The 72,089-nt window shown below is 29.1% G+C and overlaps 7 protein-coding genes and 1 pseudogene across 10 annotated transcripts in view; 4 read left to right on the forward strand and 4 right to left on the reverse strand.

Annotated features, from left to right (window-relative positions):
- The window catches only part of FMO1 (flavin-dependent monooxygenase 1), a 5,407-nt gene extending 2,667 nt beyond the window's left edge, over positions 1 to 2,740 (forward strand). The window contains exons 3-5 of the mRNA XM_047301862.2: positions 957 to 1,135; positions 1,246 to 1,595; positions 1,756 to 2,740. Of these exons, the coding sequence (XP_047157818.2) occupies positions 957 to 1,135; positions 1,246 to 1,595; positions 1,756 to 2,098 (872 nt within the window). The 3' untranslated portion in view covers positions 2,099 to 2,740. The remainder of the gene's footprint in view (positions 1 to 956; positions 1,136 to 1,245; positions 1,596 to 1,755) is intronic.
- On the reverse strand, positions 2,389 to 4,296 carry PRXQ (Thioredoxin superfamily protein). Its single transcript, XM_047301861.2, has 4 exons — positions 4,025 to 4,296; positions 3,773 to 3,910; positions 2,952 to 3,041; positions 2,389 to 2,869 (listed from the first exon to the last, which is right to left on the reverse strand). Exons 1-4 carry the CDS (start codon positions 4,217 to 4,219, stop codon positions 2,651 to 2,653), a joined length of 642 nt encoding a protein of 213 aa, XP_047157817.1. The 5' UTR covers positions 4,220 to 4,296; the 3' UTR covers positions 2,389 to 2,650.
- Positions 4,297 to 8,028: 3,732 nt separating this feature from the next.
- Positions 8,029 to 8,703, forward strand: LOC124828560 (uncharacterized). Its single transcript, XM_047301891.2, has 2 exons — positions 8,029 to 8,229; positions 8,358 to 8,703. The coding sequence occupies exons 1-2, from the start codon at positions 8,111 to 8,113 to the stop codon at positions 8,485 to 8,487; spliced, it is 249 nt and encodes an 82-aa protein (XP_047157847.1). The 5' UTR covers positions 8,029 to 8,110; the 3' UTR covers positions 8,488 to 8,703.
- Positions 8,704 to 9,571: 868 nt separating this feature from the next.
- Positions 9,572 to 13,196, reverse strand: LOC124828542 (uncharacterized). Its single transcript, XM_047301863.2, has 7 exons — positions 13,002 to 13,196; positions 12,822 to 12,889; positions 11,621 to 11,736; positions 10,496 to 10,602; positions 10,264 to 10,313; positions 10,069 to 10,151; positions 9,572 to 9,972 (listed from the first exon to the last, which is right to left on the reverse strand). The coding sequence occupies exons 1-7, from the start codon at positions 13,057 to 13,059 to the stop codon at positions 9,858 to 9,860; spliced, it is 597 nt and encodes a 198-aa protein (XP_047157819.1). The 5' UTR covers positions 13,060 to 13,196; the 3' UTR covers positions 9,572 to 9,857.
- A 3,600-nt stretch (positions 13,197 to 16,796) lies between these two features.
- On the forward strand, positions 16,797 to 18,561 carry LOC124828561 (SAUR-like auxin-responsive protein family). Of its 2 annotated transcripts, none has more exons than XM_047301894.2 (3): positions 16,797 to 17,082; positions 17,277 to 17,766; positions 18,091 to 18,245. In XM_047301894.2, the coding sequence occupies exons 2-3, from the start codon at positions 17,322 to 17,324 to the stop codon at positions 18,117 to 18,119; spliced, it is 474 nt and encodes a 157-aa protein (XP_047157850.1). In that variant the 5' UTR covers positions 16,797 to 17,082; positions 17,277 to 17,321; the 3' UTR covers positions 18,120 to 18,245. The 2 variants fall into 2 exon arrangements, with proteins under 2 accessions (XP_047157850.1, XP_047157849.1); XM_047301893.2 differs by having other exon boundaries at positions 16,803 to 17,082; positions 18,072 to 18,561.
- Positions 18,562 to 22,014: 3,453 nt separating this feature from the next.
- LOC124828562 (putative pectinesterase 63) lies at positions 22,015 to 24,526 on the reverse strand. 2 transcript variants are annotated; one of them, XR_015786778.1, is made up of 5 exons: positions 24,082 to 24,526; positions 23,762 to 23,968; positions 23,427 to 23,674; positions 22,734 to 23,346; positions 22,015 to 22,460 (listed from the first exon to the last, which is right to left on the reverse strand). XR_015786778.1 is itself a non-coding variant. In XM_047301895.2 (4 exons), the coding sequence occupies exons 1-4, from the start codon at positions 24,496 to 24,498 to the stop codon at positions 23,187 to 23,189; spliced, it is 1,032 nt and encodes a 343-aa protein (XP_047157851.1). In that variant the 5' UTR covers positions 24,499 to 24,526; the 3' UTR covers positions 22,015 to 23,186. The 2 variants fall into 2 exon arrangements, 1 of the variants encoding a protein (XP_047157851.1); XM_047301895.2 differs by having other exon boundaries at positions 22,015 to 23,346.
- Positions 24,527 to 43,517: 18,991 nt separating this feature from the next.
- Positions 43,518 to 44,333, reverse strand: LOC124828563 (auxin-responsive protein SAUR78 pseudogene; annotated as a pseudogene).
- A 25,204-nt stretch (positions 44,334 to 69,537) lies between these two features.
- The window catches only part of LOC124828544 (alpha/beta-Hydrolases superfamily protein), an 11,660-nt gene continuing 9,108 nt past the window's right edge, over positions 69,538 to 72,089 (forward strand). The window contains exons 1-3 of one of the 2 annotated variants that reach the window (XM_047301865.2): positions 69,538 to 70,642; positions 71,436 to 71,712; positions 71,884 to 72,069. In XM_047301865.2, the coding sequence (XP_047157821.1) occupies positions 69,951 to 70,642; positions 71,436 to 71,712; positions 71,884 to 72,069 (1,155 nt within the window). In that variant the 5' untranslated portion in view covers positions 69,538 to 69,950. The remainder of the gene's footprint in view (positions 70,643 to 71,435; positions 71,713 to 71,883; positions 72,070 to 72,089) is intronic. The other variant, XM_088105359.1, reaches the window with a different exon arrangement.

The raw sequence follows: 72,089 nt of genomic DNA on the forward strand, positions 1-72,089 counted from the left end.
TTTTCAGTTCTTGTGCTTATAAAGCACCAAAGACGACAACATTGATTTTCCAAATGATTTTCTGGTTGTATATAATTTATTGGTTTTTTTAATGTTAAAAGCAAGTAAGGGCTTTATTTTCCTAGTTGATATTTATTTGCATGCTTTTGGTTGCACACTACTGTTCCTTTTATTTTATGAATGAAAGATGTGTTGACTTGCATACTGTTCTTTTCATTTTATTAGTATAATATCTTATGTGAAGCTTTATATGAAACGAATTCATAGGCCATAAGTCATATAAAATAGAATTCCACAAATCAGTTTTGACTTTCACAATATGTTTGGAAATGGCTTTAAACGACGGGGTCCAACCTTCATCTTCACCCATAGACATCGATACCACGTGCGACAGTCTTGTATCATCATCGTATGAAAAGTCCACTAAAATTTCAACACCTCATGCCATCCACCAACTTCAATAAATAATGAAAATTCTTTTGACATCAAGATGTTACCAAGCAAAACGGAAATTACTTTTTGAGAAATTTTTTAATAAAATTTAAGTTGTCAAACTTTAAAAATAAATAAATATAATATTTTTAACTTAATGATATTAATTTTATTAAAGGATATTTTAGATTCATATTTATTATTTTATAAACAACTTAAAAATAAGTTTGATATGTCAAAAAATTAAATACAATTAAATTTAAAAAACATTTATTTATTTTTAAAGTTTGAAAATCAAAATATAAAACAAATGGATTTTGAAATTTAAGACAAACGAATTTCAATCTTTGAGACATAAACAAATTTCAAAATTTAATACTTTAAATATATTTAACCTTTTTTTTTTACTTACATTAAATGTTTATATTCTGTTTGCTTATAATAATTAATTAAGATAATCTCTATTTTTTTTTTTTGTTAAATTTCAAAATGCATAACAAAGTTGTTGGTGTATTGCTGTGAAGGAGCTGAAGGAGAAGCCTGCACCATGGTTGTAAGGACTTTGCATTGGACAGTTCCCCATTACTGGATTTGGGGATTGCCTTTTTTCATGTTCTTCTCAACAAGATCTTCTCAGTTCATTCACGAGAGACCAGAACAAGGCTTACTCAGGACTCTTCTCTGCCTCATGTTATCTCCGCTGGTAAATTACCATTTTCCAGAATCACATAGCTACATAGCTAGTGTTATGGTTTCTACAGGCATAGCTAATGTTTTTTATTTTTGGTTATGTTATTCAATGAGCAATAATAGAGGCGTGGAATTTCAAAGTTTATTGAGTCGTACCTTCTGTGGAAACTTCCATTGGAGAAGTATGGATTAAAACCAGAACACCCCTTTGTGGAGGATTATGCATCTTGTCAAATGGCCATCATGCCAGAAAATTTCTTCTCCGAGGCTGAAAAGGGCAAAATTGTCTTTAAGAAGGCATCAAAGTGGTGGTTCTGGAATGGAGGGATTGAATTTGAAGACAACACTAAGCTGAACGCTGATGTAGTGATTCTTGCAACTGGTTTTGATGGAAAGAAAAAACTCAAAACTATTTTACCAGAGCCTTTTAGTAGCTTGTTGGAGTACTCTTCTGGTATTATGCCTTTATATAGGTAAGAAGAACTCTTCAATATTCATGGTGCTTTCTTTCATGCAAAATATACATCAGGAGAATGTATTCAACTCTTTTAGACATACCCTTTATTTAAACTGAAATTTTTTTAAAATTAAAAAAATTTGTAAGTAACAGCTGATTCATGCTCATGATGATAGGGGAACTATTCATCCGTTGATTCCAAACATGGCCTTTGTGGGTTTCGTTGAGAGTGTTTCAAATCTTCACTCATCAGAGCTACGTTCCATGTGGCTTTCTGGGCTGGTAGATGACAAATTCAAGCTCCCAAGTGTGGAGAGCATGCTTTCACAAACAGAAAAGGAGATAGAAGTGATGAAAAGGTCAACTCGGTTCTATAAGAGGCACTGCATTTCAACTTATAGCATCAACCACAGTGATGAAATTTGTAAAGATTTAGGGTGGAGTTCCTGGAGGAAGAAGAATTGGTTATCCGAAGTATTTGGCCCCTACAGCATTCCAGACTATGCCAAGGAAGATTGAATATACAAGCTTACAACCACTCCCTCAGTGACTGATAAAAATACTGGTAGAATAATAGTAATAATGATGATGATAAAAATAACTACATGTTCTCTAAGAAAGAAAAATTTAAGGCTAAGTCGAGAGCCAAATGTCGTTTAGATACTTAAGAGTCATGTTCCATGAATGCAGTCAAAACTCCTTCAAGGTTACACAAGCAACTTTGTTCACATAAAACATATGTATTGCTGAACGGAAACTTGTTTGAAATAACAAATTCAAATTATATAGAACTTGTAGTGGATGGTCACTTTGTCAATTGAAAGTAAACATACCATGTGGAAAAGATACATATATAATCTCACTGTATTTTTGGCAAATGAAGGCATTATTTCCACCGGAGAGGTTATAATCTTTTTCTCTCTACATGTCATCACCTCCAAGAAATGTGATCAAAGGCTCCAAAATCAGCTACATAATTACAGAGCTTACAAACTTAAAATTCACAGTTAAATATTTGCCAGACTCTGAATCAGGCCCGCGGGGATAGAAAACAAAAGAATAAAAAAAGCCTCAAAGGCTCTGAAGTATTTTCAGGGTCTCATCAATATGCTTTTCTGGTTGGAATTGATTGTTGTAGACAAGCTGAACCACCCCATTTTTGTCAATCACATAAGTCTCTCTTCCAGGCAATGATCCAAAGAAATCACCTGGCACTCCCCATTCCTTTCTCACCTTGTTGCCCTCATCACTCAACAATGTAAATGGAAGTTTGTATTTGCTGGCAAATGCCTACATTACGTGAAACGCAAATCAGAAAAAATATTAATATGGTTGATTATAAAAATGAAACAGTGGAACCTTTGATCTTTACCTTGTGCGAGGAAGCATCATCGCCACTTATCCCAACAACCACTGCTCCTGCTTTCTTGAACTTCTCATACGAATCCCTGAAAGCACAAGCCTGCAATAAAGAATAAATCACTCCCTCCAATCCGTATTATAAGACATTTGACAAAACAAGTTCATGGTCATTTTTATGAGACCTTTTAGAATTGGTATGCAACTTTAAATTTTATTTCTTTGTTTGTTACTTCTAGTATTACAAGTATTTACGTTTTGTATTAATATGTTGTGACTAAAACCCAATAACTAAGCGTCAGAAAGCATACATCAAGAACCTTATAGCAGTAGATTTTGAACCTCAATGAATAGGGATACAAAGTACTCAATCATCAGAAATCCGTTAGAGGCAGCGAATCTGGTTGATTTGCCCAAAGGAGTTATTTTCTACGCTATCTTACATGCGAAAACTAAGATAACCAAATCAAGAATAGTATGGATAAACCTAACAGGGGTTGAAGTGCTCTCTATTTTTCATTACCCTCCATTTGTAGCATGCATATACAATACCGGAGTTCAACTCATGAGAACAACCAGAATCCTTCTCTGTCCTTCCTTTTCAAAAGAACAAAAAGACCTTCCTATATATCAAAATCTCAGCAAATGAAGTCTGAAAGATGTTGAACAGTTTATTCCCTTTTGTTCATTCAAATGCTCCATATATAGTGCACCATACATTCACTATTCACTGTTGAAATATGTGAACTTGGAAAACGTTTAAGAAGCACACAACTTTAAAAACTTGGCATCTCCATTTTGAACTATTCCTACATGGACATTGTGTGAATTTACCTGTTTGGTACAGCCAGGGGTCTCATCAGCAGGGTAGAAATATACAACTACTGGCTTTCCCTTGAAGCTGGAGAGGCTCACATTCTTTCCATTCTGATCTTTCAGTGTGAAATTCGGTGGCTTAGAACCTTTACTCACCTATAAAGGAATATACAACACAAAAAAAGAGAAGAGACGCTGGTGGGTCTAAGTAAGAACTAAAAGGCTAAGTTATTAGGAACATGCAAAAAGGTGATGATGAGTGAAATGTACCTTGGCGAAAATGGAGGTTCTGAGGGAAGAAGAAGAGGGGATTGAGGAAGAAGGAGAATGAGAGAACTTGAGACCGAAAAATTGAGAATTTGAAGGCGTGGAAGAGAGTGGGAGGTTTTGGGAAGATGGGTAGTTGGAAGAATGAGAGCGAAGCAAGGTGGGAAGATAGTGATTAGGGAGAGAGAGGGAAGCCATTGGTGAGGAACAGTGCGAAGAAGGAAATGGCAAGTGAAAGATTGGTTTTGGTGTGAGGATAGAGAGAGACGAGAAAGATAAGGAAAAGCGTTAATGGCTGGTGGATGGTTATTGGTGATGATAGAAGATTAGCTTTGTGGCGTGGACGAATTCTGACCCCAACACCGCTGTACTTTTTAGTTTTAACCTTAACCGTCGCAGGATCTTCAAATTTTAGATAAATTAAGCATTTATATTTAAGTATATTATAGTTTACATTTAAATTACTTTATCATGAATATTTTACTAAATAAATATGTTTGACAAAATTAAAATAACTTTTGTGTGGTTAATATATTTTAGTTACTTATAAAATTATTTAAATTAATTTAATTTTTTAAATTGTCTAAAATAATTTTAGACAACTAATTTACTTTTTTATTGTTTAATACGAATTATTCAATATTTTATTTCTAAAAAAATTAAACAACATCATATTCAATATATAATGTATATAATGTAAATTATATAATAACTATAACACATTTTTTATATAAATATTAGAAAAATTAATTAAATATAGAAAAGTATTGAAACACCAATACTAAATGCCGTCTATCATAATTAAATATTATTAAAGTATTATATCAAGTCAACTTTGACCTTTATATACAGATATTAACTTTCAAAATAGATATGTTTACTAAATAAGTATGGTAGTCAATTAAAATGATAAAAAAAACTTTTATATACATATTTTTTATTTTGATAATAAATTACGTTAATTTAAAATTATATTCTATATTATAAATATTTGGTCCTTTATAAAATTATTATATAATTTTGGTCGTCTATATCTATAAATAATAAAATTGAAGTAACATAAATTTTTCTGTAAATAATATAATTTGAAAGAGTATAACTGAGAACTTTTGTCACATATTATAACCAGGAAAAATGAACAAAAATATAAAATCAAAAACAAAATCCAAACTTTGTAAAATAAAAGATATATGTAATTTAATATATATATATATATATATATATATATATATATATATATATAAACTTATTATATTATCCTTTATTTAATTTATAAATCATTGATTAATTTATATTGAGAAGGTTTTGTTTTGACATCATCATATATGATTTGTTGTTTATATATTAACGGTTAATCTTTCATGTCAATTTTTTTAACCATGATTATCAAATCGATGTCATATTTAACCATCAGAACATATGAACATGATGCTCTTAGCTTTGTCGAAGGTAATAAAACATATGATGAGAGAAATAACTTGATTTGTGACACCCGGGCAATGATGAAGGCGGGAGTGACGCTGGTGCAAGAGGCATGAAGTGCAAGGGGTACAGACAAGGAGCGGCTCCTGGCAGTCCTCGAGTGGAAGGGACACATGGATGAATCGAACATACACCGCCGGAATGAGAGGGATCTAGAGACTGTGTAGGTATGAGACTATACAGTTGAAGGATAGCTTAAAGGGATTGATTTGACTACTCATATCACCAAATGCATTTGTTTTTTGGTAGCCTAACTCATAAGAACTCCATGGTTAAGCGTGCTTAGCCTGGAGTAATACTCTCTGTAAGTTGCCGGGACGTTACAAAATGGTATCAGAGCCTAGCCTCTCCTAGTACGGTGTGGTTCGAGGACGAACCAGACGGAAGCTGGTGGGCATGTGATACTCGGGCACTGATGAAGGCGAGGAGTGACGTCGGTGCGAGAGGCATGAAGTGCAAGGGGCACAGACAAGGAGCGGCTCCTGGCAGGCCTCGAGTGGAAGGGACACATGGATGAATCGAATATACACCGGAATGAGAGGGATCTAGAGACTGTGTAGGTATGAGACTATACAGTTGAAGGATAGCTTAAAGGGATTGATTTGACTACTCATATCACCAAATGCATTTGTTTTTCTGTAGCCTAACTCATAAGAACTTCATGGTTAAGCGTGCTTAGCCTGGAGTAATTCAGGGATGAGTGTCTGTAAGTTGCCGAGACGTTTCGTGATGAATTTTCAAACAAGTTTGTTTTATATGTCAAGAGAAAACATGATTGCTCACATATCATGTCAACGAAGAAAAAAATTTATATCTAAAAATGAATAGAAGATTATTTGCTATATTATTAGTCTTACCACATTGTCCAAGTCAAATATGATTGAAATTCTACAAGTAAATTGATGGGAAATTTCAGACTTTTCTTAAGTTATACTTTATCTTCATGTCCAATACACACAAATAATCAATTATATGTGATTGCTTCTATATTAAAAATAAAAGAGACATATCTTTTTGTTACATATATAGTTTTTATTTGACTATCAATCTATATTATTTTATTGTTCTTTCAAAATTTTAGATCAAGATATCTATTTTAGAGTGGCGACAATCGTTTTCATATTTATTAGACAAAAAAAATTATTTGTTAATTATGTGAGATTTTCGTATTAATAATCTATTATTTTTATTATGGGAATATTTTTTTACTTTTTAAAATATTCAAAATGTCAGGAAGTTGTTATTATATTATTTTAGTAAAGTTTGTAATATTTTATTTTACTAATATAAAACTATTAAAATAAGTATTATAAATATTAGAAATTTGAAAATTTTAAAGTTAAAAATTTATATTTAGATAACTAAAATTTAACTATGTTAGTGCAGCTAAATTAATTGGAAAAGCATTCTCTAAACTTACAATATTTAAAATAATCATCCCAAAAGAGAAAGAAAAGGATAATATTCTTCTCCATATATTTGGTTTTGTTGATACACAACTTTTGTCAGCATAAGATAATGAGTCAAAGTGGTGCTTTAATTTTGGCTGCACTTATACTTGTGTATCTAATTTAGTTGATAATATAATTATATAAAGTTATGTACTTATTTATATAAATTCAAACATAAATAAAATATTACAATACTTTAAAACATGCATAGATATTATAACTCTAATTTTAAAAATATATTATCTAAAATATTTTTCACCTTATGTATTTTATAGAAACTTGTTATTATTAATAAAACAGACGTGTATTAAATATAATGTAGATATATTTTTTAAAAATTATAAATATTTATTACTCTTTTCTATAAAACTATAATATTGTATAATTTTAATTATACAAATAATTTTATTAATACTGATTCCACCCTAACTAAAATATTAAACATTGAATCACTAAATAGTTTGTTTGAATGACCAATTCAACCTTTAATATAATGATCTTTATTGGTTAACTGGTAAGAGGGAGTTAGAATCCATTTCACTGCTCCATTCCATTCATACATATGAGATTATATACAAAATACTATTAAACCTATTAAAGATATAAGTGTGCTATTATTATTATTATTATTATTATTATTATTATTATTATTATTATTATTATTATTATTATTATTATTATTATTATATCTGCTTTTTATTGTTTGCATGAATTATTAGTAGAAAATAAACATTTTATATTTTTATTTATTTTAAAAAATACTAATAATTATAATTATGTAAAAATATATGTGATTTGAAATGTAAGTATGGAATTATGGAAATATATTACGTAAAAAGAAAATATTAATAACTATTTTATCTGCAATAAAAATATGGGAAGTTCATTTTAGTATTTACATAATTTTTTATTTATTTGTTTTTTATGATTAATGTAATTAAAAATAGAACAGAGATATAACATAAACAAAATTCCTTTATAAATGATTACAGATTATTTATTAATTAATTAATATACAATAATACGTTATTGGTAAATAAAATAGCCGGATGGTTATTACGGCGTCGTTTAGATGAGTCGGAAGGGAATACTATACATGGATGAAAAAGGCGAATGTTAAAGCGGCATAGTTCAGCGCCTACTGCATTTTGGAGCGATGGCTGCTGCCGTCAGTAAGGTTTCCGGCGACATCATCTCGTCAAGCTTCGATCGTATCCGACCACCGTCTCCGCCGCCTCCTGATTCTTCCCTTCTCTTAGCTACCAGACCTTCAAGGCATTTCTCCCTGCGTCTTATCTTGAGCTTATTTCAGATTACTCTTTTTCATTGTTTAACACTGCTCTTACAGATTAGGGTTTGAAGTTTTAAATTGACACGATTATTATGTGTTTTGTTTGTTGCAGACACGCGGTATCGTATTGGACGTGTTCAAAGCTTTGTGCAATTTGCTTTGTTGCTGGAATGGTTTTCGGATACTCTCTCAGGGGACGAGTCAAGCGTTGGGCTTCTAACATCCTCAAGAAGCTCAACTGAAACATAATTGAATTGCAGGTAGTCGTTTAGTTCGATCACGGTTCACTTTCATAGATTTATGTGAAAGAATAGGTAATCGTTTAGTTTCAATTTTTCTTCGTTTTTAGATGTTCCGTGACGGTTTATGTTTTGTAAGGATTTTGGGATGAGTTTGAAAGTCACGGATTCAACTACAAACCTACACAAGGGCTTATTAATTTAGGTGATTTATTTCTAGCCATTTCGCGCACAATATCAACGCATGTTGTGCTTCTAATTTCAGTTTATGTGTGGCACAACTGCAGAATTTTCTATATTCTTCACCACATGGTTTTGTCCCAATGCTTAAAGTGTTTTTACTGTTAAGGTTTTCGGGGTGAAGCATGATGATTTTTACCCCTAAAAATGGACAGTGTTTAGAGGGTTTTATTGCCTTACTTTACTTTATAAAACTAGTTCATTATTGTTTCCCAAGTAAAAAATGTTAAAAATGCTTCCTCGCTTCAAAACCCCCTCTCTTTTCCTCTCTAAATAACCCAGCAAGTTGAGTTGAATTACTTTATTGGTAATTTATAGATGAGTATGGTCGCTAGTATTTTGATTCAATGATACGAAAATTATTTAGTTTTCAGTTTTTTTTTCTTTTTAAAAAAAGAATCGGAAGGCAAGTGGTGGAAACGGACATGCAAATTATACTATATTTTCTACTTTTGAGGTTCAATGTTCTGGAGATATTTCCTCTGTCCTACATCACTCCTTTTAGACATTTTTCTCCCAAGGATCTCAGAAAACTCTTGAAATAAGGAAACAGAAATGAAAGGGCACACAAGCCACCATTGTCCACTTTTCTAGAATTGCAAGCAAATAAACTATTATTAACTACAATTGAATGGCAATTCATTTTAATATCTTCCAGTCAATTTTACTCTAGTTTCATGTAGATAATAACTCGAAGTTAAAATCAGACTGTGATAGACAATGTCAAACCTGTGATAGACAAATATCGAACAACAAATTCAAAATGCAAACCAAGCTTTTGTTGTTTCAGGTTCCAACTTAACCAACACAAGAAATCTACAATCGAGTTGGTTTGAATCCACACTCATTCCAAGAAGCCTCCATATCTATTTATAAATGCAGATATTTTTGAAGTGCTCGTTCGCTCAGTCACTTGTTATTGATACAAAAAAGTACAAACAATTTATTGACATCCAAAGTGTAGCCCGTCGAAAATTACATCATGATCTCTCTGTCATTGATAAATTGACGTGCTCTGTGATCACGGAAAATACAAAAATAATGCCTGTGATCAATAAATGGTAATTTATCTAAATCAGTGAGGCTACAAAACTGAGAAAGCTACCCCCTTTGCATCGAACCCAAGTCATTTACTAATGTGGTTTCGGCACAAAACCATCAACAGCGAAGTTCCGAGTAGCAGCAGGAACGGCTAACCGAATTCCATCAAGTTCAGGTTTTGCAATAACTTGGCAACCCAGACGTGATCTGCATATTTTCCATAATTAGTCAAGGTCACATTTAAGGGTAGCAAAAACGGAAAATGAACATTTCCAATCCTGAGTTCATGAATGGTTAACCCACGTTTCAGTAAGCCCAAAAGCTAGATCTAACATGTCGTTTTCCTCATCGGTTGGATCTTCCAATTTATTGTAATGTTCTACGTCCTGCACAAAAATCAGTTATTTGTCCCTCTTGTAAATGGAACGCGGTAGTTCAAAAAACAAACTAATAATAACTTCAAGCAACATTTCACTACATAGATCACCCATGATGTACCATGACTATAACATGGCAAGTTGAACACGCAAGCGAGCCCTCACATGCTCCTGCAGTAACATTAAGTAAGACATCATCTCAACCAAAAGGAAAAGTAAGCTGAATCAATTACGAATACGCTTGGCCACTTCAGAAATGGCCCTACCTACTTGACAGTATGCAAATCGAAACGAATCGTTATGTCAGCAGAATTGAGAAGAAAATAATAAAATTCAAAACTTAAAGCTCTTGCCTTCTAGTTCAATGTCATTTTCATGAGCAGCTTCTAACATAGACATTCCAACAGGGACTTTGATATGGGTTTCCTCACCATCCTTATCAATAAACGTTACAGATATCCTGCACAATCTCAAAGATTAAGGTGAAAAAAGACACTTGTGGAAGACTTTTAATATACTCACGACGAACAATTGTCATCTAATATAATATATGGCAAGGTACGACAGTAATGATGTAATCTGTCCTAACGGGAGTTAACACTGACTGATCTCTAACGGTGTGGGAAAGCATTTGACACGTAGGAGGATTATTTCCATCGTACAGGGACCTGGAATTTTTCAGGGAATGCGACCAGCTGCGACAACTGAGGCTCAAAGATTTTGTTATTGTTGCCATTTTGGTTAAAGTATCAGAATCACACAGCAACCTCACTCCTGCTCAGATATCATACCATACCCCCAAGGCTAAACAATATGAAATCATGGTTGGTTGCACAAGAAACATGGAACGGTAGAGCAGAGTGCAAGCCAAATTTTTATTTGATATTAACATTCTCTGCGCTTTGAAGTTCTCACTCAGATGCCTTGAAAAGTTTAAACACTGGAAGAAAAATATATTAAACTTCCATCAAGCTCACTACACAATGTCAGTTCTTAAGCCTTTCATTATGGGCGTTTAAAATATTTCATATGCTGTATGATAAAGTAGATAGACATCCGCTGACCTTAGATTGTAACTCAATAACCACTTATCTAGCTAAAAATTAGACAATAAGAGAAACGGCAAATTTATAACACTTAGATTAGGAGGGTTCATGTTAAATGACTAAATCATGATTATTAGCTAGAAACAAAAAATTGGCAGTTAACAATTAGTCAGCATAATTTACCCATGTTGCGTGTCATAATATAACATCAACACTGAATAATAACCAATTTTGCCTGGGGTTCTTATACAATTCAAAGTTTTGCATTTTAAGTCCGTTAATCATAAAAGTAACAATTGAGTCAAAATTACAATTATAACACAAACACGATAAATAGTAAGTTTTTGCATGCTATATTGACATGATATTTACACATTCACAAAAGGATCACATACTCCCACAAATCAGTCATCTCAAATAGAAAGAACGTACGTTTCTTTTTCTTCACTCCCTTCCTCAGTAGTGTTGTTAGTAGTCGTTGTTGAAAGGAAATTATGTCTTTCCATCATGGCTCCCTTGTGTAACTTAGTAAATGAATGCTGTTGAAACTAGTTAAAAAGAACACAAAATAATCACTCATAAAAACAGATAAGCATAAACCAATGCCATAAGAAAGTAAAAATTTAATAAACCAATTTCTCCAGTAATCTGGATGCAAATGTACACAATTTCTATAAAAATTTGATCGCACAAACAGTTGACAATTAGACAAAGGAATGTGATATTTTGACATCTACTAAGAAAAAACAATTACTTGACAGCTCAACATATCAATGTTCTAATCACATTTCTTTTATTTTTTAACTTAAAGTACTACTACATATTTATTATATTATTAAAATGAGTTGTCAAAGGAGTGTTTTTTGTTTTGGAGGGTGTCGAAGTATATTTTTGTTTGACAACGGGAATATTTAAAATGTCAAGCATTATAAACCCTCATTAACATAATCAGTCCTCTCTCCAATCCAAGTAATTAAATTGATAGAAGACTTTCAGATTTCTGGGTTACTACGTATACAAAATGCTAATTGTTCCAAGAATTCAAAGACAACCAAATTCCTTCTAGTATTAAAACAAATTAAATAAATAAACTAATACAAAAAACAGAGAGTACAAGGTTAAATTATCTTCATCTTCGTAATGGCCATTATCAGAAATAGAGCAAAACATTGTCAAAATAGGGTCCAATTTCTCCCATCCTCTGCTAACCACAAACTTGTTGGCCCCTTCCTTTAGCTAAAAGATGGAGAGACCATTTGCAATAATGGAAAAGATTAAGGTCATTATCATACTCCCATAACTCATTCAATATCACCAATCTTTATAATTGACAAAAGATGTCCAGACTAGTTTAACAGTTATTTTGTCATATTACAGATGGCCTCACATTTCAAAACACGAACACCCACTTATCATAAGACAATAAACTAGTTCATATCCAGTTTTTCTTTAAAACAAATCTAAAAACCAGGCTGGTATCTCCCATGGTAAGCTCAAGCACGCTTATTTTTGCTATCTATTGAGATCCTAAAACCAGCACCAGATTGCCAAACTTAATAGAAATTGAAAGCTGAAATTACAATAGGAGGAATAACAAAAGGAAAATACAAATTCAGGGTATTGAATTACTAACCGGAGATTGCAGGTAACGATATCTTCCTGTTCGAACATATCCTACTCCACACAAGGATGTACAATTCCCTGGAAAATTAAAAAAACAGACAAATAATTAGTTGAATAGGTTCAATATAATCAGATGTTCTCTACATGCTATGAACTATGTAGAGAAGATAAAAATAACAAGTAGAAGTACTTGTGCGGAGGTGTTTAGCGACCGAAGCTCCGACTCTAGCTAGTTTGGAATTTAGCATAGTGGTTTTAGGGGTTTAAGAAACCCTAGAAATTGTAGAGGAAAAAAATTGATGTAAAAAACTGTTACAAAAAATAAATGAAACAAGTTGAGAGGCCGAGAGAGGAACAGCTATTATGCGCCGAAGAATGAGAAAAACCGCAATCAGGGGGAACAAGTCGGAGAACAGAGAGATCTTACATTCTAAAAGCCCAACAACAAGGCCCGAAAAGCCCAACCATGAATTTATGCACAACTTAATATTTTTTAATGTCCTAACTTTTGGTATTTTCTAGTTCAATATTATAAACTAATTCTTGAAATTTATGGGTCCCTTTTTAGAATATTTTTTAATTGTAAGTATTGTATTTTTAAAATTTTACAATCATTTAATTTTTTTTATAAGTAGCCTTTTCTTTAGTTTTCATTTTGAATAAAAAAGATTCATATTAAAATAAATTTAAATGTGTATATTTGTATAATGGTAGAAATACTACAATTATGGATGACAACGGGTCGGGTAGGATAAAGATAGTGCCTGCTCGCAACTCCCTACCAGATAAAACTGTAACGTTACTCGCGTTGGTACCCGTTTAAAAAATACCAGCGAGTATTTTAAAATCCGCGGTACCCACAAAAAAAATTTTATATACATTTTTAAAATAAAATTTAAATAAAATTACAAAATATATATAAATATATATAATACAAATTAAATTAAATATAAATTAAAATTTAATTTTAATTAAATTTAACCTAATAAAATATAATTTTATTTTATTTTTAATTAAATTTAATTATAAATATATAAACTACTTATTATTATTTTTTTTTACCGATAATGAATATCCGCGGATCGGGTAATATACTACCTGTATTCGACCCGTAGGTATTAAGATTCCCACTATCAATTACACACTGATAATAAATATGCACATATAATAATTATAGGTCGCAAATTTTATCCACAGTGTTGGATTTTTCTTTTTTTCATATCTAGCTACAACATAGTTAACAATGTTATTAATAATTGTAGCTTTTTTTTATGACAATTATGCTAGTTTTGCAAACAAGACAATGCCATCATCATAACAGTAATAAAGGAATAAAAATGATTATAATAAAAGTATTGCAACTTTCATGATATTTCTTAATTTTGTAATAATATTGATAATTTATGCGTTATGTAAAAATTATATACTGTTTTAAACTGATTTCACAGTTAATTTTAGTTAGACAATTTTTTCTTTTGTCAAATTAAAACAATTTCATTAACTGATGGAATAATTAATCATATAATATCTAAGTAATCCATAACCCTCAACTTAGAAGTCATGGTATAAGTCCCTACTTGAAAGTAACTTCAAATATTTAAGGTTATATTTATTTTTTGTTCATATTGTATTTTTTTTCATTTTTTTCACATAATCGTTTTGAAATCATTTTAAAAAAATTATCTATTTCTTATACATTTTTTGGAATTGCAATGTTTTGATATAATAAAAATGCAAACATATAAGCATAGGAACACATATATGTTTTCACTACTAAAGTGGTAAAAAATCAATAATAAAAAAATAACACTAATAATTATAAAAGAATATGATAAGATGGAAGCGATAAGGATAATATAATGATATTATAATAAAAAGACCATTACAAATATAATATTACGAAAGTAAATTATCTTTGTTTAAAAACTGATTATAAACATATTTTAAAATAAGTTAAAAATATTATAAACATATTTTAAAACACGTTTTAAATAGTTTCATCTCTATATTGTGTTGATTGTGTTTTATTTTTAAAAAAATACTTCTGTAAATTAAAAAGTAGTAACCATCCAAATGAGACTTTAAGAACTTGATTTTACTAAATAAATTTTTCATTAACTTTATTTTGCCGGAAAAAGGAAATTGACTTTCTTTAAGTTGAATTGTGAATAAAATAACACATCAGATTTTATATATTGATGGAGAGTTAGATAGTTTAAAGTATATTGAAGGGGTTTAATTTTGCAGTTGTGTATAGAGAGGGGAAAAAAACTAGGACCTGCTAGTTGAGACCCAAATTCAATTAATATGTAAGAATCTAATATTCTGAAAATTAGTTGACAAAAAATACATTCATTTTTATAACAAAATATACAAAAGAATTCAATATTCTGTTAAAATAAATAATAATTCAACGATATTATTTATATAATTAAATTTATAACTACATATATCACTGAATTAAAAAATTTTGGGACAAAGTTCACATAAAATACTGTAATCATGAAGATATTTTATTTACTTTGGTAATCCATCTCTTTCTATAAGGAAAAAATTAGTTTTCAGCTGTCACCAATAAAATAATTCATTACACTGAAAAAAATTAATGACATCATAGTTGCATCGAATATAAAGAACGGTCTTAAGATCAATGAGCATAAGTTAAATTGTGTTTTCATGTCTCCAACTTTGACACTTTCTTAATTATGAGGATTTTGCACTGATTTTTTAAATAGCTGAACTATTTTTTTTAATAATTAGTATTTTTATTCATATATTTGGAGTTTTTGTGATAATTGTGAGATATAAAACAGTTTTAAAATTTAGATGTAAGAAAGTCAGAAAAAATATAATTAAAATTTAGAGAAATTTAAGTTATAGTTAGAAAAAATTAAACAAAAATATAACAATCTATATAATTTACAACATTGTTTAATTTATTCACAAACATATTCGTTTATTAGAAAAAGGAGACAATCATAATTTAATTAAGCTGTTAGGATAAAATATGTATATTAAATAAGTTTTTAAATATATATTATATCGATAGTAACTAATTTAATATAAGTTGATGTAATATGTTGAAAATATATGTATATTAGATTGGACGTGAAATTCATCTAATATGTACTCATGCTATCGATTTTAGATTAATCGATCTAATATCTTTAATTAAAAAAAAATAAAATATCATTTTTAAAAGTGACCATGAAAAGGTGTAAAGGAAAGACGACGAATCATCAAAGATTATCGACGAACTATCATGAACCAAAACTAACGAACTATCGTGCATAACACATACTCCAACTACAAAACATCATGGACAATACAGTTAGCTGATTAGGAAAATTTGTGAAACACCATGGAGACTAGTGGTGCACATTTAATAAAGGAGTTGTGTCACAATTGATCAATTGTTTATTCAACCATATAAGGGATTGACACCAATATCTATCCAAAACCTTAGACAATGAGTTAATGAGTTTTTCATCTTTATATAATGCTCTACTTTTTCATTTCTGACATTCACTTGGTTCCCAACATAATATGCGTATATTAAATCAATTTAACCGATTTAATATATATATATTAAATGGGTTCTCTTATAACCAATTCAAAATACTTTTTAATTGTTACAAAATTATCACTATATTTTAAATTAAATCAATTTCAGATTAATTAACATTATATCACGTTCTAATATCACCATTTTTCAATAATATACAATTTTAATCATATATCATGCATCAATCAAAGTCATCCAAATGGAATCACCGACATATTAAAAAAATTAAATGAATAACACGGTTATACAATTATTTTAATTGCACTTCCATTTTCTAATATAAAAATACAAGCATATATTAATGACTTGAATTCCTTATCTTTTTTACAGAAATGAAAAAATTAAACTAAATGTTGACGAGTCTCAACAAAATTTCACTTGCGTTTGATGATCACACCAACATATTGTAATTAAGTTCAGTTAATGACACCGTGTTTCTTAATAATATAAATATGTATGTAACGGTTGGGTTTTACTTGAGTAAACTGAAAAACAGATAGATGGAGAGTAGCGTGTGAGGGAACAGAAGAGAGGAAAGAGAAATACAACCAACAAAGCCAACGCCAACTCAACTAAAGATTGAGTGTTTTCTAACCATAGATTAGACATAGTTTCTCTGCAAACTATCAGACACATTTTTCAAATTTGGTTCTGTAAAACTAAAATAACATTTCTAATATCCAGCAAATCACCTCTTCCGTAACAGGTATCAATCTCTCCTTTCACTTGTTTTTCTTCTTACATTCATTTATGTTTTAATCCAGTTTAATTATCTTCTCCCTCAATTATTACTGTTGTTGTTTTTGTTGTTGTATGATGAACGATGAAGAAAAACATGATGTCTTTGGAAGAACATAAACATAAGTTGATGTTTGACGTTGTATTTCTGTGCATTTTTAGTTGAAGAGAGTGCATAGTTAGGGGTTGGATCTGGTGAGTTGATCAATGGATGATGGTGGAGGTTCCAAACTGAGTGGGATTAGGCAGATTGTGAGATTGAAGGAAATGTTTCAGAAGTGGCAAACTGTGACTCTGGGCTCAAAAGATTCAAACCATGATTCTGATGTTGCTCGTCCTGGAGGCATTCCACCATTGATAAACAAAAGACTAACAAATCTTTTGTACTGTGACTCTGATGAGGATAGCTGCTACAGTCCTCAACCACCGCATGATGTTCCCAAAGGTTACTTAGCTGTCTATGTTGGGCCTGAGCTTCGGAGGTTTATCATCCCAACAAGCTACCTTAGCCACTCTTTGTTCAAGGTTTTGTTGGAAAAAGCTGCAGAGGAGTTTGGGTTTGATCAGAGTGGTGGACTCACCATTCCGTGTGAAATTGAAACCTTCAAATACCTCTTGAACTGCATGGAGAACCACGATGACAGCTCCGTCGGTCAGTTATAATTGCATTCTTTCATATATATATATATATTCTCTCTTTCAAATCAATTCCAATTAGCATACCCAGTGTTCCAGTGTCTCACCATCATCAATTAGTTTCATGACTGTGTTTTATGTTCATCGTGTAGCATCTTACTGGATCCAATTTATTCTTTTTTTGTTTTCACCTTTATCTCACACAGCAACAACAAAACAAGTAATTCAAAGGCATTCTGTCTATTTCACGTTTTGCTAAAAGAGTAAAAGATGGTGTGCAATGTGGTATCAGTAACCCTTTCCTTTTTAACTAACTTTCAGACTCTTGGTGGAATTGCAGCTGGAAACACAGCAACAGTGGAAGAATAAATACTTGCTCTCATCTACATAGAAGGAAAACCATGGTTCTGGTTTCTACACTTTCTTCCATTTTGGTTTTGATTTCTTGCATGAAGAATGACATAACTCCCCAACAAAAAAGATTTGTGATGGGTCATTTGTTTGTAGAACAGCTGTTAAAAATCTGTGTACTTTTCATCCAGTGTTCACCCAATACATGTACTTTCCCAACATATTAAAACAGAACATTTTTGACATTTAATGAAGAATATATCCATTCAGGGATGCGAAAATGTGTTTCTTTTGGGGATCAAAAGTACTTGATTATGAGTTGTGAGATTCTCACGCATCATAATTATATAATAGGAGATGCTTAAGACTTTTTCATACACGCATTTTCGTACTGCAGAAGCTGTTTTCTTGTTTAAAAAGAATGTGACGATGGAGCATGTGCTTCTTTAACATAATCTTGAACGAAATCCGGGATTTGAGCTGTTCCAGGTTCCACTGAGACCATATGCGTATTTATTATATAGTATGCCATAATTGAGGTGTTCTTGGTGTCCTGAAAATAAAACATGAGTTATTCTGTTTTTGTCGTAGCATATGCGCACATGATTGATGGGAGACAGCATGAGTGTGATTGCTAACGAGATCTGACATCTTTTGTGTTTAATATTCCTTATTTGCGTGTTCTATTCATTACGTTGAAGAACTGTCCTTGTTTTTCGGCCACCAATGACAAACGTACATTTGCCCTCTCTTTTTCTTAGTTTTAATGGGCTTGCAGTTCTCAATGCTAATGAAATTGAGCTGGGCCTATCCGGGACCGCTACTCATGGCCCAAAAGTAAAAGTAGATTTTAATAAAATTTTGGTACGTGTATAGAACAAGTAGGTATAACTATAATAAGATAAAAAAAATAAAATATTTAAGTATATCAAAATATTTAATTATGAACTTACCAACAATATTTTTTTTATTCTCAAATAACAGTTGCCTGGATAAATAATTACAAAAAAGAAGAAGAAGTAAACACCAGTTTAGAATACTATAGTGAAAGAGTTACTTTAAACAAATCCTTTGGCTCCATAGGGCTTGGAAATAAAGTGAATCTGACTTGTAAAATTTTGAGTGACAAGCAAGTTAGTCATTGGACTTAAATATATTTTATTTTTAAGCAAAGTAACGTAACTTTGTTCAATTTTTAATTAATTTTTTTATATTTATTTTTAAATAATTGATAATTCAATATATGAAAATTGAACAGAGTAATGAGCAAAGTTATTTGATTTTTCTTAAGAAAAAAAAAAGTCATCTACTTATTTTCCTGCTTGACTTGGAAATATTATTTATGTTGCTTTTTATTGTCAAACTAAATTTCAACTTCCATACTATAGTATATCACATATTTTAATTTTACCTTTGCTAAGAAAAACAATTGGAAAAATATAGATATTTTAATATCATTCAAATATAAATTCCGTTTCATATTTTGTGAATAAATAAATTAATAAAAAATGTGTTCCTATTGTCCACTTCTCCCATATAAAAGATTATTGAACCAAATCTCTGTCTTAATCAGCCAGCCAAATTTATCTGCACCGTACCAACTGAACCGAGCCATGCTAAATTAGAATATTAAATGAACATTTATATATATATATATATATATATATATATATATATATATATATATATATATATATATATATATATATATATATATATATATATATATATATATATATATATGGGGTTTGCTAACGCGCGTACGCCTGTTTTTCAGTTGGTACATTTTAGCAATGTGTACCGGGTTTTAGTAGACAAAAATACCCTTATATATTATGGATTCCAAGTTTTAAGGTTAAGGGTATTTTAATAATTTTCATTCTCAAAACTTAAAAAAAAAAAAAAGAAACCCCCCAAACCCTTACTCACCTCTCTCATTCCTCTCAATCATTTTTCTTTCATCTCTCTCACTCCAACCTTTTCTCTGTCATCCATACTGTAGCCCCAATTGAAAAAATCAGAAACACTTACCTTTAAAAAATTTGCCTTTGTAAAGAGTTGAGTCATTGACATATTCACCTTCAAGACAAAGGTTCATTCAAGATCTCTTCAATTTCACCATCTTCACTAACCTCTCTAATTTCATCATCTGTATTTGTTGAATCATCATCTCTAAAAAAACCCTCCAGGCCAATTACCAATTCTTTCGGATGTCATTATGCTTGTGAAAATTAGATAAAATTATATAAGACAAAAATTATAAAATAAAAACTCATTATAAAATCATTTTTTGTAAGAAATTGTTTAACAGTGAGTATTTCTGATTTTTTCCAGGTCAATTACCAATTCCTTTATTCTTGTGAAAAGTGGATAAAATTAGATAAAACAAAAATTATAAGATGAAAACTCATTATAAAATCATTTTTTTGTTTGTTTAATGACGAGTGTTTCTGATTTTTTTCAATTGGGGCTACAATAGGGGATGACAGAGAAAAGATTGTAGTGAGAAAGAGGAAAGAGAAAGGGTTGAGAGGAATGAGAGAGGTGAGTAAGGGTTTGGGGGGTTTCTTTTTTTTTTTTTTTAGTTTTGAGAATGAAAATTATTAAAATACCCTTAACCTTAAAACTTAGAATCCATGATATATAAGGATATTTTTGTCTACTAAAATCCGGTACACATTGCTAAAATGTACCAACTGAAAAACAAGCGTACGCGCGTTAGCAAACCCCTATATATATATATATATATATATATATATATATATATATATATATATATGCACATTTCTTTAATTATAACTAAGTTGGCATGTGATAAAACATACAAAAAATGACAAATAAAAGGGGAGGGGGATTTTCCTACTTTGAATTGTATTGTTGATTTCTTAGACACTAAGTTAAGGCTTTTTATAATCAAATTGAAACAAACAAATTTGTACTCAAGAATTTAATTTGAATGGAAAGGATCGTATTAAGTAAAAGATGATGGATAATATATAAGAAAAAAATATGTAGAAATTAATTCTCTTAATGTTTTAAATTAGAGACGATGTCTTGATCTTTTATATAAGTTTACTAATGACATCTTAATGATAAATTTGTGTGGTGTCTTCTCTTAAACAACCGAGTATATATGGTATCAAATTATAGGTGTTGACATAAATTTACACACGAAGGTTTGTAATTCTGTCTAAAAAAAATTACATAAGATTTGCAATCAAAGGATTTAGAAGAAAGAACATTCCTTTTAAAATGTGTTCAGCAAAGCAAGGGAAACTGATAACTATGTCATCAATTACAAACACAACCTTGCCAGGATCATAGAAAATACCCACCTATTAGACACACACGTCAAAAAAATAACTCCATTAATGAGACCATAGAAAAATATTACAGATACAATAATATGTTTCAATTAAAATGTAACCTATACACGTTTTATCCGAGAACATAGCAAATATTCACACTTTCTTTACTTGAAAACAATAATATGCATAGGTTACCCGAGACATATGTAATTAATATATATTTATTGAAAAAAAATACAATTAACTTTTCATTTATTTTCGTGTACTTTTTTCAATATAAATGGCATTATAGACAAAATTAATATTAAAAAACTTTAAAATGCTTTTAAAAAAAGAATAATTTATTTAAATAATAATAATAAAAAACATCATTTTGTCAATAGAGGTTGAATGTGGGTATCTTTTTCAATACTATGTAAAACCATAATTGTTTCTGTAACTCTTATCCATTATTTTACAGAAATATATGACGAACACAAAAATGTCCACATACATCTGAGAGGAAGGAAAAAAAAATATTTGTATAATAAAAGTTTATTAAAAATGACTTTGCAACTCAATTTTTAATGGAGAAGAAGATTGGCATGGGCTGGATATGGGGATAAATGATTTTGTACTTGTGTAATTTTATTCTCATTTTTTTTGCAACCTATTTTATTTACAATTAGGACTGAGCAACAGTCGGATTGAGTCAAATTTGAGCTCAATACGCCATAATACGAATTTAATACATGAAAAATCAAATTCGATCGATTAACAGTTTAGATTAGTTGGATTCGAATAATTTAAAATATGGTTAACAAATGGATGATACATTTAAATTATTGTTCAAGAAGGGAGCAGATCTGCGTCTTCACCACTACCACCGTTAACCACCACGTCCCAAAACAGCAGTGCGACCAACATAAATTTGCATCGGGAAGCCGCTGTTTCACAACCGCCACCACTTGAATTCACCGCGCCAGCAAGCCAGACTTCCACCATGACGACTCAGATCGAGCCTCCATCCACGCAAACTCGCATCGCGAAGCCGCACCACGCGAATGCAGATCTTATGATAGTGAACAAACATGAAAGACACAAGAGGAAGCTTGAAAAGTGAAAGGCGAATCGAAGAAAACATAGAAATGAACAGGGTAGACAAACGCGAATAAGTAGAACTGCAAGAAATTTCAGTGAAGAGGGGATGTGAAGAGAACGCGTCTTCATCCACCAAAATCAACAAACCATTATAAATCACAAATACCACTCGCCGCTGCAATTGGGGATTTGAATAGGAAAAGAATAAATTCATAATTTATTTTCCATAGCCAAACACCTCTACCTGCTTTAATCCACTTTATTTGCTTCATCTAACTTGTTTTCCAATCCAAATAGACCGCTGGCCGAATTTAGATTTCGGATGATGATGCGGGTTCGGTGGTTTCCACCCATATTTACGACCATGTATATCTCTAACTAGTAAATATGGCTAGTTGTCGATAACTACGATGTAGCACGAGAAGGGTAAGTTTTAGCCGTCTCTATATGTTCCTACCTTTTTCGTTTTTTGCATTAACTTTATGGCCATACTTTAACTTTCATCATATATATAAAAGGAAATTTGTACAGCATCTTATGAATCATTTCTTACAACAATCAAGTACACCCAACAAAGTTTTCAAAGTTTTACGTAACAGTTTGTTTGTTACACTAGTAGACAGGTATAGTAGCACAGCACAATGATGATACAAGCATGTATGAGTGGTTTCTCTCATAACAATTAATGCTCACATGGTCACAGCTTTGGAGGTGGGACAACCCACTTTCCTCCATGAATATAGGCCATGCTCATGAAGGGCTTTGCTTCTTCATACGACAGTATCTTCCGAAATTTTACACGCCCAGAGGAAAAAGCTCCTGCTCCCATGCACCTATATTCTCCATAGTAGATTGTCCTATAATAAAACATGAAAATTATATTAATTTATTAAACATGAAAATTTATAAGTATATTTTTGACATATGCAAAACGTACTGGTTGGACTTGCGTTGAGGAAGTTGATTGGTGAACCATCCCCGGGCACTGATGAGGGAGCCCATGTAAGTGTAAGCAAATACCACTCTGGGGCTCTTCTTCCAGGCACGTCCGAGGTAAGTGTTCCTGTTACCACTACCCGTAATGTTGCAGTGAAGGAAACTGAATCCAGTATCTTCTGCAGCGCTTTCCCTCCCTTGTGCTGTTATAACACTCAAACCCTTTGCAACCGATTCTATGGTACTTCTCTACAGGCATATCATCATACATGTGAACTACTCTTTCAACATAATAAATGGAATTAAAGGGGCTATTACATACATACAAATACGAACCAAGTAGATGGATTTTCCATTTCCAAAGATGAAATCGTAGGAGCCTTGGATGTAGCAGTCCTTGAAAAAATGTCTGCCTTTATCATCACATAAAGTGTCCTGAAAGCTCGTGAACTTGCAGTTGTAGAACGCAGCCTTGTCCCCTGATATCCTCATGGCTACTGCCTGTGCTCCAACACTCTTTTCATCTGGCCTTGGAGACGAGTTCTGCATGTATACGTACCTCACAACATTTAAACATGTGACAATTGTAAAATTATTTGTTTCCATTAATTTATTATGCGCACAGTAAAAGGAGAGAGAGAGAGAGAGAAACGCACCACAAAAGCGACATTGACAGCGACGAAGTAGTCGGAGTCGACAGCGACGGTGGCGCTGTCGACTGTCCCATACCTTAACGCGGTGGCGTGGTACGTTATGATGGGCATGGTGTGGGTGTCGCTGTCATTTCTCTCTCCATAAAACGTGACGAAAGGTTTGGACCTATCGACTGTTATCTTCTCGCGGTACTCGCCAATTCCGATCCACACCACCACTCGCCGCTTGTTCCCTGAAGGAATGCTGTTGACGGCCTCCGTCACCGTCCTGAAATCCCCCGTGCCGTCCCTACGAACCCTAACGATTCTAACAGCGCTGTTTAAAGAAGATGGGGGAAGGAAAAGGATGGTTGCTGTTACGAGGTGGAGTGCGAGTGTAACTGCAGCAAAAAATGAAGCACCACTTTCAACGTGACCCATCACCTTATGCTGCAATGCAACGTAGTGACTTGCGTAAGAAGAGAACTCTATATACAGAGAAAAATTAGAGTACGTGGAGGTTAATTGGGCTCAATGTTAAGGGCTGTCAACTTTGGAGGCCCATACTTCAATGATTTTGCTGTCACTTGTAAGTACAGAGCTTGATGGAGAAAAGTTGGAATCAATATTAGTATTTCACAAGTTAATAATTTTAAGGTTTAATTAAATTTGAAATTTTCATAAGAACTTTTTTTGTAAACGATACACAATTTATAATAGAAGAATATGGAAAACAAATGTTTTTGTACTAGTTTTTTTTTTTATTACGTTCAATTTTTCTTTAAGATTTTTTAAACAGGTTCACAATCACTGCTTAGACATATAATAAGTATTACTTATAACAAAGTCTGTTAAATTTTCTTAAAAGTAAGAATATGAAGTATATTTTTTACATTAATTCGTTTTCGGTTTTCATAAGTACTATTCAACTACCATTTATACAAACAAAATAAACTTGAATAAAAAAATAAAAGACTTCTTGCAAATAGAGTTTGCAGCAAAACTCCAACAGTTACATTTTCCTTCATATTTAAGGCTCTTACTACTTTCTAAGAATTGTGTGTTGTTGTAATAATATTTTTCGTCTTTTTATACACTTTAAGAATATTTTTATTGTAAGATATTTTATTATTTTAATGTTGAAGTAAATCTTTGATTGTCATAATGTTAGAACAAATTTTCTTATGATCTTCATAAATTTTGCAATATGTACTCCAAACAACTTTAGTTCTTTATTATGATTCTTTGTTTATATCTATTATTCACGAAAAAAAATAAAGAAAATACACAACACATTATATAAAGAATAAATACTATTTTTTATGTGTGATTTTACTATCACACTATTCAATTTAGATAAAATATCAAGTAAAAACACTTCTTAATAAAATCAGAAACTCTAGATCCTAAAGATATTAATCTCAATTTAAAACTTATCTTATATAAAATTATTTATTTTCCTAACACGGTGTTGTGCATTATATATGACTATTAATAAAAAGGGTTTATAGATTATGTGGACATTGAATAGCTTGTTGTTCTTTGTTTATAAAAGGTTATATTATATTAGGATATGTCAACGTTTTAATTAAACTAGAAAATGCTAAATTATATTTTATTACTAGAAGGTATAGAACATGATATTATATTATCATCAATAGGCGTACTGGAAAATTAGATGTTAAAGCTAAGTAAAAGTAAAATCTGAATAATATATATGAAATTGAAGCGCTCTTTATGATTTAGTGGAGGTTGAATGGCTATATAATGCTTTAGTAGTATAAATTAGAGATAAAATAAAATATTTTTAGGTGGCTTAAGATATAAATGATTCTATTATGTCTGAAAAATATTTTTTCTTAGATAAACCATAGTTAGATTTTTAAAATAGATGATATTTTATATTTTAAAGTAATATTGTGGTTTTTATTTTATTTTATTTTTTATCAATTATGAGTCACCTTACCTTCGCACTTCTCGGATTAGCCTATTTCTATTTTTATTATCCAGTTCACGTTGTCGCAATGGGCTTCAACTAATCAATAAACACCACAACTTTGAGTTTTGTAAACTACAAATCTAAATGTTGTTTCTGCTTCAGCATATTCGTTTTATCCTTTTTGTCAGGAACCCCAGTAGGATCAAAATCGAAATGATCAGTATTTCATGTTCTTACCTGTTATGGCATGATTCATAATTTTGCCTCTAATAATTTTCATTTGCTGTCCAATCAAGACTGCAGAACACTATAATTGGTTTGTTATGACCCACACCAAACTAAAATATAATAAAAAATAAAATATTGTATGCCCTAATTTTAAATTGTGCACGGTAATCTCAGATTTTTTCTGGTATGCCAAATTTTGAAGGTTTTTGAGTAACTTGATAAGATGCATTTATTTATCCGTTCTTATTTTTTTTAAGTATTATAATTGTAGTTTTTTCAGCTCACAATTGTAGTTATCACTTTGTAAAACATGATTATGATCCTTGGCTAATTCTAAATGAGATGTAACATTCATGTTACAATGAATTTTTATTATTCAATATGTCCCTTATAATTGTATAATGACATCATAATAGTCCATTATTAGTCTGAATTGCTTTCTAATAATAATATCTTTATGTTATACCACACAAGAAAATTAGGAAAGGTCTATGTGAGATTTGAAAGAAGATTTTTAGTGAAAGTGAAAAACAAGAGAAAATGACGCATTGATGAATGATGTGTCAAAGTGTTGGTATCTTCATAATACTCTTGTTTTCAAAGATCGGTGTCGAACGGGAATAATTAAGGTACGAGGTGAAAGATTTGAAGTGTCTAACAGGAGTAGCAATGATTCCATATAAAAGAAACAATAATAGAATAACTTGCATGGTAAAGGAATATGAAAGTCATTTGCGTATAGAAACTTGGCAAAGTGTGAAGTGACAAGTTTGAGTTGTGCAGTGTGAATTAAAGAATTGGCATGCAAACTGATGCAACATAACATATGATGTATGGCAGCAGTCTCTGATTTTTGGTAAGGATTGCTTTGAAAGTCACAATTTTTAAAAGAAAAAAATATTTTGACAATATTTTTTTTATTGTAACTTTCCAAAAGGTCACCCATCCCTAAATTACTCTAGGCTAAGCACGCTTAACCACAAAGTTCTTATGAGTTAGGCTATCGAAAAACAAATGCATCTTATGAGTTAGGCTATCGAAAAGCAAATGCATTTGGTGATATGAGTAGCCGAATCAATCCCTTTAAGTTATCCTTCGACTGTATAGTCTCATACCTACACAATCTCTAGATCCTCTCATTTCAGTGTATGTTCGATTCATCCATGTGTCCCTTCCACTAGAAGCCTGCCAAGAGTCACTCCTTGTCTGTGCTCCTTGTCTGTGTCCCTTGCACATCGTGTCTCTTGCACAGATGATCACTTTCCGCCCTCATCAGTGTCCGGGTGTCACATTTATAATATTTTATTACTTTATTATTTATTTATTATTATATTAACGTACTTTAAATCTAATAAAAAAAATGAAACTTGTAAAAAAAATCTATATTAACTTATCAATGTCCTTTTAATGAATGTTCTCTTTTTATAATATATATATATATATATATATATATATATATATATATATATATATATATATATATATATATATATATTATTGACTTTGCTTTTTGAAGACATGCATTCAGCAGAAAGAAAAATAAGAAAACGAAAACTACAGCTACATTTATTTTAGCCCAACGAAATGTTTCTCAATATTCTTTCAGAATTAAATTTTTATGAAATTATATATTTTGTTTCATATCACTTTTGAAGTTAACAATGATAATGAAAATACATATCTTGAGGGGAAGAGTTGATGAAAGACAAAAATAAAGAAAAAACAAAATAATTTTTTATGAGAAAATATTTTTATATATAATGGAGTTAGAAGGTAAATTTTTTTTATCGCATATTAATTATGAGAATAAGTTAAGTTTATAAATTGACATATTTTTTAATATGATATTAAAATCAATTATAATAATAGTTGATGGACTTTTTATGTTATCTGTCATTTTAGTCGTTATCAAGCGTTAAAAAACATTGGAGTTTTATAATTTATAATATATATGTGAAACCAATATTTATCTTACAAGTAAAAAAAAAGTATTATTGTAATGACAACTTAATATTAGAAAAACATTGAAACATTATTTAAAAAAAGTATTTTGACTAAGTGAATTAAAATAACTGCATTACATATTTGAGAATTAAAATAAGTGCATGACATATGAACTATCTAATAATTTTGTAAAACTAGTGAGATATAAAAGTTAAACAAAATACTTTGTTAACAAAAGCCCGGTATAGTAAGTAAATGAGAGCATGATTAATTACTTATTGATTTCATTACAGTAATAAATCTCGAGATTTGTAAGGTAAGTTTTTTATTATGTTAATTTTCTTTATTTATCACTTTATATATTCGTGTATTTCCTATATTTATATAGATTTATTTTTTTCTGACAAAAAGAAATGAAATCTACCGATTCACATAAATTTTCTTACTCAGACGCATGTGGATGTGATGGTACGTGCAATAAAATTTATAATAGAGAGGATAATATGGGAAGAGTGAAAAGAATAGGCAGTGATTTGCAATGAAATTAATAAATATATTATGAAAAGTGAAAGAGAGCAGTTATGAAAATGGAGTTAAAAATAAAAAAGGAGAAGAAAATGAGTTGTTGCTTTCGTCTAGGGACATTGCAGAGACCCCCCTGAAAGAAAAGAAAAATCTAACAGGATCTAATTTGAGAAGGTTGTAGGCACTAAATTCCAAAAGACGTTCAAAGCAGAAGACAGATGCATGTGCAGGGTGGGATTGAAGTACATTTTCACCATCCAAAAAGAAGATGTATTTTTTAATTATCTTGTGGGAGTTATGATATGTAGAATTGAAGTGGAAATATATGGCAAAATTAAAGGATAAAGATCACAAAAAGAAGAAGAAAACAGCCAAGAGAGCATGTGAAATTATGGGACGGGACCATACTCACGTCAATGTTTTGATCAGAATATTGCCGACATCCATGCAGACTCACAAAGATATATATATATATATATATATACACATATATATTTGAGCTGTAATATATTTCTTTACATTATGTTTTTATCAATATGTTAATAAAAATAAAAGTCATATAATTTTTTTTCTTATGATTTATAGTATATAAGTAATTTTTTAATTTAAAGTTGGTTTTAAACCAAAGAGCATATGAATGTATAATTTGAGTCAAGAGTATGTTAGAAGTGGATTTAAGCCTAACTCAACCTATAAAATTAGCTTATAAGGTGAGAGTTGCATTATTTTATCTTTAGTAGATGTGAGATTTTCAACATATTTCTTTCACACGTCAAAAATTCACACATTTTTTTTACTCAAAAGGTAAAAAAGAAGAAAAAAACTTTCGACAAAACATTAAAAAAAGATAAAAAATAGAAAAATTAGAAAATTATTCGATTATCAAAAAAAGTTAAATGAGACAATGTGAATATTCTAAAAAGATTAAATATAATTTAATAGATTCAAAATTATAAATAATAGCACAACATAATAATTTGTGTTAAACTCCATAATTTTTTTTTACTCTTGGATCCTACTTTTTCTTCAATATATATTTGTTTATCTTTTACTTTGAACTATTATATTTTGTTTCTTAATTTGGTAATTCAACACATAAATAAATATTGTCCTTCAAACACCAAAACTCATCCAAGATCAAGGTAAATATTTATTTGGGACTGCAATTAACACAAAAACACAAAACACACAAACATATAATTTTTACGAATCAAATGTAGAAATACACAAATTAAAATAACATAAAAATTGAAAAAATTACAAACTCAAAAAATTGGATAAAATATTATTATTTTTGTAATATGAGAGAAAAATAAGATAAATAATAATATTCAAATCAGAACATTGTTCTAAATACAAGATTATACGATCCTATCCAGTAAAGAGTACAATCTTTTCTAAATTTGAATATTAAAGAGGCAAAAAAAATGCAAAAATAAGACAGAGATGAGAATACCACAATCTAACAGATTTATTATAAGTCAAATAAAAATTCACCACAAAAATGTTGATCTTTGATAATAATTAGATTTCTAATATAAGAACCAAGAGAGTCCTCTCTAAAAAAATACAAATAAATATATTATGACTCAAAAATGTCTAAATTAGCTTTTGATATCTCTATATATAGACACATAAGTTTAGTAAAACCTAGAAAACCTAAAATAAAATCCAAAGTCCAAAACACATAAATTAATAGAAAATGAATATTAAAATTTAAACACATTATTTGGCTTTCATACGTGATTTTAATTATAATATATACATATATTATCTTATAAAATAAAGTAACCAATCACTGGATAATTTATGTAGAAATATTATTTGATATCGATGTCATAAATGTTGTAAGGGGATTTTATCAATAGCATTTGAAATTGTGTCATGCTTACTGTATGCTGACAAAGTTGAAGTAAAAAAAACTTATGCAAAAATTTGGACCCTGTTATTTGATTGAAAGGTACCTATCGAGAATGAAAGTGAAAATGTTAATTAATAACCTTTTCTAACTATATTATTTTTTTGGGTTAAATATGTTTTTAGTCTCTAAACTATTGGCCGTTTCTGGTTTTCGTCCCTATTTCAAAGTAAGGTACAATTCGGTCCTCATTCTTTTCGAAACGTTCGTTTTAGTCTTCGGAATTTTGGTTTTAGTCCTCATTTGTTGTTAAATGAGAACCAAATTTTTAAACAGTGTTTAGTTTTCGAGGACTAAAACGAACGTTTTCGAAAAAAATGAAGACCAAATTGTACCTTACTTTGAAACAGGGACGAAAACCAGAAACGACCAATAGTTTAGTAAAAGCATATCTAACCCTAATTTTTTAGTTGAAAATTATTAAAGCACATAAATGGTGCGAGTCTGACGTTCAATGAACCTTATCTATAATTTTATAATTTTCGATAAATTTTAGTTAATAACTGGTATTGGATTTTTATAATAAGGTAAAGATGCTATTATAATCTTTTTTATTGTAAAAATGAATTTCCTACATATTCACGTGAACGTTCAAGTCAAGTTTGAAAAGTTGAACAATGCTAGTGAGCAGTTTTTTCGTTTTGAAAAAAAAAAGCAAATTTATTAAACCAACAGCCACAACATAGTACTTGCAAGTCATGAATACATTCCATAAATGAGAGTTTGATTTTCCCCACACCAAACAAAAACACACCCCAAACATGAGTCTTAATTTGATCAAAGTTCAACACTTCAATTTCTGACACCCAACAATTTTTTTTTTCTTTTTTTTTTCCATTTCGGACATTGAATAAGGTTCCAACTTCAAAAAAGTCTCTTAAAATCCTCCTTAAAACTCACACCAATTCCATCTATCTCGGAACCTGGTCCAATCTAACCTTCCCCTTAGTGAATACATGAAAAATCTAATCTTTAAGCACGTTTAGTACCACTTTCCCACCACACAATTCTACGTTTATGAAGAAAGTGGCCCTCGATAAATAGCTACATTAGATGTGTCAAATGAACTCACCCTTTTAACTCCAAGGCCATCCATACAAAACATTCATTTCAATGTTGTATAGTCTGACCAACGGTTTAGATTCTTGGTATAACCAAACTTTCCCATGATGTTTGTCTGGTCCATATATATGGTCAGTCTAGGACACAAATCATGATTATAAAGTCTCTCTGGGGGGTCGCACATAACTCTATTGAAGCTATAAATTCAAAGGCCAAATTGCAAAAAGACATTACGATACAACATTATTACATATACTGTTTTGTTGGCATCAAGTTGAGTGATTAATTAATATTCCTCTTCATTGCAACATTTCGTTTTTCAATGGAGGCATTGATAGTTTGGGTTCACAAACCCCTTTGCATGAATGAGATTGGTAAAGGCTCCTTTTAATAGCGAAAGCAATAATTAAGCAAGTATTGGACAAGATCCAACGCGATCAAACCGAAAATCCCACTCCCTAATAACGAGTCAAGATCAGCCACCAAATCTTTTGAGTCGTGGCAAATAAACCAATTATTGCAAAAGGAGAAAACAATATACATGCATGATGAAGGAATCTAATTTCGTCGATCGTAATAATAATTAGGTTTAATAATGAAAGATATCTTCAATTGACGGATCTAAAAGTTATTAGCAGATTCAAATATATAAGAGAAAAATAAAGTTTTTTCAAAGACTTAGTAATAATTTTAACAAAATCAAGAAATGCACATGAACAGTCTCTCGCCAATGTCTTGCATGATGACGAGTGTATTCATGTTTTATTTATTATTGTGACGGGAGAAGAGACTTAAGATGAGTGGTGCGAAAGGAGGAAAAGGGCCCTCCACGAGGATGAGGGTGAGAGGGGGTGCGAAAAGACGAGAGTAGGGTGGTGGTGATGACAGAAAGTAAAACAAAGGGTGAATGAATAGAGTGAGTGGTATATAGTGATTGGTAGGGAGCATCTCCACCAAACCCCGTAAAACGCGCCCCCTCACTCACCATTTTCGTCGTTTTCGCTTCTCACCGGTCTCCATCTCATCCCTACCACCAAACTACTATTATTGTCTTCTCATTTCTACTGCCAAAAACAAACTACTATACTTCTTTTTTTCATCATATACACAAATTCACTTCCTCTTATCCACAACCTTATATTCTTACGTCACCAAGATAACATCAACTATTTTTTGTTTCTTCTCATTAATCTCTGTCTGGACAGTCATGGGATATATAATAGTACCCGCTTTTTATTTTATATTTATTAATTTATTAATTCATTTAATGTTCGATCTACATTCTCTGAAATTATGAACCATGTAGTGCACTTGTTCTGGTTTCAAACAACCTTTGCGAACAGTTGTTCTCATTAAAGAAAAAAAAAAAACCTTTTCACAGTTGAGTTGTGGCTGTGGTGTATATATGCACGAGGTAAGCCACAAAACAAAAAGATCGGTTATCCATCTATCTATCTGGTGCTGTAATTCGCTTTTACTATCGAACATTGGGGGCCTGGGAACTGTGAGATGAGCATATCTACCATATGTTATGGAATATGTTGCGACCTAAAATACAAGATAAGGATCCAGCTCAGTTGCCAAAAGCAGTGAAATGTCTCACAAACCACAATAAACTTTGCGGGCAATGTGGAAGGAAACCTCATTTCTAAATTATAGTATGCTGTCCAAATGCCACCTATGCATTGGGTAGAGGTTTGGTTGGAATAAGGCAAATATAACTAACAACGTTGTTTAGTTTACATTACGAAGTTGGCAGTGGTGTGAACAATATGGAGAATTGGTGATCATCAATTCATACGATGTTTACAACCTTTTTTCAATGCTAAGTGTGTCAAGGCCAAGAACAATTAATGTCTTTCTTTATATAGATATTTATATAATAGGTTTGGTAGAAAGAAAACTAATTTCTTTATAGGCGTGTGACATTAACCTCCATTCATTATTATTGATGTGCTCTTTCATATCTATGTTTTTTTTTATAGGTTAGTATTTTTATTTACTTAAATTATAATTTGATTTTGAATTTCTAAATGAGTTTTAAAAATAGGCAAGTAGCATGGTGTACCATATGCATCGCCTAGTGAATGCACTCACCACATAATTGGTTCGTCAATCCTTATTAGAATGGTTTCTAGAATCTTAGAAGCAACATTGACCAATCGGTCTAAAAAAAATTCTCACAAATGACCGCTCGGTTATAAACTGATTAGAAGTATCAGTGCAAGCTCAATATATAGGATTAACAAAATAAAGTATATTTGTGAGCTATTTGACCATAATGGGGTCAATCCTAACGAAAAGCTTATTTCAAAAATCTATAAATACATAAAGTAAGAATGTAGTGATAATATTTATTGGACATTTAAGACTTAATTTTGATAATTAATCAATATAATTAACTAATTTGAGTGTCAAAATATCTTTGGAAAGTAGTCATTGAATTTCCCTTTACTGCATAGGAAAAGTAGCCACTTGTTCGATTCAGATTTTGAAAAAGTAAGAAACAAAAAGAGGTTGTGAAAGGAACCTTAGATAGAGAACAATATGAAGAAATAAGACTCGACCCTTGAGTTAGTTTTGCTGATTTGCGTGGATTAAGAAGCATGCATGGATTGGATATGGTGAAGGAAGATGGTAGATAATAGGAGACAAAATTGGACAACTGGTGACAGCAATACTTTAGCATGATTTGCGTGAAATGGTTTGTTTGTTATTTGTAATGGATGAATTAACCAATGGAATTGAAACACTTGGATTTCATCCCTTGTGCCTAACACTTTGGTAATGTTCTTTTTAGCTTTAACTTTTAGTGGTTCCTTCCAATCATCATTGTCGGTCAAAACACGAGTGGTTTTGTCAACATTGTGAGTTGTCCATCATCGATATATAATGAGATTCAACTTCCATTCCTCAAATCTTTACCTCTTTCATTCTACACCATATTACCTTTTCACTGCATCTACTATAAATACAAGTCACTTCTTACGACATTTGTCTCTATATGATAATACTAAGATAGAATTAAGATTAACGAAAATGTATTGAAATAAATAAAGAAGACAAATATATCTAATAAACAACTTATACCTGCAATGTGATTAATCTTTTTGGTTTATCAATAAAAAATGTTTTAAATGCATTATAATTATGTACTTTTTGGTTTATCAATAAAATATAATGAATACTAAACATTTATTGTTTTTAGATATTTACGATTATTTATTTTTGACTAATTTAAGGTTATATATTGTTGATAAAAAAATTCTAAGATGGGAAAAATGTTTTTTATATTTAATTTGAAATCATATTTTGTTATATCATATCAGCACATTCTAATTAAGAGATTTTATAAGTTTTATCCTCGTCTAGAACTTAGTGATCCTAAGGTATGATGATCGACCTTCATCTAATAATAATCATATTCAAAAGAATAATTTTATTTATTAGACTAGAATGGTTTAAAGTGTTGCAGATTTCACAAAGAAACTAATTAGTGTATGAATTAAAAATTTTTTAATGCAATTCACTTATCTTAGAGTAAATATATGGAATTTGTTTTATTCTGACTGTTGTACTCAAAATACCATAATTTTCAATTCTAATGAAATAAAATATCATTGCAAGACAATAATATATATTTTAAAATCAAATGTATATATAATACACATGATACACATTACATGGTACGAATGTAATTTTTCCTATAATGCACGATTATTATGACATGCATATATATTTTTTGTAGGTGACTCCCATGGACACAATATCATATTCACCTCAATCATGATTAGGTAACGAGTTACATTCTAAAAACATATCCTTCAACAACTATAATAATTCTCTACCTCTCCATCAATTTCTTTCTTTTAATTTAAATAATTTTAAAATCACTTACAAAAGAATTTTTTCTAACGTAACACTGTTCTGCTTTTTTTTTTTTTATGAATGGCATATTGTTGCTTTTTATTACAGAGCGTAAGAATTCGGTCCCCCTGACACATGAACTTTGACCTGTACAATTCATTTCAACAGCTGGAATTCGATTTTCTAGTAATAGATTTTTTTTATCTGAGAAAAAAAAGGAAATTAAGAAATAAATAAAAACATAACTGATTAATGAAAATTTTGGTAATAATTGGTAAGGTTAAATATACTTCAATCCATAAATTTTAATCTGAAATTAAAATTCGTTAATATATAAATTTTAACACAATTTAATTCTTAAATTTTAAAAATAAATAAATAAAATTATTTCAATCTAAGTGTGTTAATTTTTTTAAATGTTAGATTATGTTGTTTGTATTCTCTAATACAATACAGTTTAAATATTAATTTAAAATCACCGTAAAATAAATTAATATTATTTATTATATTAATTTATTTTTAAAGTTTAAAGATGTATTAAAATTTTATATGAGAATGAATTCTAATTTCACATTTAAGTTTAATAATTAAAAACATATTTAACTCGATATTTTATGAGTGTGATATATTTTTATAAAATTAAATTTGGGAGATGTATAATAGTTAAGAAAAAATAATAGATTGAATAATAATTTTAGTGTAAAAAGCTTAAAAAAACTAAAATTTGAAAATAACATTATTGTAGGTGAAATTAATTGAAGCAAAATTAAAATTGTGGTGTTTTAAATTAAAGTTAAAAAATATAAGATTCTTTTTTGTTATAAATTTTTATTTTAAAATAAGTTAGTAGTAGATATTTGGTAAATTAAGAATGAAAAATAAGATGATTAAGGAAAATTATTTGGAAAAAAAAATTAAGAAATTATGTTATTTATTAATATTAATTAAATTAAGTAGTACAAATTATTTTGCGAATATATATTTATTTATTAAAAGTTGAAGATTATTGTTGTTATTGTAAATTTAAAATTGACAAATCTATTTCATTTATTATTAGTAATTTATTTAAAAATAGGTTGGACTAAAAATTTAGAAAAACAAAAGCAAAACAAAAAAGGAATTTAAGCAAATATTTACTTTTTTAGTTCTTGAAATTTGTTCTCGGAAATTTTTATACATTTTTTGTCCCTAAAATTTAAAAAATGGATTAATTCTAAACTTTACTGAAAATTAAAAGAAAAAATAATCCTTTATTTTTTTTATCAACTTATGAATACCAGACTTATAAAAAAATTATTACTTCCTCTAATAAACTTATTTGTTTATTATTCTTTTCATTCTCTATTTTTTCTTCAAATCAAAAGATAAAAAATAAAAAGTAGTATAAAATTCGATTATCGGAAAACCAAGTTCCAATTATTTTCCAGCAAAATACTCATGAATTGAATGTCAGAATTCGTGTCCTGGGGTACCCTTATCTTCTTCTACTAAAATCATTTAACTCTTTATTTTTATGGATTATTAATATATAAAAAATTATATTTGATCCCATCAATATTATTTATTTACACAGTAATAATAATAATATAAATCGTGAGAGCCTGAAAATGTAAGGTTACTGGGCTCTGCAGCCTGGTCCAAGAAGCTAAGGACACTAGGATCTCAGAAGAAGCCTCATTTTTCCAGCTCTGAGTTCATTTTCCAGTTTCCCTTTCTCTCTATAAACTCATCTCCATTTTCTCCTTCTTACTCTGCCTTTTCTCTACCCTTGCACTCATTTGAACCGTTAAAATTTCAAATAGGTGGTGTTCTTTTGCTCACGGAGTTGAGAACTTCCCTTCTATCCGATTAGATTTCTATTTGGACGGGTAAGTCAGTTTCTCCACTTTTTCTTGAACTTAGGGCATGCAACTTTACTGGTTGCAGGGTGCTACTTTTGATTCTCTGTCTATTCTAGCTCTAAGAGCTGTTTCCATCACCATTTAGGTGGTTGTAGGGCACTGTTTGGGTTTTCTCTGTGAAGGCACGATTAGGGCACTCTAGTTGACTATACTGCTCAACTTCAAGGTAAGGGGAGCTAATTATCTTTTGTATGAATTTATTTTATAAATATATATGCATACGAATGTTGGACTGGTATGCTCTTGTGAAACTGTTTTATGACTTTTATTGTATTGGGTGTTATAATTGAAACTGTGAAATTGTGCATGTTGTGATGTGATGAATTTAATTTGTTTTGAATGAGTTTGTTGGCTGAAATTGATCTTGTTGGAAGGTTGGGAGTAAGGGTTCTGTAATAGCATGTATATGGGTATTAAATAGATGTACAAGTACGGTTTGAGGTTGCTGTGAGAGGAAGTGAAAATATTAAAATCAGGCATTTCAGATTTAGAGCATAAGAGAACAAGATAGATAATTTAAATAAATTAATTGTTAATTATTGAGAGCCTTTCTTTGTTCGTAGGATAGAGGAACCTTAAAAACCTGAGTGGGCACATCCCTGATCATAGAGCCGCCCTGACCTGGTCCAGTCAGTTGTGACTAGTCATATGTGCTCGCGTCGAAGATGAATTTGATGCGTTCAGACATCTGGGTCCTCTCCGGTAACTAATTAGGGTAAAGAAAGATCTCTACTAGGATGAAAATAAAATAAAACAAGTTAATTGTAGATGCATAAAATTATCATGTATTAATTTCTAGTCAATTATAATTTTAGAAAATCAGTCACTGTGTGTTTGGAATTCAAAGTAAGGATCCATATATAAATATATACATATATATATATATTTAATATAATATATATTAGTTTAATATAATATATATGTATATACCGTATATATGTATATACCGTATATATGTATATACATATATATGTATATACATATATGTATATACATATATGTATATACATATATATGTATATACATATATATATATATATATATATATATATATATATATATATATATATTAGTTACGTATCATATATAATAGATATGTATAATAATATAATGTAAATATATATATTTATAAGATAATGTATGTATCATATATATATATATAATAAAGTAAGGATAGTTGTTTCTTAATATTGAAACGTGAATGTTAATCAATAATTATATTACTTGTAGGTATGTATAAATTGATGCATTTTATGAGTTGTTATGGGTTAGTTGGAGTTGTTTGGTTCTTGGTATTGATTAACTTAGATTCAATTGTGGAGATGTTATTTTTAAAATTTGTGAGTGGTGAGTAATGTATATTTATCATATATATATATACATAATAAAGTAAGGATAGTTGTTTCTTATATTGAAACGTGAGTGTTAATCAATAATTATATTACTTGTAGGTATGTATAAATTGATGCATTTTATGAGTTGTTATGGGTTAGTTGGAGTTGTTTGGTTCTTGGTATTGATTAACTTAGATTCAATTGTGGAGATGTTATTTTTAAAATTTGTGAGTGGTGAGTAATGTATATTTATCATATATATATATACATAATAAAGTAAGGATAGTTGTTTCTTATATTGAAACGTGAGTGTTAATCAATAATTATATTACTTGTAGGTATGTATAAATTGATGCATTTTATGAGTTGTTATGGGTTAGTTGGAGTTGTTTGGTTCTTGGTATTGATTAACTTAGATTCAATTGTGGAGATGTTATTTTTAAAATTTGTGAGTGGTGAGTAATGTATATTGTTGAGATTGTGTATATGTTGATTATGGCAGAAAGTATATGATTACAAAGTGATGAAAGTATGATCCAAGTTGTAAATCAAGTTCCATCTGTGTAGGATCTCTTGGTGAGATCCTTAGTGTAGAATGATTGCATGGGAGCTCAGTCTTGGGGGTTTTCCTGACGCTCCAATGGTTTTTCCTTCTCAAGTAGAGAGGCTTGATCCATGTGGTGAGGAGTAGCAGGAGGTCCTAGTCTTGGAGGCTTCCAGTATGCTCCAGGGCGCGGAACGTATTAACCTAGTGAGTGTGGTAGGGTGGAACCCATTGGCAACGACTTTGCAAAGCAGTAGAGGCCACCACGAGTGTATAACCCGCCATAGCTCGGCAATCATTCTGGTCGGGGCGTGTCGGTCTATAAAGCAATGAGTCTTGTGATGTCAATGTACCATGTTTGAGTGACTTTTGCATGTCATGTGTGATTGAATAACATGATTTTTATATCTAGCTCACCCTTGCTTGTTTGTATTGCTTGTGTATGTTTCTTCTTGCAATGATCATCCATTTAGATGGGAGCAGATGGCGAGGAGGTTTCTTTGAAGACAACTTTAGAAGTTGAGGACAATGTTGCTGCCTTCCCTTTTAGCTTACATTTTAGATATCTTTGGGGTTTAAGCTTATATTCTGAAGTACGGATAACTGTAACTCTATTTAGTCTCAACTATTTTTCTATATTATGCATGTGACGTCTTTATTATATATATGTTTTCTATATAATTGGGATGTCACATAAATAATAAATTCAATTTTATTTTAATATAACTTTTTTTATTTAAATTTAAATTTATATTATCTTTAACTCAAAAGTAAATAATTTTATTCATTAAAATATATTTTTTAAACTATTATATTTACCATATCATACACAAACTTTTATTTCAAATTCATTCGGACCACGTCATTTTTTTCCTTAATCCAGACAATACCTTAATCTCTTCTTCAGCCAATTCAAACACACTATAAATCATGTAAAGTTATAAAAACAGTTGTTCCAAAAACACTTACACAAACGACTTCTTTTAAAATATCATTCTCCAACATTATATATTACTTCTCCTCAAAATGTTTTCATCAATATTTTTTATTTAACATAATTGACATGTTTATTATTTTCACATATCATATTCATATGGTATAATTCTCGATAATTCACGATATCATAAACAACTCTACTTTGAAGAACAGGGACATAAATAACATGTTACTTTAAAAATTATTATGATTCTTATTCTGATATATAATTCATAACATATACAATTAATTCTACATTGGTTGAAATAAATATTAAAAAATTAGCTTGATGCTCGTTAGACCAGTACAGGTTAAAATTATGTTAGTGTGAGATTGTTTAACACATAAATTCATATATCTAAATTTATTATTTTTTAAAATCTATTGTCGGTTTCAAATATGCTGACCATCTAATTAAGTAGCTATAACTCGAAACATGTTCTCTTTCCCTATTGTTCCAACTCTGTTTTCTGCTTTGTTTTAGGTTCGTTCATCTTCTCACTTTTGTTTATTCCTCATCCCTTTTTTCTTTCCCTTATTGAGTATTCTAATGGTTTTGCTTTTCCTTATTCAGTATTATAATGATTTGTTGTTAATTCTAAAGTTTTCAGACAGAAAAGATACAATATAGCTGGCAGGTTACTAACTACTTCATCTTCGAATTTCAAATGCCCAAAGTTCAAACTCCATCCTTTCCACAACCCCAAAATATATAAACCTTTCAAGACAAACAATCACTGTGCCAAATGCCAACTATTAATTTTATTGCAGTATATATACTCATACAAAAACTATACAAATTAATACGTCACACTAGTACAACACAAATTATATTATAATGTCTCAGATAATTCCTAACACCAGGATAATATATGATAATTAGAGATTTATCTGAAATAGTTGATCATAAGAATTTTAAAGGTCAAATCTGTTTGATCTTGTTTAATTCTTCACTAAAACTTTTGATAATAGATGAATTGGTTATTTTATAATTAATCAAAATTGATAACTTAGTTTATGTGAACGTAGATATTAAGGATAACACATTACTATAAATTTAAAAAAAAAATTCAATTTTAGATAACTTTAATATTATCTTTTATAAACTAAATTTTAAGTGTAATTTAATTTTATAAAATCAACTTATAAGTTATTATTTACCTTTATTTGTATATTGTAAATTTGTCTAATTAATATAAAATCTTTAATAAATTTCTATCACATTTTTATGTAATATAATTAAGTATTGTGATATATTTTGCTTTAAATTTAAAAAATTAGATAAATGTGATTTGGATAAACACCTAAGAATTTCTATAGGCGAGTTAAATTACTTTTTCCTGTATAACTTTAACTAATGGGTCATATCATAATCTCTAAAAGGAGATTATGCTCGTGGGCAACTTTACATGATCATTGTATGCAATTTCTAAGATTTGAATTTAGGATGGTTATCCAAACACACTATTTATCATCTCAAGTCCTTAACTTAAAACTACAAAAACTCAGATTAAGAAGAATTTTCCTCAAACACCATACCGATATTGATAAAACGGGCTTTGTGGGGTGGCAACGCGTTTCACCCATCTTAATTACGAACACTAATGCGTGCGCTACTATAAATAAAGGACCAAATTTTCGTGTCATCCACTTAATGTCCAATTTAAAATCCTGAATCAGGATAAACAAAAAATATGTTTTCTTTTTCCTTTTTTTGTTCACTAAGTCAGCAATTTCCTACAGGGAGCGTGTGAGAGCGTAATGTAATGAGAAAAACAAAGGCATCTCTAACAACCCAATCATTTGTTGCAAAAGTATGCGTATCTCTGCCATAAAGTGGTATATATCTCTTCCTTACAACCCTAAATTTAACAACATTTTTCAGACCCTCTTTATTTATATATTAAGCTCATCCACTTTTTCAATGCAAAAGCCTTTCAATTCTGCTGTTTGCACCCTTAAAAGCGGTTGACTCACTGCTGTCTCAGAATATGAACTTTTTTTCTGCAACTACCTCTGCTTGCATATTTCCTATATTTTATGTATAAAACATTTTTTGGAATTACTGGCTTAGATGCATCTCCATGTTCTCTACCCCATCTAACAACCAAGATACAGAAATTTATTTCCTTGACCAACCCATGAATGTTTTGGTGTAGTGCCTTATAATTAATGCAAATTTCAGATTTTTCAGCAGGAGGGGACGTAGCTTCTTCCATTTCAAATAGAAATCATGACGCAAGGCCAAAGTCACTCATGTCTGGTTGGGTAACATTTTAATTAATTGGGGGGTCCTACCCTAGAGCCAGTATATATATATTTATATGTATATATATAGTATGTAGTAATTCTTTAACCAGTATATATATCTTCAGGAAGATTCATTTTTTAATAAGGAAACTACTGTACAGTTTAATTCAAACTATTACTTTGTTACCAACAGCAACTGGGTTGTGAAAAGACATACAACTTTCAATTGTGGGGTTGAGTTGTGAAAAGTTAGAAGATTGTAAATTTAAGCCAGCATAAATCATTAAAGTTTAGTTAGAATAATAGTTTACTGTTTTTTGACACATTATTTTTGTCATTTGAATGGAAAAACTATAGAAAAAGAAGGTATGAATATCCTTTCACATAAATACCTGTGGGAACTGTTTGTACTTTGTGCACAACGCATGTTACCTTGTCCCAGTTAAACTGTAGATGATGTAACTAGTGAATGATCTGGGTTTTCTGCAGTTGAATTTTCAACTGCATAGAACATAATCATGAAAAAGATTCTGATATATAAAAGAGCTTGCATCGGTGCAGGTTGATCCTGTTGGAGTGATGAATATATGAAGGAAAGTAAAGTGTCGGAGCATACATGAGGGGCCAATGGATGAAAATGTATGTAGAGTGTGATGGCATCTTGATGAAGTAGGAGAGTAGTCACCATGTCAGCTTCCATTTTCTTTAATTAGCAAAATAAGTCTCTCTCGACCAATTTGTAAGCAGTTCCAATAATGCTCTTTTGTTATAACCAAACACCCACTTCGGGAATCTGATGAAGAGCTTCCAAAATTGAAGCTTTCAATGCGACACATGATGATTCGTGGACAAAAAAAGTTTCGGTGTCGTCCCAGTCACATTCTACTCTGACAGCACCACTCACACAACATAACATTACATTTATCTAACAAAAAAACAAGCTCATCCAAGGTAAAACAAGACACATTTTCCCTTCAAGAAGAAATGAACAATTAATTAACCACTTCACTTACACTTACACTTAACTTACACTGCGTACAATTTCCCTTTCATTACATTGATTGGAGCCTCCATCATCAACTCAACCAAACCACTACAACCAACTCAACATCCATCCCCACCATATCTCGCAAAAATCTAAATCATATCATAAAACCAATATTTACTAATCGATCCAACTTACTTAAATTATTGACAACATTTATGGATGAATGTTAGTTATTACAACTAATCAAATTACAGTCACAAATAGACAACGCAAGTATTATATGTGTAAATATAAAACATAACATTATACGTTCCTTGTTTCTTTTCGATTTTTTTAATGTAGCATTAGCGTTTGGCTTAGCAGGCATAGAAGTCGACGATTTCGTTGAGAGACTCGGGTTGTGGGTCGGCGTTTTCGAGCATCCACAGCAAGTGTTCGAAGAGGACAACCTCGCATGCCACATTGATGGTGTCGTCTTGGTGGTCGGAGTCGTCGCGGGACCTCTCTACCAGTTCCCGGAAGACGGGGTTGTCGAGGACGCCGGAGGAGACCCGGTAGAGGCGGCGGGATTTTCCGACGTAGACGGCGTGGAGGTCCGATCTGGAGGAGGACTCGTCGGCGGCGACGGCGCTGGTGCTGTGGCGGCTCTGCTTGCCGTTGCCGAATGAGTTCCATTTCTTCAGCACCGATTTCAGCCTCATTAGTTTTCCACCTTTAGCCATTACGTCAAATGGTGAGAATTGAAATTGAAGAAGAAGAAGAAGAAAGAATGAGAGAGAATAAGAGAGAATGAGAGAGAGTGCATGTGGGAAAAGGAAGGAAGGAGGAAGGCGCGAATATAAAGGGGTTGGGGAGGGGTAAAATGGTCAGAAAATGGAATAGAAGTGGGGCCAATGGTGTGGGACCCACTTTTAACACTGGAGAATTCTCTGTGAGTGTGTAAGATAATGGTCAAAAGCAAAGGCAGAGATGTAGGGGTCTTAATTTTGGTACTGAACTCCACGTTAGCTTCATTTTCGTGTACTTCTTTTTCTGTATTTTTGTCATGTGTTTCTATATTCATTTATCTCCATCGATCATTTTAAGTTTGGATAATAATTACTTTCTTGGAATTTTTTTATGATCAAATACGATGTTTGAATTTTAAAAAAAAGAATTTGAATTTTTTTACATTTTTAAATTAAAATCTTGTTATTTGTATTTTTTTTAGCTCAATTTGGTTTTGATTGTGGATATTATTAGTTTTATTAAGATTGAGATATTGTTAGGATTATTTCTTTTCAAATGATGTGGATTATTGATTTAGACAACTATTATTTTTTTTGCTTAATATTAGTTATAGATTTTTGTAATCAATGTTGAAAGACTATTTTCTTGCACATGTGAATGAAAATTTTTTTCGATTGATATCTATCTCAATATCAGTAGTGGTTTTTTCATCACCAATAGAAATATTATTATTTTGCTAATAATTTGTTAGGCTTTTCTGTATAGTGTTGATTGGAAAACTTTATGACAACATTAATTATGATTGTCTTCTTAACAATGTCAACTAAGTGGTAAAATATGTCAATGGCATTGTTAAAAAAAAAGTTGACAAAAGACTTCAATTATCAACATCATAAAAATAGCTTTGTCATTTTCAGTATAAATAAATGTGTTTGACACAAACTAAAATTATATAACATAAAAAGTTTTTAATATCAACTACAAATGATGATTAATTTTGATATTTTAAAATTTGTAACAATGATTTTATATTTAAATAAATTTTTGTATTTATTAATAAATAAAATACTTTATCTAAAAATAAAAATAAAATTTATTAAATTTGAATGATCTTATTTAAATAAAATCTTTAAAAATAAAGATAATTTAAAATTATATTAGTTCAAACCTAATGTTTTAAAAATTATAAAATTCATTATCCAAATACCTTAATTTAACAAAATTTTCATGTATCACCTCAAATACTTTTTTTAACATTTTCTAACATAAAGTATATTAACCTTTTTCAATTAAAAATTTCTTATATTAAAAAAATCGCTATTAAATGAAAGGTTAGATATATTCTGTAACTTATTTAAAATATCAAGCATATCACTATGAACTTAAATTAATAAATATTTAATCTTTATCAAATTATACTGGCATTAATAAAAAAAAATTATACTACAAAAACAAAAATAAAAGACAAATTTTGAAGAGAAAATAAAAAAATTTATTCAGTTTAAAATTTAAATTATTAAGAATTTAAATATGAATCTAAGTTTTATATTAAATAAAAAGTATATAATATAAGAATGAAAACCAATAAATTAATTGTATTAAGAATTTAAAATAAAATAATATTAATATTTATGTTTAGAAGAATTCGAATCTCATTAATATGTCTTTCCGATAAATTTTCTTTAAAAAATAATATATATATATATATATATATATATATATATAATATTATTAACATATATTCATACTTACTTTAAACGTAAAATTAACATTTATTATATTTTTTCCTAAGTTTTTGTATTTTGTATTTTTCTCCGAAAAATTATTTAGAATGTAATTTATATCCATTTTTTCTCCATAACTCCTCAAAATTTCCGCCTTTAGTTTTTGAATACTAAATATATAAACATTAAATTATATTTTAATTCTCAAAAATTATATTTCAAGTTTTTGTCTTTCCTAAATTATTTCAATTTTATGTGTCATTAGATGGGAAAACGCAAATAATTGCCATATAATCTCGTTAATAATAAGATCAAATAAATTAACAAGTTACTGAGAAATTAATTAAACCTCGAAAATTTTACAGGAGTATTTTTAAAAATATTTCTTATATGATTTTATTTTACTGAAATTCTCTTAATTACAATACATTAAATATTTTAAATGTATAAGAAAAGACGAGTAGCATAGGAAAGTAAATGAGTGAAGAAAAGTAATGTAGTAATTTAAGAAGGTTTTATTTGTGAATAAATTGAATGGTATTAAATAAAGTAATTAGGTGTCTTAAAATGTGAAAAATAATTAGAGGAATGATATGTTGATGGAGGGAGGTACCTAGTATATAGAAAAGAGTCAGAGACAGATAGACATGTTCCACTGCCTCGATCTCCGTGGCCCACAACTAAGTTGTCAGTAATTTTCACAATTACCAAAAGGAAACTATTTTCTTTTTCAAACTTCTCATATATGAGATGTTGTACCAGGAGATAGAGCTGTCAAGACAAAGGTGATCCGTCTATTACGATTCCTCAGTGATTCAATTTAATTCGACTCATTTATTTTTGAGATAGAAAAATTTAAATTTGGCCTAATTCATCATACATTGGTGGATAAATAAGTTGGGTCACTAATTTATTTAATTACAATTTTTTTAAATAAAAAAAATTACAAATTTTATATAATTCAAATTTAAACAAATTTTACCCCAAGATCGGTGTTTAATTAATTTTGAAAATAAGAAACTTAAATAATTTTTTAAGCAAAAACAAAATAATAAATATTTTTATAAAATTAAAATTAAATTTTAATAAAACAAAATTAGGTAGGTGGATTGGTGGACCGGGTTGGCCCACCACGGGTTCAACCCGCATGAACCAGGTTTAAATGAGCAGGGTTAAAATCTGACCCGCATAAAAAAATACATTTTTTTAAACTCAATTCGACTCAAACCCGTGATAAACCGGATTGACCCGCGAATTATAGATCACATACATAAATATTAATCATGACAAACAAAAATAATAAACTAATTAATGATTACCCTTAAAATGATAAAGGAATTTTTTTTTATTTATTTTACTGTTACGAAAGATGAACAAACAATAACAAAAAAGAATGGAAATTACATTGTGTGACATACCCAATTTCACGAGTTAACTACAAAAGACCAAACTAATTTGGACAATCAGATCAAATATTAAAATTATCACTATAAGTGACATCATTGTCGATGAGTCAATGCATTAGTTCAACCTATAAAGTAAAATAATATATTAATTTTAAAGTTGTAAAGCATTTAAAAAAATTATCAATATCAGTGTAATTTGATGTTAAAAGGGTCAACATAATTTTATTTTTAAAAATCCAAATTTCTCTTAAATGTCTAAAAGCAACATAACATTCTATATTTTGCATGACTTTAATCATGGTTATTTAAAAAATATACATGCTTTAAAAGACGAGAGTGTTTTACATGGAACCTACCATAAAAAACTAAGTACAAAAAGTGTTTTCTATATTTTAATACCCAATTTGAAAAAAATGTCTTTAATATTGATTTTAAATATAAGTAAAAATTAATTAATTTTTTATTGGACGTCAATGGAGTTTTTTTTTTCATATTTCTCTCTTCATTTTATATCAAATGATTGTTATTTTTATCACTTTTAATATATTTTCTTTATTTGTTCTTTCTATTCCCTTCTTCTTTACTTTGATAGACCTAAGAAATTGAGTGTGGCATTGATAATTGTTGAAGAACAAATGTGGTAACCTAAACGAAGTCGTCATTGTTTTCATAGCCATCAGTGAGAACATGTCTTTGTGTTCAAACTTTACCCTCTGATAGAGAACAGAAAGAATATGTCACCAAAAGATGAAAGTTTAAAAACTAAGAAAATAAATATTGATATCATGAAAAAAAAAAACTCTTTTTCTCAATAAAAAGAAATTTGTAATATATATATATATATATATATATATATATATATATATATATATTTATTTATTTATTTATAATCAATTATATTTTAAATAAGTATATTACAAATATTTTTATTATCGCCAAATTAATTATTTGTAACTTTTGAAAAGTTTCCAATACATTATAACAGTGGGAGAAACACAGTATAAAATAAATAATTAAATAATAAATAAAATAAAATATTTTTTTATACTTTACGAAAAAAATTTAATTTTTTTATTATATATATATATATATTTTTTTTTTTGTTAAGATTTTTCAATGATGATTTAGTTTAAAATTTATTTTAATTCTAATTTATAATTCTAAAAAGTATTTATTATATTAAGTTTTTATATCATTTTTTAACTTTGCGATCATTTTTCTATAATTTCCATTTTTTTTTTCAATTTAAACAATTTCATCTACGTTATCTTCTTCTTCTCACTCTTGAATCCATCATTTTATCCAAGCGAACGTAATAATTAGTTGTATTACTTATATAATAAATTTATAATATTTTTATATTTCCTAATTTATATCGTGCTTTTCTTTCTTTTACTATAGAAAAATCTAAATATCGTGTATAAACAAACTTCATCAAAAATAATTTTAATCATGCTAAAATTTTATCATCCTCCAAAATGTTTTTATTACTAGTCTCAATTGAAAAAGAAATCACTTTATAATTTTAATTTTTTTTAATACATATATATTAGTTTTATAATATTTTATTTCCGCAAATCAATAGCTAAATAAGTGAGTATATAAATCAAAGTTGAATTAAAAATATTTGACTATATAATACTGTGTATAAATTACAAATTTATATACAAAATAAAAATGAAAATATACAAAATCATATATCCCTAACTTGTCTAATAATCTCTCAGAAAACTTACTTGCCACATATTTGTATATTTTATGTGAAATTTTCTTTGAATAAAACTCATCTTCAATGATAGCTTTTATATTAAAATTTGTATAACATCCATGAGTGTTTAACCTATATTATACATAAACTAATCAGCCATTCTAAAAACATAAGCTAAATAAAATTTGGTACATGAGAGATACGTCAATCTCTCTACATGTCTCTTATATATCTCTTTGTTCATTGAAATATGATTTTCCTCCTCCATACATAATGAAGAATTTGTTAATTAGCATGTTATCATCCTAATTTTTTTCAACTTTACAAATATATTGTTATAGTATTTATTACATGTAGTTACCCTTAAACATCATAAAAGCTTCACACATGTTGAATTGAAGTTCGGGTTATTAAGGAATATCGTTTGTGAAAATATTCTTACTTAATATTCTTCTACAATAAAGAAAATTGATATAGGCTTGTTCAAATTCAAATGATTACAACTTAAACCATCCCATTCAACTTGATTTAATTTAATTTAGGTAATTTTATGGAATTATTGTAGAATGCATTACATTCATGTTAGTTTACCAATAGAGAGAAATAAGCGAGAGATACAGTTTTTTTTAACTGGCGTAGTCAGTTTTTTTTTTTTTAAATTATGGAAATGAATAAACTTTAAAACATATGGAAATAGATAAGTTAAGCTTAAAAATAACTCCCTTAAAAAAATTGAAAATATTATTTAAATTTGTAATTTAAAAAGTAAAATTAAATTAAAACAACACCACTTTAATTTTATTATTATTAATACATTGTTAAACCAAAGTCGTATAAAAACCACAACTTTGGAGTTTACAAAATGAGAATGAAATCAAAATTCTTTATATCACTTCAATTTCATTATAAATAAACTTAAAATTAACAAAAATTGGATATAAGCACTTCAATTTTATTATAAATAAACTTAAAATTAACAAAAATTGGATATAAGATACTGACACGTGACACATGTGACACTGATACCAACTTGACATGTGACACTAAATTAACACGTGATACATGTGACACTGATACCGACTTGATACGTGACACTAACATTAACATGTGACATAATATTAAGTTGATAAGTGAACAATTTTCTTTAAATTTTAAAAAAGTTAAAAAAAAAATAAAACCATGAACTATAACATGAAACACACTGTTAGTCTTTGGTTAACAATTTAAACCACCTCAAAAAAACCCAATTTAACATGATTTACCAAGATAGAAATAAACATTTGAAAAAAAATAAGTAACACATTGAAAATATGGACAAAAATAAGGATTAAAAAACTGTTTAAACCTTATAAATAATAATATTAATAATGATAATATTAATTATATCATTGTGATAATCAATTATTACAGTTATTAATACTTTTAATATTATGACGGTAATATAATCATAATTATTTTATAATTATTATAGTTGCTTTGGATTTTGATAATAGTAGTATTCTTATTACAACAACAATAAAAATTATTGTCATGTTAATGTATTATTATTATTATAGGGTTTATTAATTATTATTATGATTGCCACCGTATTATTATCATAATAATAATAAAATGAAAGCATGATTTTCATTTTATTATAATAATAATACAACTAAAATTGATTTTTCATTTTTTATAATTTTCTTAAAATAAAGTTGAAAATGGAAGTCGTGTCTCTATTTTCTATAATGAGATTGTCCTTAAATATGATTTATCAATTTTAATATTTTTTAAAATTTAATTCATTTTGATGGTTAAAAAATTATATCAATTCGGTAAAAGAAAAAGCGAGAAATGTAAAAGGTATATATAGTATGATAGAAAAAAAGGAAGAAAAATTAGAATGTGAATAATGCGTTCATACTTCACTCATTCATAGTATTTATTTTTCTAAAAGTTGTTTCTCCATTGTTTATGAAACCCTAATAGGCTTGAGTCCATCATCGGTTGGTTTACGAATTTGGGATAATTTAATATTAAAATTACGATTGTGGTGTAAGTTTTGAAATAATTACAATTGGAGCTAAGTTGTTATATTGTGATAGGATTTTAATACGAAGAAATGGTTTTATAATGGCACGAGTTTACTGTATAATTAGAGTGAGGTAGTGTCATAATATGATTTTAATATTGTTTAATTGTTTTTGTAAAGAAAATTGTTAGGAGTGAACTTTAAATTTCACTTAATTCGGTTTCTAAAATAACTTTAAATTTGACTTAATTTGATTTATAAAATAAAAATCATAATTATTGTACGAGCCTGAAAATGTAAGGCTACTTAGGCCTATAGCCTTGCCCAAGAAGCTAAGGGCACTAGGACCTCAGAAGAGGCCTCATTTTTTCAGCTCTGAGTTCATTTTTCAGTTCTCCTTTCTCTCTCTGAACTCATCTCCATTTTCTCCTTCTTGCTCTGCCTTCTCTCTACCCTTGCACTCATTTGAACCGTTGAAATTTCAAATAGGTGATGTTCTTTCGCTCACGGAGTTGAGAGCTTCCCTTCTATTCGATTAGATTTTTATTTGGACAGGTAAGTCAGTTTCTCCACTTTTTCTTGAACTTAAGGCATGCAACTTTACTGGTTGCATGGTGCTCCTTTTGATTCTCTGTCTATTCTAGCTCTAAGAGCTGTTTTCATCACCATTTAGGTAGTTGTAGGGCACTGTTTGGGTTTTCTCTGTGAAGGCACGGTTAGGGCACTCTAGTTGACTATATTACTCAACTTCAAGGTAAGGGGAGCTAATTATTTTTATATGAATTTATTTTATAAAATATATACATATGAATGTTGAACTGGTGTGCTCTTGTGAAACTGTTTTATGACTTTTATTGTATTGGGTGTTATAACTGAAACTATGAAATTGTGCATGTTGTGATGTGATAGATTTTAATCTGTTTTGAATGAGTTTGTTGGCTGAAATTGATCTTGTTGGAAGGTCTCGAGTAAGGGTTCTGTAATAGCATGTATACGGGTATTAAATAGATGTACATGTACTCTTTGAGGTTGTTGTGAGAGGAAGTGAAAATATTAAAATTAGGCATTTCAGATTTAGAGCATAAGAGAACATGGTAGATAATTTAAATAAATTAATTGTTAATTGTTGAGAACCTTTCTTTGTTGGTAGGATAGAGGAACCTTAAAAACCTGAGTTGGCACATCCTTGATCATAGAGCAGCCTTGGCCTGGTCTTGGCCTGGTCCAGTCAGTTGTGACTAGACATATGTGCTGGCGTCGAAGGTGAGTTTGATGCGTTCAGACATCTGAATCCTCTAGTCAATTATAATGTTAGAAAATCAGTCACTGTGTGTTTGAAATTTAAAGTAAGGATCCATATATAAATATATATATATATATATATATATATATATATATATATATATATAAAATAAAGTAAGGAGAGTTGTTTCTTATATTGAAGCGTGAGTGTTAATCAATAGTGTTAATCAATAATTATATTACTTGTAGATATGTATAAATTGATGCATTTTATGAGCTGTTATGGGTTAGTTGGAGCTGTTTGGTTCTTGGTATTGATTGTGGAGATGTTATTTTTATAATTTGTGAGTGGTGAGTAATGTATATTGTTGAGATTGTGTATATGTTGATTGTGGCAGAAAGTATATGATTACAAAGTGATGAAAGTATGATCCAAGTTGTAAATCAAGTTCCATCTGTGTAGGATCTCCAAGAGATCCTTAGTGTAGAATGATTGGATGGAAGCTCAGTCTTGGGGGTTTTCCTGACGCTCCAATGGTCTTTCATTCTCAAGTAGAGAGGATTGATCCATGTGGTGAGGAGTAGCAGGAGGTCCTAGTCTTGGAGGCTTCCAGTATGCTCCAGGGCGTGGAACGGATTAACCTCGTGAGTGTGGTAGGGTGGAACCCATTGACAACGACTTTGCAAAGCAGTAGAGGCCACCACGAGTGCATAACCCGCCATAGCTCGACAATCATTCTGGTCCGGACGAGTCGGTGTATAAAACAATGAGTCTTGTGATGTCAATGTATCATGTTTGAGTGGCTTTTACATGTCGTGTGTGATTGAATAACATGATTTTTATATCTAGCTCACCCTTGCTTGTGTGTTCGTGCTTTGTTTGGGTATGTTTCCTGTTGCAATGATCATCCTAAATTGGATGTGAGCAGATGAAGAGGAGGTGTCTGTGGAGCAAGCGTTGGAAGAAGGTGATGCTGCAGCTTAGTATGTCTAGGATCTTGATTAGTAGTATTATTCTGATGATAATTCACAGTGGTCCTTTATGGTTAAGAGACCAACTCTGTTTTTATTTTGGATGGTTGTAATCAATATAGTCTGTTATATGTCTCTAATTGTTTTATAATATTATAACCGAATAACGTCTTTATTATATATGCATGTCGTATATTATGGGATGTCACAATTATTTATATATTATAAATTAATCTTATTTTTAATCAATATAAAATAATTATATATTAATAAATTATTTAATAACAGGTGAAAAATATATTTAATAAATAATTATTTTGTTACGATAAATTTTACTTCATACTCTAATATTATAATAAAAAATAAATTTTAATTTTAATTCAATTTTACAAAAATATATATTTAATATAATTTTTACTTACTTATATATTATAAACAAATTTTATGTTTAATTAATATAATACCTCCCAAGTGATCAATTTTAACAAATTCGAAAACTTCTAAAATACGAACACAGGTTGTGAAAAAGTAGGGTGAGAAATTTGTTTGTTGATTGATCTCTATCATGTATGTTTAAGTATGTACGATAACATTAATAAATAGCCTCACATTCCTTAATATGGTAACGTACTTTACAATATTTAAATTGTTCAGTGGGTTAAATATTTCGAATATGCATGCTGTACCTTTTCTCAAGAGTAAAAATAAGTGCTTCCTTTGGTATTCTTACTAAATTTAAATGGAGATGGTAGTTAGGAACCGTTTGGTTGTTGGCACTTCCAAATAAAGCAATGTACTGTTTGTGTCCCAATTTATAAATGTAAAACTCAAAACAATAAATAAAAATAAAAGGGTAAAAAAAATAAAATGATATATAATATGGTATTTCATACTTAAATATATTGGAGTGCGAGGTAGTTTATTAGAAAAAGATAATATAGGTTAATAGGCTGGAGACCTTGGAAACATATTTGCACATGTCTGTCGCTTTCCGTGCTAGGAGAGACTTAATAAATAGGATAATTGACTAATTTTAGTTGGAACTTCAATGTGACTCATAAACTTTGAAAATGAAAAATAATTATTGTCATAGGCAAGGCAGAGAGAAAATTGGATCAATTGGTTTGACAAATATTGCATTTTATCCTAGTACTACTCGATTACAATTAAAAAAGAATGATAATGATACATATATTGGGTGATAAGTTAACATATCATCATTATAATTACTAAAAAATATTTAAAAATAAATAATTCAAAAATATATGCATAATATTATTAAGTTATTTCAAATATAACTATAATATTAAAAAATATATATACACAAAAGATGATAAAGTTATTTAAAAGATAACCTTTACAGACTAGATCATCTTAATATTATATTGTTGCACCACTCTCATCCAGTACGGGATCCACGGTTGCTTTCTCGTCCATTAATATGATAATTGCAAACAAAAATAACATATAACAAATCAACACAAAAAAAGGGTAAGTTAATGTGTAAAAGAAACAATCACACAACATAAATAGAAATATTAATACATATAAAACATTCATATTAGCAATCCTAGTACATACAATTATTCACACTAGATTCAATAATTTGGATACATATATTCATATCAGACTTTAGTGAGTTATGCACTTGTGATGACCTTTACTACTTTATAAAGTCATTGCGAAGGGCTTTACCCTACCACAATCCAGGTTAGTTTGTTAAAATCGTTGGCTAAGGTAAAGCTCCTAGACTAAGACCTCTCACTCCTCTCATCACATATTACACCATTCTCTACTTAAGATTAGATGATTATTAGAGCAATATGATAACTTCTAATACAAAATCCATATATCAATACATACACTACTGAAATCACCAGAAGAAACTTTTCATTGAAATTTTTCCACAACATTTACCACACATATTCACAAGTGTCAATCCATAAAAGGATCATAATACATCTTAAACATACCTAAAAACCATGGTACACTAGTGTAGACAAGACACTATATGACAGGTGAAATAACCTTTATATGAAAGGTGTTCTGGCATCATAGTTATGGTAGTCATAGAAAGTTCGCATTTCCTATTACGTAGCGAATTCTATTTATAAGAATTCTATTTATATTTTAAAGTTTTATTATTAGAACAATCAAGATTTTATTATTTTAAACATATTATAAATTCTAAAACACAATTTTCTATGCTGTTACTATATGTATTTTTAAGAAATACTTAAGAGTTGTTAATAAATTGATAATAGAAGGATTTTTTAACTTAAAATTTTAATTTGTATATCTTATTCATGTTCAACTAACTCTCGTAGAAATTTAACTCCCTTTCAATTCTTGATAATAATTTTTTAAGTAAGTCATTTTTATATCAGAACATTTCTCTTTAAGTAAAAATATTTTGGTGGTCATTCTTCTCTGTACCATCATTCTACAATAGAACATAAAAAATGAAAAAATTTCAATACAAAAAACTTTTAGACTTTAAGATCTTTACCTACTTTATATCAATGAACATGACTTTGATATGCCGGTTAGATATCAGAGTAAGATTAAATACTACTTTTGTTATATATCAAGATCTATTTTTGTGCAAATCTTATGCTTAAAACTATATTTTCTCTAATTTCACAATTTTTAAAAAATTCTACTCGCATTCTCTTTTGTTGCTTCCAAAATCAAGACTCGAATGTGTATTTGTCTAAATTGAACTTAGTGTAATCTAACCAAGATAAGTTTTCAAAGTTAGTTAGTTTTCTATGAAGCTTTAGTGTGGATTTGAACTCTTATTTGCATAAAAGAGTTTGAAGAGAAAGAGAGTGACTTTATAAAAAAATTGTTTTTAGTATTTGATTGTTATGTTTTGTTTTCTTGAATGAACTGTGAATTAATATATAGACTAAATTTCTTGATTGAAATAGTCCGATTGTATATATACACTCCCGCTTACTAATTTCTAAAGTTGTATTAAAACATTGAATGAACCGTGAATTATTATTATTATTATTATTATATATATATATATATATATATATATATATATATATATATATATTTCAAATATCATAATCTAAAATTTTTATTAAATCTTTTTTATGACAAGTTCTTATCTGCCTTTCGGTTTGGCTTCACTTTTGGACTCTTCTTTAAACTTTTGTTTCAAGTTCCACGTGGGTGGGCCTAGCTGAGGAGCAAATAAAATAAAACTAAACTACGTTTTTATCCTTTAAAATATTACTATTTTTTATTTTTGAAAGGTTATTTTAGCATTTTTTTTAGTTCTTGTTCCAGTTGTTTTATTCGTTGATTGCTTCTATGATTCTAAAACATACAATAACCTAACATCTTGTTCAAACTACACAAATTTCTAATCATTGAGATTTTGGTAATTTTAGAATTGTTTAAAATGGTAAAATTACAAAATAAAGAAACCAAGTATTCATACGATAAGAAACACAATAAATGTTTTATAGCAAAGGAAAAAAAAATGTCCTCACCAAATATTATTATGATAATATTTCGTTTTTTTTTCTTAAAAGGTATATCTTTTTATCTCCCATCTGTCAAATATGGCCTTTGTTCTAAAAAAAAAGAATCATTCCTTTCATCCTTCATTTATGAGAATAAAAAAACCACAGGTCACATAATTTTTATAAACGACGAACAAAAGGATATATTAATTTTTAAGGCAAGGAAATGAGGTATCCCCATTTAAAAGATTTTTAAAAAGAAATAACTATTTTTTATGAATAATCAATAATGATTTTAGTAAAAAATAAAACTTGATGTAAAAAATATAAGATGATTGAAGATGATATTGATTTTTCAAGTAGTTTTTTTATTAACAATTATTAGTATTTTGTTAATATAGAGAGTTGAACTTATAATCCTACAATTTTTTCTTTCAAACCTTTTAAATAACTTTCAATTGTTACTGAATAGAGTTTAACTTATAACCTCTCCCAATTTTTTCTCCAATTTTACGAGTCACCCTTCCTTCGAACTTACACTTTTTCAAATAGATATTTACTAAATTCTCACGTCAAATAAAGTAATATAAAAATAAAAAGTTGATTTGGACAGTTGTCTATATGTAATTTTTATCACGTAAGATTTGTAGTTTTTGTAAAAAAAGTGACATATTAAATAATAATATTCTTTAATATTCGTAAATGTAAAGTTTAAAATGTTAAACATATGAAATTAATGTTGTACTTTTATTTATATGTGCATTTATGAGTGTATTTATGCTTTATCAATATCTAATTCCTAAAAATGGTTACAAGTGAGAGGAGAGGTGGAAGAAAAAAAATATGAGAAACAAGCTCACTGTCTCGGTTAAAAACACACCTGACATAAATAATTAAAAAAATTTATTACAACCTTTACAATTATAATTGACATAGTAAATTTATAAGTAATTACAAATGTTTCATTTTATGACGAGTTTTATAATTGATGTGTTTTGTACTTTATTAAAAAAACATTATTATGTCACTTAATATAACAAATAGATTATAATCATCATTTATTCACTTGATATAACAAATTTAAGGCTTTGTTCACTTGATTTGAAGATAATTTTTGTTATTGTTTATTTGAGTGAATTTGGATGTATGTGAGAATGGATTTGGAATTAAATTTTTTTAATTTGTCACATCAATCAAATCCTACACCAATTCTCATAAATGTTACTTCCAAATTTACTCTTACTTACCTCTAAATTCACTCAAATAAACAACAACAAAAATTTATCTTCAAATTCACTCAATCACTCTCCCTCAAATCCATTCAAGTGAACAAAGGGTTAATATTTTTTTGTACCAATAATTTTTTAAATTAAACAATCGATTTTATATTTCAAACAAAATAAAATCATAAATATTAAAATTAAACAATCGATTTTATATATCAAGAATTAAAAAAGAAAATAGTAATTATTAAAATTAAACAATCGATTTTATATATCAAGATTTTAGAAAATAAAATAATTTATATTATGAATTAGAATATTTAAGTTTTTACTTTTATATATAGTATCTTAATTATTTTTTAATATTTTTCTTCTTTTTCCTACTGTATTTTATCCTATGTATTTGAACAACTACAATTCGTTCTATGTCTAAATTAATTTTTAATATCTTTTTGAGAAATATATCAATAATTTAATATAATTTTGTATCATAACTATTTTTATATTATAAATATAAAAATAATTTATCAATAAAATATATTTATTCATTAAAATTTTCATCATAGTGCAAAGTAATTATTAAAATAATTACTTATTGTAAAATCAATTACTTTAAAATAATAGCATATTAAACATCACTATTAATTTTAATATCTCAGTTATACTCACACGTCAAAATCAATTAATTATTTATCATCACATAAAAATTTATTAAAAAAATAAAATAAAATACAAAATATGATAAACTATATTAAACTCATAATAAAAATTATATTTTACGAAAATAAAATCAATTAGTTCAAACGTATATTATTGTGTCACTGTCTTTCAAGATATCATATTATTTCTGTGAGATAAATAAAGACTATTAATTTCTTTTAGAAAATAAAAATTAACTTTCATGATAATTTCCTTTTAATAGCTAGAGTGTTCATATTTTATAAAACAATTCTCTAATTATATGACTATGTTATGAATACAAGTTTCTTGGTCTATCTTTGTAAGAAAATCCAACAGAATACACAGATTCTTTTTTCTCGAAATCAACTTTTTTTTTACTCTTAATTCTATCTTTTATCTATTAAATGGGAGTATTCTTAAAACTAAGCAAGATATGTATTAATATTGTAAATAATTTTTACAAATAACTTGTGAATTTTGAAACTAATTTTAAAAATCATATTAACTCACAATGTAGTTATTGATGTAAAAGTTGGTCATATTATTCATACCTATTAGAACTAGAAAATTAAAGTAAAATCAATTTTTATAATTATTTTTTAAAGAAAATAGTCTCATTTATGTAAATACACACCATTTATTCATAATTTTAAACCTAAATAAAATAATAATTTTATTTATCTCCATGATCAGCACTCAAACTACATAATAATTATGATTCGACTCATCACGGGTTAGTCATTTCGTAAGTCAATTTAACTTGATAAATTCAAATCTCACATGTTCATAATTTAGTGAGTCAACATAATCTCACAAAATTCAAACCTGGCTCGAGTCATCACAAGTTAGTGAATTAAATGGGTTAGATCACTCACTTACTTAATTACAATTTTTTTTCAATTAAAAAATAACAAAATTTTTTTAATTAAAATCTAAATTAAATTCAATCCAAATACAGTCCAAAATGATATTAAACTTCAAATACAATAAAAAATAATATAATTCAAATACAATCCAAAAATCATTTAAACTTCAAATATAATAAAAAAAATAAAAAAATATAAAATAAATTATTATTTAACATTAAATCATTGTTGTTACTTATCTATATATAATATCAGAGTCTTGAATGATAAATTTACAACATAAAAGAATTTAACTTTATGATTTTCATTTTTTATTGTAATTTAAAATTTATAAATGAATTGGTAAATCAACCCGGCTCACCACACCAAACCAATAAGATTCTTAGTGAATCAGATTTAATTTTAACATATATAAAAAATTATAATTTTTATTAAACCCAATTCGACTCAAATCCACAATAGACTGAATTAACCTACGAATTTTAATTAGTTTTGACAACACATGTAATTGTGTTATAAATACAATTAAAACAAAATTTTAATAATACATAAATAGAAGGACCGATTGTCCAATTAGAAGTAATAGTATAAATTCAAGGGTTAAATATGTTTTTAGTCCCTAAACTATTGGTCATTTCCGGTTTTCGTCCCTCTTCCAAAGTAAGGTACACTTTAGTCCTCATACTTTTCGAAACTTTGGTTTTAGTCCTCCAAAACTAACACCGTGAAAAATATGCTGACGTGGCTAACGGTAGACTGACACAGTTCTTTTTTTTTTCAGAGTTTATCAGCTTTTCTTCCTTTCTCTCTCCCTCGTCTCTTCCTTCAATTTCAAAACACAACAAAAGCCATGGACTTTCTGCGAACAAGCTTCAGAAACTTTTTGGCATCAAACAGTGGAAGCTCACATTCGTCAGGTTTCCACCTCCATTTGAGGAAGTCCCTGTCGGGTCTCCCATTCGTGAAGCAGTTTGGGGATGTGGATGTGCTGCTTTTCTTTTAGGTCTGGGTGGCGGAAGATGTTCACTTGCTCCACTCTTCTGAACTTTGAGAAAGTATTTCTGTGCATGACTACGTATCTACAAACCCAGTAGAGACGAGGGAGAGAGAAAGGAAGAAAAGCTGATAAACTCTGAAAAAAAAAAGAACTGTGTCAGTCTACCGTTAGCCATGTCAGCATATTTTTCACGGTGTTAGTTTTGGAGGACTAAAACCAAAGTTTCGAAAAGTATGAGGACTAAAGTGTACCTTACTTTGGAAGAGGGACGAAAACCAGAAATGGCCAATAGTTTAGGGACTAAAAACATATTTAACCCTAAATTCAATCATATATTAAGTAATTAAATTGCAATTATAATAAATTCATTTAATTTCTCTCAAACATTCATCAAGTATAAATAAACACATGAATCAATCTAACAAAAAAAATTGTAATAATTGGTATTTTGAATCGGTAAATTAATATAGCATCTAAAATATTCTTGGTTTCTCATACAAAGATATTAAGTTCTTCATTATTTAAAATTTTAGTTTGTTTTAGATGTATAATAAGCTTTCTCCATGTCAATTTATCACCTAAGGTTAATTTATATGATTTAAACACTTAATGAAATTAAAAAAAATATTTAGAGTTGAGTATATAATTGAGTTTCTCAATTATTCACATAAACTCGCATTGATAGAAAAGTTTGTATATATAACATGTACTTTAAACCGCTTCAATTTTAACATATCACATCACATCCGTCTCATAAAAAGGCAATACGGGTTTTGAGACAACACTATCACCGGTAACGTTTGAAAACCTTACAAAATTATTCAGGATAAATTCATATGACTAGTCTATTATACAGATAATGTTTGAATTCAAGATAAACCCAAACTCATCGATAATGCAAATCAAGTTTTAAAACTCACATTTATTTTTTAACTTAAAAATATAAATCCACACCCGGATGAATTGCAAATAATTGATAGACTTATGTCTAAATTCCCGACTCTAATTCATTTAATTTATTGATTTAAGAGAAAAAGGAAATAGTTAATTTAAAAATGACCTAATATAAGCGAATACTAAAATTTTTCAGGATGCAAAGTTATTTCGTTTTTAATAAGGAGAAAATCAAGAGATTTTTTATAAGGAAAAGAGACATTGTTTGTTCTTGACTGTCCACTAAGAATTGTCACTTTGAGGTGACTCTCTGTCTCTTTATTTTCCCTCTACGTTTTATTATTGTCATTTCTATTTTAACAATTACTTATTTAAAAAAATAAACTTCTTAATTTAGGTATGAAATTAATTCTTTATTTTGAGACACATGTTTTGTTCGTTTGATTGTTCTAAACCATTTAAAAAAATAATGTTTTCTTAATTATATTATCCGTTATTGTAAGATATTAGTTTGTGTACGACTACACTTTTATTAATTTTTTAAAAAATTTACTGGACCAAACATTAATCATGTTGGTAGAGTAATAATAATATTAATTATAATTAGTTGGGAAAAGTTTACATATAATAGATGAATAAATGATGAATATAAGGAAAAAGTGAATATATCATAATTTTTTTCCATATACAGTTAAAACAGCTAAAATATGTTGGGTTAAAGAAACAGTACTTTTTATAATGATTGACAGTGCAACTTGGCATTCAGGGGCAGGACCATGTGAGTCACACATGGAGTCAGCATGTTCCATATGGTTGACTTCAATATACCATGAATCATCAATATTCATGGTTTCATTCGCATGTGAGTTTTGTACAACTTATAACTATATTTTCTTTTTAAAATTTCAAGGTCAGGTGCCAAAGTTCTTCAAATGCTACTATTATTTTCGATAAAAGTATAACGATTTTTATTGTCAATTGATATTTATTATATACATTATAAAATTCATCTCATATAAACATAAACAAATACAATTTCATATATATATATATATATATATATATATATATATATATATATATATATATATTTACACGACTTCGTTATTCTTGCTAATTTTTTTCTGTAATATGTTATTTAGTATATTTTTATTTAAATATGATTTATTGTATTTAAACTTTTTGCATTTAAGTATATGCTTGATGTTATTAAGAGGGTGTGACTGAGTTTCATATGTTACAGATCCTAAGTCATTCATTAAATGATCAATAAGATGAGTTACATTAAAGCACATATCACCAATTCTTTTGGATATGAAAAATAAATATATTTTGCCTCTTATATTCATGATTAAGTGTATTTTGTCGTATTTGTATATATAATCCTTTTAAGTTTGACAATGATTATATTTTCAATTATCGCAACTACTTGTGATTTTTCTTATTGATGATATTGTTCTCGTTGTTGAAGTTTTTTCATACGCATTTGAAACAAATAGTAGATTGGTGAGAACTTCTATTTTATGAACTTTCTTTCTTATATAAGTGTGTCTTAACTAATGTGCTTTTTTTAACTAGATATATTATGGTGAGAGATAGACAAAATGCTAGATTAAAAAAACTGGCATGACTATCGATCAAGGTTATTTTGGTTCAATTATAATTGTTTGATTCTTTTTTTTCTCAATTACATATAATCGTGTTGGTATATTTGTAGTGTAAAAAACAAATCGACTCATATAAGTGTGATTACTATGTTATGCAATGAATAACAACTATTATTTGTGTTTGTATTCAAACAGGTCATAATTTACTTAATTCAAAACACTCTAAAATTGAAATTATAATCTTTTGTCTAAGTTTTTAATAATCTCAACTGTTGTTTTTGGATTCAATAACATATGTAAGGAATGCTTGTGCCAAATATATAGTTTAAATTTACGATAGTTTTAATAACTAGTCCACTTGTATATAAATATTTTGTAGCCTTTAAAGCACTTTGTCTACTATAATATTGTTATCTATTCTGTTTTGATTTCTAGGTGTATCTATATGTTTTTGTCTAGGATGTGTAATTATGTAGGGAGAAACCAAAACAAAACAAAAATATTTAAAAAAAAGTTGGCTATAGGCTATTATTCTACTAAAAATGGTAGCCTAATATAACTACAAGTTCCTTTTTCTAATATATTTTTCTATTAACTTTTATGTTATGGTTATTTACTTCAACTGTAACCTATATCTTTTTCTTTTTAAAATATATTTTTTTGAAAGATTTTAGGTTACCGTTATCTACTTTAATTAACCATAGTCTATACCATTTACTTTTAAAAAAATATATGTTATACTACGATTATCTACAAGAATCATAACCTATATCTCTTTTTAAAAAATGACTATAAAGTTACCGTTAGCTTGAAAAACCGTCACATATTTTCAACCATAATCTTAAAACTCTCCTCTTTTATTACAGTTTAATATACTAAAATTCATTAATTATTATAAAAAAATCGTAATCGTATTTTCTTTCTTAATTATGCAGTGTTTTATTTTGTATTAAAGAAACAAAACGCATAATTAATAAAGTTGCCTTAAATTTTGAATATAATAAAATACTTTTGTTAAAAAGTTCAACGTGAAAAAGTATGTATCATTTGAAAATTTATATTTTAAATTCCTGAAACAGTCTTGGTCTCAGCATGTATCTGTTTTCACCATCTATTCAACCTCATTAATTATCAGACGTTTTTCCTTTCTGCTTTGACTTTCATGCACTCACTATAACACGATTTCATAATTAAAGAGATAAAGATTACATTTATGAAAAATAACAATATTCTACAAAGTTTGACATCTAGTAAAATTTGATGAACAACAATAATAAAAAATAGTATCAATATGAATAATAATAAGAAAAACTGATCTTGTGAATTGTGGAGACGCCGAACATAATCTTGTCATCTTATGTGACTAAACTCCAAATGATAATTATTAAGCAAATTAGAAATACCTAAGAATAGTATTTTTCTTCAGTTCTGTCGGCATTCGGGCAATGAAAGATAAGCATGGCACAATGTTCGAAGTCATAAAAAACAAGGCATCCCAAGAAGAAAATAAATCATGCGCACGTTTAGTGAAGTTTCTGAATGTTCATATGCATATTATTACATATAGATTCTTCTTGTCATGTATTATTGAAACTCCACATAATTATGTGCCACAAAACCTAAACATAATTATTATATCTAAATATAATTAGTTATAGTCTAACTCCACGAGATTATTGGACTGCATTGCAATTTGGTTCTCCCATGGAAGATAACAGCAATCTAGTTTTTAATTATTAATTCATACTTTAACCCACTTCCAGTTTTTGTATTATTCTCTTCCAAAATATTAGTTCTTATCAATGGTGACAACATTAAAAACATTGCATTTGTATAAAAAGACAAGCTATCAGGATTTGAAGAAATACAGAAAGAAAACAAGTCAAGAATATTAAGCACAGCTTATCATTCCAAGAGAGCGAATCATGTGCGTCTGCATGGCTTAAAGTTTAAACTAAAAGCCAAACTTACCTAACACAAATGGTTTAACAAATTTTTAAATCAAGAACTAATTAAGCATCATCAACTCAATAAATACAGTTTTAAAGACTAACCGATAACATACATTTAGCTTTATATACGGAAAATTTGATGCTTTCAATGCACCCATATCATATCCATTGGCATGACATGAGATCATTGTTGGATTAGCAATCTCTTTCCCATGTGCATGATAATGCTGCCAAAGAATCAACATAGCTACAACATGCTCACTTGGTAGCATACATTTACCTTTATTAATTCAAATATTTTCCAATATTTTGGAGGCACCATAGGTATATAATAATGCTTCTAAAACATGTATTATGTATGGTTGGAGCCCAGAATTTGTCATGTCAGTTCGTTGAGAAAATCTTTTCTTTGGATTCCTCGTTACTATTTTAATAATCATTCATTATCATTAATGGAAAAAACCAACATCTTAAATGAGATTTCAGAAATATGTTGGGTGTTGATTCTTGTTGTAAATTGTAGTAAGCTTTATATAGAGAGCAATGGCAGGACTTTAAGCTTTATTGTAAATTTTGTTTGTTTTGTCATGAATGAAATTATTGTTAATTTTAAAAGACTGGAGTATAAGATGACATTTATATTTACTTTGTAAATTTGTTTTATTTTTATTTCATATAAGATTTCTTAACACATTTTTTTTACATATTACATATTTACTTCATTTTTAAGATAAATTAGATGTTAATTCTTGTTTATTTTGTTATGAATGAGATTATTATTATTAAATAAATTATAAATTTAATTCAATCTTATATAATTAAATTATAAAATAAGATTTATGTTCATTTATATTATAAAGTAGTATTAGGATCTGTAGCATATTCTTTTCACCTATTATTTACTTGGCTTTAAAGATAAGATAGCTGCTTTAGATTAATTAGAACTGTGTTGGAGATAATAAGACAAACAGCATATATAATTTAACACTTTTTTTGGTGGTGTGCTCAAGAAAATTTATATTACCATGTTTACACCATGAGCATTGCAGATTGATCCTATTATCTGAATCTAGAGATGAAGCTGCTTGTGGCATATATGGTGTACGAAGTTTGAAGTGTAAAAAGACTGGATTTATATGAAGAAGACATTAATGCGTATTAGAGAGAGAAGACAAAGAAAACAAAAAGGATATGAAAAAGTGTTTTGTGCAGATGATTATGACGAGAGAAACAGAGCATGTGCTTGATTAAGACATAAATGGGAATCTGCGCATGGATCACTGCTAAATTAATGAGCTTAATTAGTTTAATATCGTCCATGGATTCATATGAATCAGATTTCAAAAAGATTTCATTGATTAGCAATAACACATAATACAGCTGTCGTTTTAACACTGAGTTCAGTTCCTCGTGACAAATTTTCCCACATCCAAATTCTGCATAATAAATAAGATCTCTATTTTGAAAAATAATTCTTGTAAAAAGCTTTTAAAATAATAAAAAAAATTACATTTTAAATCCTTTCTTCTCATAAAAAAAAAATTATTGTTTGAATTTGTAAATTTACATAACATCTTAAAATGGCATCTTAGACTTTTTCTCTCCGATCTTTTTCAGTATTCGAAATTATTACATAGTTGACTTATCTAGTGAATATAATTGGTAGATTATTTATCATTTTAAATATTTTTTAAATATAATAAATAAAATAATAATTAAAAGAGAAATTGGATTTTTCCATTTGTTCTTACTCAAACATTTTTTTTATATTTTCATTTATTTCTTATCTTTTTCTTCTCCTTTTTTATTTTTTTAAAATTACATTATTCAGTTTAAAGAAGACTCGGTGATAAAAAATAGTGACATTACATTAGCGTATAATTTGAACGTGTTTATTTTTTAAGCATGCCGTTTTTTTGTTTAAAAAATAATCATGTGTTTTACAGGAAACTAAAACAAATGAGATGAGCAATAAAACTAATTTTGTTTATTTAATGATAGACATACTAAACATAATTATGATGAATATATATTTATAAAATTAAATAAATATTAAAGCGAAGGATAAATGTGCTTAAAATTTATTTAAATATTATGTAAATATATCTATTCTTATTACTTTACATTTATCAGTTATATATACTATTAATAGATACATGTGATTTAATAATATAATTTAGAAAAAATAAACACGTTGTAGTTAGAATATAACAAATAAAATATTAAAATTAATAGGTGTTTTAAAATAATAAAATCAAATATTTTAATATTAAAATAATTTAATAATATAAATATAATTTTATATACTCATTTTACTATCTAAACATTTCTCTAAAACTCATCCTCTAAATTTTCTTATTTCTATTTAAGAATTATAACTCTGATATATGTTTAATGATTAGAACATGTATGGGAAGATCACCATAGTGAGTTCTTCACTTTCAACTGATTAATATTTTATATAAATTAAGTTAATTTATGCTCCTTTTTATTTAATGTTCAGTTTAAGAAAAATAATAAGATAACATGCATGTGTCGTTCAATCTCTCTCTTACTATTTCTCACAAGTTATATTACATTAAACATAAACTATAAATCTTTGTCTCTTTATCATATTTTAAAATTAATTAAAAATATACATAACCTTTATTTAAATATTATGTAAATATATATATTCTTATTACTTTACATTTATCAGTTATATACAAAATTTAACAGATATAAATGTGATTTAATAAGATAATTTAGAAAAATAAATTTTTAATTAAAACTTTTAACTATTGACTAATTTTTCAGTTGTAGTCCGTTTATATATTTCTTGTTGGATGTACCCTAAGAAAAATATTAGCTAATAATATACTCTCAATATAGTTTAATACATTTACTATTAGTGGTTGAAATATATTAAGAATTATTTGATTATAATAAATAAAACGATTATTTTGGCTTAAAAGATTTTATAATTTCCTGTATTGTTCAATAAATAATTAAAATATATATCAAATAGTATGGTAATATATTTTTTATGAAATTGCAATGAACCTAGACAAAAAAAAGAAGAGAAGAATATTTAGGCAGAATTATTATTATTTTAATAAACTGAATTAATAAAGACGTGTTTAAATTTTAGTTCCAAAATTCGAAACCAACTTTTATCTTTCATTGATATTTTGTCAATGTATTGAATAAATTTTCTTCTCGCAGACACAGAGTTTATTTCAAATTTCAATTAAATTAAAATTATAACAAATTATACTTTATTTTACCTCTAGTTGAATTTAATTCAACTCAACATTGTAACTCAAATTCAAACTCTCACCAAATAAGCGTAGTTTGAGTGGACTAAGATTTCAAAAATTTGAACGTCGTAAATTTAAAACAGGCCGCAAACACCAACGTTGGAGATGAAAATGGGCCTTTCAGTTTCTTTCTTGCAAAGGCTTATGTACTTTTGGCACCACCTTTTGGGTATTTTTTAGAAGCAACTTTTATTTATATATTTCTTATACTTCTATTTTTTTAATTATACAAAACGGATAAATATCTGCACTCACTTCAGCTATGTGGCTAATGTTTCATTGATTAAATCATATTTTCCATAATTATATTTTTGGAAACACTATTTCTATTAACATTGTTTTTTAAATATTTTTATATTTATTAAAATGAGATGAAAGCGGAAAGTTATACAATACAGTAATTTTAATTCACATAAAAACATACCGTTTTCACTCTGAACAAAGGAATGTCCGTTCTCACAGTCAAAATTTCAAAAATAATGTAACGAGTCTCAAATGAAACACATTTCTCTACTGTTTTCTTTCTTCCAGGTTCTGGAAAACTTTATCTTTATCTTCTTCTTTTTTTAATAATGGTGTTCCTTCTTGTTGGATGTTCTTATTTTGTTCTTGATTCTTCATTATTCTTCTTAGATCTTCCACTGTTACAACCATTACATCTGCCGTTCTTTGTCTTCTTCTTTCACGTTATTTCCCAAAATTTAATTTTGAAAGTACGCTTTTCCAGAATTTTATTCACTGATATAATTGGTATACATTCAAGATTTTGTTAAATACATTTTAGATACATTCCAGATTGATTTTTACACATTTTGGCTGTATTCACGTCTTCAGATTGCATCGTTTTCCAGAACACATTTGTGATTGTTTTTTCAAAGGGAAAAACAAACATGTGCACTATATTCACATGGTTTGAGGGTTATCGATAATGTAGGGGCGTGGTTTGGAACACCAACGATGAACAACTTCCACACACAAACAAAATTGTGGACACCAATGATGTTTAACTTGTTCCTACTTTTTGCACTCCTTGATGTTGATCCAGGCAATGACAACCAGAAACCCTAAAGATCCAGACAAAAACAACCATTGTGAAAAACTAGATTAGAGTGACTCAATTTTTAACGATCCATATTGGTTGACTTTGACAGCATGATTACTCGCTAATCATGCCACATCCTTAGAAAGTAAATGACCTTTCTAGAACGATGAGAGTTCGCATTCCACGTTCACGTTACACTCATCAAATTAGACCACGTCACTGCCTCATTTTCAGTCTTGTACTAAATTTATTTTCAGTGATGACATCAACCATAGTTTTTCTAAAGAAGCGCACGTATTATCATTATCATGAAATAAAATTAAAAAAAGGAGCAATCTAGGAGATTGCAACTGATAGGTACCGGCGGTGGAATGAACACACTATCCGACAACACAATTTGAACCGTTGAACCCTCCGTTGCGGCGCCGCTCACCGGAACGAATCGTATGTAACCAAAATTCTCCTCGTTCATTAAAATACACAATACCATGACCGTCAGAGGAACTGTATGATATATGTGTTAGTGTTACGTTCCCGTTTCATCATTAACCATCATCATTATTATTATTATTATAAGTAGTTAATGATGGTGGTGCTTGCGGTAACTTCGTTGGTACCCTCGAAACCCTTTCCACCGCGCACGTTTCGCGTGTACAGGCGCAGAAGGCTCAAAATCAATTCCTCGCTTCCGCCTTCTCCCGCTCCTTTCGAGAATCTCTTCCGCAGCTTAATCGCGCATTATCCCTCCGTGAATTCGCTCGATTTGATAACTCCCGCTCTCGGCTTCGCTTCCGGCGCCGCGCTTTTCTTCTCCTCGCGCGCCAAATCCATCGCCGGCGATGGTCACCGTTCTTCGCTCTCCGACATCGGCGAGTGGCTCCTCTTTGCGGCCCCGACTCCGTTCAACCGCTTCGTGCTGCTGCGGTGCCCGTCGTTGGTGTTCGAGGGGAGCGACGCGAGCGAGAGGCACTACGTTAGCGGGAGGATTGAGGTGCGGAGGGGGAGAGAGAGGGAGGGCTTGGTGGAGGAGCTGAGGTATCAGAGGGTGTGTGTGAGTGGTGCTGATGGAGGTGTGGTTTCTTTGGATTGGCCTGATAACTTGGACTTGGAAGAGGAGCGTGGATTGGACTCCACTCTCTTGCTTGTTCCAGGTACGCCGCAGGGTAGTATGGACGCCGACGTTAGGTTGTTTGTGGTGGAAGCTCTGAAGAGGGGCTACTTCCCTGTTGTCATGAATCCCAGAGGATGCGCTGCTTCTCCTCTCACCACTCCCCGGTAACATTAATAGCACTCTTTTCTTAAATAAGTATTCTTAGGTTAGGCTGCTCAGAAATTATTCATTCTAGTTAATTTATGTGCTTAGTGGTATGATATGTTGCATGTACGGGGTCGTATATTATTTGGCAGGCTGGTTGTTTTAGGAATTAGTGTGGTTGAAAACAAGAGTAGTGACAGCAACACCCTCTCTACTCTAGCACTTTCTTGCGTAAAAAAAAAAAAAACTAGCATACTCTAGTGTTATAAGTCTTCTCTTCTCGCTATGCGTAGATATGTAGGAGAGTCATTGTAAGCTACATTGCCCTGAAATATACAAAGAGGCTATTTTTTTATTCAAAACCCATTTGTAATCCATCACGAGGACACAACTTCACTGCTGTGTTGGGAGACACTTCACGCTGATGCTCTTTCTAGCATACTCCATGTTACTTTAGAGCTTATGACAAACTAAAAATCTTAAATAGGATTCATTAAGTACGAAGTGAGAGTCGTTGTGAATTTCAATAAATTTCAGTAAGTGAAGATAACGAAGTTCTTTTTATAGGCTTATTAGATAACAAAGTGAAGAATGAGTTAATTACTGAGTGGGATTTTAACAGCTAAATAGTTTTAGATATGCGTGTGTTTCAACTAAAGGGTTATATACTTCTCCCTCTTTCTCGTCTTTCACCAATCCTGGTATTCGGAATTTGTTTGACTTAAATGCATCCAGACTGCCTTTTTCTCTTTACAGATTTGTGGCAAAGATAAGACAACGGTAACGACTTCTTAAATACTTGATTTTCTGTAGTTTATTTACAGCCGCTGACAGCGATGATATCTGCACATCTCTAACGTATATCAGCAATGCAAGACCATGGACAACCTTGATGGGTGTTGGCTGGGGATATGGTGCAAACATGCTAACAAAATACCTTGCTGAGGTTGGAGAAAGCACTCCATTGACAGCTGCCACATGTATAGACAATCCTTTTGATTTAGATGAAGCTACAAGGTCCTCTCCTTATCACATTGTTACTGATCAGAAACTCACTAATGGACTGATAGATATTCTACAAGCCAATAAGGTAGATTAATTGCTTTCAATCTTCACCCACCTGTGTCTCCTTTTCACCCAGCTTGCATCAAGATATCCCGTGCAATCTGTTTGTGTGATCATACATATTTTTATCTGTTATACTTGAAATACTCTTAATGGCCGCAATTATGACTTAGTTAGACACGTACTAATTCTGTAGGCACTATTCCAAGGCAAAACCAAAGGTTTTGATGTTGAAAAAGCTCTTTTGTCAAAGTCTGTACGTGATTTTGAAGAAGCAATATCTATGGTATCTTTTGGGTTTGAGGCTATAGAAGATTTTTATTCAAAATCCAGTACAAGAAATATGATCAGGGATGTTAAAATTCCTGTTCTCTTTATACAGGTACCCATGCCACCATCTCA

The sequence above is a fragment of the Vigna umbellata genome, chromosome 1 (genome assembly GCF_029865625.1).
Source record: "Vigna umbellata cultivar VRB3 chromosome 1, Vumbellata_1.0, whole genome shotgun sequence".
NCBI classification, from domain to species: domain Eukaryota; kingdom Viridiplantae; phylum Streptophyta; class Magnoliopsida; order Fabales; family Fabaceae; genus Vigna; species Vigna umbellata.

What these genes read in the sequence shown, in the direction of transcription:
- PRXQ (XM_047301861.2), bottom strand. Translation starts at nt 4,219, where the DNA reads ATGGCTTCCCTCTCTCTCCCTAATCACTATCTTCCCACCTTGCTTCGC. An exon ending in CCCCTGGCTGTACCAAACAG is followed by an intron (nt 3,042 to 3,772) that starts GTAAATTCACAC and finishes TCTTTATTGCAG; the next exon opens with GCTTGTGCTTTCAGGGATTC. An exon ending in ATGATGCTTCCTCGCACAAG is followed by an intron (nt 2,870 to 2,951) that starts GTAAAGATCAAA and finishes CACGTAATGTAG; the next exon opens with GCATTTGCCAGCAAATACAA.
- LOC124828560 (XM_047301891.2), top strand. Translation starts at nt 8,111, where the DNA reads ATGGCTGCTGCCGTCAGTAAGGTTTCCGGCGACATCATCTCGTCAAGC. An exon ending in TTAGCTACCAGACCTTCAAG is followed by an intron (nt 8,230 to 8,357) that starts GCATTTCTCCCT and finishes TGTTTGTTGCAG; the next exon opens with ACACGCGGTATCGTATTGGA.
- LOC124828542 (XM_047301863.2), bottom strand. Translation starts at nt 13,059, where the DNA reads ATGCTAAATTCCAAACTAGCTAGAGTCGGAGCTTCGGTCGCTAAACAC. An exon ending in ATCGTTACCTGCAATCTCCG is followed by an intron (nt 11,737 to 12,821) that starts GTTAGTAATTCA and finishes CTTTTTAACTAG; the next exon opens with TTTCAACAGCATTCATTTAC. An exon ending in AAATGACATTGAACTAGAAG is followed by an intron (nt 10,314 to 10,495) that starts GCAAGAGCTTTA and finishes ATGTTACTGCAG; the next exon opens with GAGCATGTGAGGGCTCGCTT.
- LOC124828561 (XM_047301893.2), top strand. Translation starts at nt 17,322, where the DNA reads ATGGATGATGGTGGAGGTTCCAAACTGAGTGGGATTAGGCAGATTGTG. An exon ending in CCACGATGACAGCTCCGTCG is followed by an intron (nt 17,767 to 18,071) that starts GTCAGTTATAAT and finishes ACTAACTTTCAG; the next exon opens with ACTCTTGGTGGAATTGCAGC.
- LOC124828562 (XM_047301895.2), bottom strand. Translation starts at nt 24,498, where the DNA reads ATGGGTCACGTTGAAAGTGGTGCTTCATTTTTTGCTGCAGTTACACTC. An exon ending in ATGGAAAATCCATCTACTTG is followed by an intron (nt 23,675 to 23,761) that starts GTTCGTATTTGT and finishes ATATGCCTGTAG; the next exon opens with AGAAGTACCATAGAATCGGT. An exon ending in CCTCAACGCAAGTCCAACCA is followed by an intron (nt 23,347 to 23,426) that starts GTACGTTTTGCA and finishes GTTTTATTATAG; the next exon opens with GACAATCTACTATGGAGAAT.